General features: G+C 35.3%; 1 protein-coding gene and 7 non-coding genes across 8 annotated transcripts; all 8 read right to left on the bottom strand.

Annotated features, from left to right (window-relative positions):
* Positions 1-19965: 19965 nt before the first annotated feature.
* On the bottom strand, positions 19966-20037 carry Trnae-uuc (transfer RNA glutamic acid (anticodon UUC)). The gene has a single exon. It is a non-coding gene; the product is annotated as a tRNA-Glu (tRNA).
* Positions 20038-20486: 449 nt separating this feature from the next.
* Positions 20487-20558, bottom strand: Trnae-uuc (transfer RNA glutamic acid (anticodon UUC)). Its single transcript has one exon. It is a non-coding gene; the product is annotated as a tRNA-Glu (tRNA).
* A 2631-nt stretch (positions 20559-23189) lies between these two features.
* Trnae-uuc (transfer RNA glutamic acid (anticodon UUC)) lies at positions 23190-23261 on the bottom strand. The gene has a single exon. It is a non-coding gene; the product is annotated as a tRNA-Glu (tRNA).
* Positions 23262-23694: 433 nt separating this feature from the next.
* On the bottom strand, positions 23695-23766 carry Trnae-uuc (transfer RNA glutamic acid (anticodon UUC)). Its single transcript has one exon. It is a non-coding gene; the product is annotated as a tRNA-Glu (tRNA).
* Positions 23767-24828: 1062 nt separating this feature from the next.
* On the bottom strand, positions 24829-24900 carry Trnae-uuc (transfer RNA glutamic acid (anticodon UUC)). Its single transcript has one exon. It is a non-coding gene; the product is annotated as a tRNA-Glu (tRNA).
* Positions 24901-25518: 618 nt separating this feature from the next.
* Positions 25519-25590, bottom strand: Trnae-uuc (transfer RNA glutamic acid (anticodon UUC)). The gene has a single exon. It is a non-coding gene; the product is annotated as a tRNA-Glu (tRNA).
* Positions 25591-26311: 721 nt separating this feature from the next.
* Positions 26312-26383, bottom strand: Trnae-uuc (transfer RNA glutamic acid (anticodon UUC)). The gene has a single exon. It is a non-coding gene; the product is annotated as a tRNA-Glu (tRNA).
* Positions 26384-48195: 21812 nt separating this feature from the next.
* LOC140167792 (uncharacterized) lies at positions 48196-50497 on the bottom strand. The gene is made up of 3 exons (XM_072191087.1): positions 50244-50497; positions 49196-49804; positions 48196-48686 (listed from the first exon to the last, which is right to left on the bottom strand). Exons 1-3 carry the CDS (start codon positions 50470-50472, stop codon positions 48223-48225), a joined length of 1302 nt encoding a protein of 433 aa, XP_072047188.1. The 5' UTR covers positions 50473-50497; the 3' UTR covers positions 48196-48222.
* Between the last annotated feature and the right edge of the window lie 21592 nt (positions 50498-72089).

The following is a 72089-nucleotide window of genomic DNA, read 5'->3' as shown; positions in this document are numbered from 1 at the left end:
ACAAAGCAATGTTTGAGTTTCATAAACCATTTTCATAGTTTTAATTTAAAGATATCAAGTTGTTCTCAGTTTTGAATGATTATAAATGAAAATTGTCTGTTTAAAACATAAAGAACCCAAAAGTTATCGCAATTTGCAACCAGGATAAAAAAATTTCCCCAAAGATATTTGAATCAACGTTTTAGTGCATTTTCTCGGAATATTATCAAAAATTCATACTTTATACAAAAATAGCATCAAGTAAACTGTATCAAGGGAAAGTCGCTCGACTGACCTGCATTTGATGCATACATTTATATTTTTATATCGCTGTGATTTGATTTTAATTTACATATTTTATACACATTCTATATACAGCAAAATAAATAATTGATATAGGGGGCCCTATACGTACCAGTTGCTTTACATGTATAGTGTATATTGGAAACTGTAGTTTCTTCTAAATGCACTGAACATTGGATATTTACAATTTATTGTGCCCTTTAAATATTACACGTGATGTGATCAAGCACAATCAGTCGCAAGTCGGAAATCTTGATTTTCTGTTTTGGAAACTCTTTAATTGTTCATATCTTTTGAATCTATAGTTGACCAATTTCAACGGGGTTTGCTGCAAAATGTAGCTTTGCAAAGGCTTGTTACAATCCAATAAGAAACTGAAAATAATATGACTGACTTTAGTCTGATTTTGTGTGATCACACCACAATCTACAAATTATAGCAGATCTTGGTTATTCCTTCATGTAATTTTACACGAAATTAGGGTTAGGGTTATGATTAAGATTAGGCTTAGGGTTAGGGTTAGGATTAGGGTTAGAGTTAGGATTAGCTTACACGAAATCATTTACATGAAGGATCGACCCAGATCTTGCATGAATATGGGGGGGGCAAGACTTCACAGAGGGCCCTGGCTAAGCCACTTTTGCCTTGTATTTAAAAATGTTCATAGAATCCTTCTGAACCTTCTGAAGTTGTAGTCAGCAGGGCGAAAACCGCAAATCGCTAACATATAATCACTGGCATATAAAAATCTACTTGTGAAACGCTGAGATATTTGACAGATAGTGCCAAATTACCCCATTGGTATACAGCGTAATCTGTCTAGCCGGAATCTTGATAATATTGTACATGTGTAAGCCCTGATTATAATACTTATGAAAAGAAAGTAAAGAAATACATGTAGGGTAGGTGCAGGTAATATGGGACAGCAGGTAATATGGGACACATGTTTTCATTTTAACAAAAAGTAGCTTAGAGAAGGTAAACACTTTAAGTTGATTTGTTAAGTGTTTAGAGACATCAATTGTGCTTCTAGAAATGCAGTTTTGGAGTCTGTGTATCAAACTCTTGGAAATCAATGCCAAAAAGAGTGAAATTGCCCAAAAAATTATGTCGTTTTTTTGGCCTGATATAATATCAATGACGTCACATTTTATGATTGTGTATCCAAAAACTTTGGTACTTAGGGGCATTTGTCATTTTTTATGATCTTTAGGTGATGGGTTAAGCTTATCAGCAGGTAAAATTCCACTGACAAGTGGCACTTTCCTTTTATAAATGATTATTTTCTCTGATTTTCAACTGAATGGGTGCAGGTAATATGGGACACAAAGGAAATTGTGTGCATTGTCAATGCGCAAAGCAAAACTATTTAGAAAATTGAATTTTCTTGTAGAAATTTGCATTTAACATTCAAAATCATGTAACAAAAATGTTTTTAGAACAAAAGAGTGATTTTCTGAACTTTTGATTTTCACCATAGAGATAACACAGTGTCCCATATTACCTGCACATGCAGGTAATATGGGACACTTGACGATGACGTCATTTTGACGTCATAGCGTCCAAACAAACATAAAAACAAGGTAACATTGCCTGTTTTATTAATCTTAAAGGACAGGTTGCTCATCATAACAATCTCTTGTGGGCATATCTTCTTTAGTTTTTATGCAAATAAGCTAAACGTCCTTAATGGTCCCATATTACCTGCAGGTACCCTAAATGTATTGGTATTACTTTAAGTTCACCATGGCAACAACAAATATCCAGGCAAGCAATTATGCTACCCTAGCCAACCTTAGAGTTCTGATGACAATACCACATTTTTTGTTAAGTTCCACCAGAATAGTTCACCATACATTTTTGTGAATGGATCCCCGAATAAATAGGGTCGCGACCCTGAAAAAGCGATTTTCTTCTGCGGTTTACCGCCTCGTCTGAAAGTGCTATAGTTGGGATGGCAACGTCTTGTTTAGCAAAGGTTATGTTGATATGGCCTCTGATTGTAAACAAAGCTAGTGACTAAGGGGAGTTTCCCAAAGTTCGATTAACTGTCACACAAAATGATTTTGTTTATTTGTGTACTTTGTAAATAAGTAGTGAGAAAAAGATAAATAGGTCAATCGGAAGTCCTTGTGTTCCTGTTGACAGTTTGTAATTGATATTAAGTGGTTCCGTTATATTCAAATTATGTGGTTTGGGGTTTCTATTTTTGACTGTCAAATCGAGCTGTCAGTGTCAAGTGAAATGTACATACATGTACTGCCTGTGCTTTAATACCTTGTACTTACGTAGGTCTATACATCGTACATGTCACGTTTGGGCCTTGATGGGACGTAATTTAGCGAATTGTCAAAGCTCGAAAATACATTTGGTAGAGCTATAGGGCCTACACATCATGCTGGTATTTTCTTTGGAAAGGGGGAGCCCTCCCGGGGGTGGGTGATGTACTCAACATACATGGCCATACGAGTAGGCCCCCTATGCTCCCCCGGATTTTTGAAAGATCCTTGGATTTTACCAAACACTGAGCTCTGAAAGACCCTTGACTTTGATCATTTGAGCTCTAAAAGACGCCTAAATTGCTCATTCCTCACATTTCTGGGGGGTTCAGGCCAAGAAAGCCAAGAAAGACCTTTAATTTTGACTGTTCGCAGCTCCAAAAGACACCATTTTACCTGTTCGCAGCTCCTGCAAAAGACACCATTTTACCGGTTCGCCGTCAGCTCCAAAAGACACACCCCTTCAAAATATTTGTATACCAATATGTTTTCTATATTGATATAATTTATTATAAGCGCGAGTTTTAATTAATTTCTGTACAAATTGATATGTAATTCATTGAAATCTCTCAATTCTTCAAAAAGTTAGTCCACAGACATATAAATATGATATTAGTAGTTTTTAGCTACAGTTTACCCCTTGTGCCTTAGCTTAATAGTCATATTAAAATATTAATTTAAATATATACTGCGTTGGTTTTTTTAAAGACCGTTCTTGTTGACACTTCTTCCCCCTTATTAGTGATTGAATCCCGGGGTTTGAATACTGACTTCTGCATGCTTTGACATAAATATGCCTACGCATATTTTAAGGTTTTAGTTTTCAGTTAACATGCATGGTTTAAGGCTGGTGTTAAACCCTGGACTTACGGAGAATTTGGGACATCATTACCCGGGCTCATTACTGCTTTTTCCAGCTGGGGTCTATAATGGTAAAGGTAAGCCTCTATATTTTTTCATCGCGATCTTATTAATTTTAATACCTATGAACACATTTTTTTAAATTTCAACGAATTGCTGAAATTTGTGTCAAACTCGTGCCCTTTTTCATGGTTTTTCACCATTTTGGTGAGTATTCCTACACGTTTGTGAAAAATTACTTCATAAGAAATTTACTGAAGAAATATTTTGTTATGTATTTTAATTTTTTTGTGTTAAAAGCATACGTTTTTATAATTTTCTCCAACTCTGAGCATTTTGTACATAAATCCGACGTCATTGTTGTGATTCGTCAGATTTATGGGTATGTATACTTTTGTTATTAATTAGACTAACATCAGCCTTAAGGCCAGAGTAATGGAAGACACATTCGTTCACGCCCGAATTTGAGATTTCTTGATATTTATCAACACTAAGATGTATTCTTTCACTTGAAACTGATAAAATACAACTTGCTAATATTTACTCGTATTTTTGCTTGATTTGTTTCACTCTTTTCAACTCTAAAAAGTCACATGGCTCAAGACAGCTTAGTAAATTGGCGGGAAATAATGAGTCAGAAATGCGCGAATGCGAAATATTTTTATTACGCGCGCGATTCGCTTAGCGTGACGCGGCGCAACTCTGCGCGTATGTCCAACGCAGTCTAGGCGCATTCGGTTTGTTGTTCACGCCAGCAAATGTGGTGTAAACAAAACAAAAATTTGCAGTCAAAATGCCACTTAGATTTTTTAATTATTTTGAATTTTGGCGCACTGAAAGAAGACATTGTAGATTTATTGGTGCAAAAAGATGCATATTTAGATCATGCACCAGATACAGCTTTTACAAGCGTGAAAGTCTTACCGTTTTAAAATATAAGGACGTTTTGTGCATAATTTTGACATTTTTTTACTAAAACGTCGATTTGTCAGAGTTCACTTTTGACAATATTGCACGATTTTTGTGACAAAGATAAATCGAAAATATGCAAGCAAAAGGTAAACTTTTTGCACTATCGTTTAGAGTACATCAAAGCCTAGGGAAGGTTTTCTCATTTTTTTCAAAATATTTGTTTTAAACAAAAATATACACCATTCTGTGCAATTTTTAGCTTAATAGAGTGACAAAATTGCTTTTTTCACATGTTTTTTTCAATATTTCGAAAAAAGAGACGAATTTCAAAAAATAAAAAACCTTCCCTAAGTTCATGTCTCTTCTTTATGAAAAGCTAACTGAATTTTTTTTACTCCGAACGGATTTTTTCTAAAGTTGTCACAAAAAATTGGGGTAAAAAGTGAATTTTGTGATTTTTTTCAAAAACTCGAGATTTTTGAACAAATGTGACGTCACCATGGGATTCCTTGACTCATTTCCTTTCCGAAAATGTATAGTTTTATATACTTTTGACATACAATTCAGAAATAATGATGCTCGAAAAGGTCCATGTTCTCTACCATTACACTGGCCTTAAAAGATAAACTAACTTACATATTTAGATAAATAGTTTCAGTTTCAGTTTATGCAGACAAACAGGTACAGTCAAGACATACAATAAACACATGGTTAAGTAAAGGATGCAAATAAATAAATTTAATTAGTTTTAATTAAATAAATATGTAAATAAATATGTAGGCCTAAATACATATAACAAATTGAAACAAATTGGGTCTTTTTAAACTTCGAAATGATTGTTTTTGTTTTTACGTGCCGATTTTATAATTCGTATTGGACAATTATTATTATCATGATTTATATATAAAGTATTTGTCAACTTGAATATTTCGGTTCACTTTAATATTATGAAAATATATAACAGAGTATAGGGGGCCTATAGAGGGGGCCTATAGATTAATTGTTATGTACACCATTAATTTGAATCCTAACCCCCCCAAAAAAAAAAAAAAAGGAAAAACAAAGAATGCCGTCCTCCAAATGACAGTCTTTACCCAAAGGCTTGGTAGCTCAATGGAAGAGCACTGCTTGCTCGTGTTTCAAGCAGGGTTCCAGGTTCGAATCCTGGTCAGGCTAGACTTGAGCTGTCATTTGTTTCCAAATAAATTTGGTTTAATAATCACTCCTAATAGAGTGAAACCCACTCTTTCAATGTATGATATAAGGGACATATTTTTTACTTGATAGGTGTAATGTTAGGCCCACGATGTGGTGATGTCAGATTTGTTCAGGCCTATACATCATGCATATGTTCAATGTACGAATATAGGATACCTACACAAATTTTAAAATGTATCAATATTCATTTGCCCCACATTTGTACGTAACGTTCCAATGTATAATCGTGCAAAGTTTGAAAAAGCTACAAGAAGTTACAAGAGCGGAGGTAGAACTTATTGAATGACCCTCGTATTTGACATGATTGAGGAGGGGCGCGGCGCGCAGGTATTCAAGTTTATTGCTGCAGCATTCCCACTGAAAAACGCATAATATTTTTGGTTTAGCTCAATATTTTCCTCACCCCTTTTCGCCAGCCCATAGGGCTGGTACCTAATTCTGAGATGGGGTTTGTGTACACTAAAGATTAGCTAAGATTATAGCCTTCTTCTATTGGTATGAATTATTTTTTTTACTTCTCTTGGTGGAAATGTTTTTGATGTCTGCTAATTCGATTTGCAAGGAAAAGAAAGTATGTTTTGCCGTTTCAACGAACGAAAACGATTGAGTATTGCCAAAGTTATGTTTGAATTAATTATGACTTAAAAGTTATCATAGGTTAGGCCTACACATATAAACATAAACTTGTTCAGCAATCAGCATATCAAAAAATGACATGGTCAAAGCGGAGGAATGATCACGAGGTCATATCAGTGGACTACTGAGCATAGCATGATGTTTGGTTGCCTGTGAGTGCATAATTGATATGTTGATAACAGATCTAATAATGTTGTAGAATCAAAATCTTCATTATATGGACCACATTGAAGTCAAAGTAATTATCTATCCTATCCTGTATCGTTTTATGGATAAAATTGACTCAAAATGTTATTGATGATATTATTGCTATCTTTAACATCAGTTTTGTCTTTTCAACGGGAAAAATCCGATTGAAAATAAAGTTTTTAGGGGCTAGCTATAATATTGAACAATATATCCCATATTTTGACATGCACTTATAGAAAATAAATAAATTATTGTCTTACTTTATAAATTATAAATACTGTAAAATGACACATAACTAAAGTGAGGCCAATTTCTATCTTTTTTATTTGATTCATAAAATTACATTCAACAAAATGATTGAAGACTGAGAAAACACACAATGCAGACTATTACAGAATGGAGTAGGTAAGATGCCATGTCCATAGCTTTGCAGGAGTTTCGGACTAACAATCAACACATTCAAAAAAATACAGTTTAAAAGTGAAGATTGTAGTGAATGATCAGTCCTTTATCATGTGCTTGCCACTATCTACTTTATAGTAAACTATACATTGCGAAATAATATAAAATTATTTTAAAATAAAATGTGCATGTAAGTTGAGTTAACATAGCGAATTAACTAACAACTGCAGTGTATTTCTTGATTTTAATAATAAGCATGGGTAAAAAGCAGTAAAGACAAAAATACAGAACAATTTGGAGTAATGAATTAAAGAGTTGACAGGAGTTATAGGAGTTAATGTTTTTTGCTGTTTCAGTGTGCATGTCCTCACCATTGATGGTTTGGTGAACTGTCATGTAACATGGATGTAAACGTGATACTAAAAAATGCCTTCAGGGTGCCCCAAACTATTTACAAGACCTCTTCTGCATTGAGGCTGGCCTTCCCTTTTAAAGGGAATTTTTATTTATTGAAAATATGTATAGATTTAACCAGAATTCATTTTTTGTTTCACTTCCGTACTAATCCCTGCATTGGTGCATCATAATGACAGGTTAACTCACTTGTCAGTTCTTACATACATAATGCATATTACTTCCGTTTGTTCTGTTATCATCGGTGTACCGGATAGTTTGAATAAATAATAAGGGGGGATTGTTTCTAATAATAGTATACCATCAACAAAAAGTAAAACGTCTAAATGAATGTAATCAATGAAGTTGGGAAACGTGACGTAGATATCATTACACTAAAATGTTCATTTTGGGTTGCATTATGTTCTGACGGAAACTGAACATTACAACGGAAAGGTGGTAATATTATGTGATATGCATGATGATATTGTGTTGAATAACTCACATTTTTGATATTTGTGCATTAGTTTTTATACGTCATTAAAAAAAAAAAAATGAGAAAATGATAGAAATTTAAGCTAATCACACAAATATATTATAAAAATAATAAAAAATGATATTTTTGACATATAACATCTGTCCTCAAAGTAAACTTTATAAATCTAATGATATGTACTTAAAACTTATAGCTGAGATGAAAAGCCGTCCATCATATGAAAATTTTGACCTTTCATATTGAAGATATACACACCCCCCCCCAAAAAAAGATCTCAAATGGTGTTCTCGGGGAAAATGTATAATTTCAATACAAAAGATCAAACTTTTCATTATGCCTTTTTCTTCCAGCTATACGCTTTAAGTACATAATTATCAATAGATTTATAAAGTTTACTTCGAAGACTGTTAGGCCTAAATATATTAATTTTGGCTGAATATTTGTTGAAATAATGTTTACAAAAAATCTTCAGATTTTGGTGAATTTGACAAATCCAACTGTGACGTCAGATTTATGTCAAAATACTCTGACTTTGTTAAAATTAGTTTTAGTCTTATTAATTAGAATCAATTAAAAATGCGTTCTTAGATCTTCCTATTTAGTTTTTTGAAAATTAATAATGAAAAATAGTGTTGATTATTGTTGTTATGAGTATTATGTTTGGGTCAATAATAATTTGCGTCAAAATCATGCTTTTTTTGTGATTTTCTTCAAAATTGAGCATTTTTTCTAAATTATTTTTTTTGTGCATAAATCTGACGTCACAGTTGGATTCATCAAAATGTTGCCATTCTAATTTTTTATAGTTTTTTACTTTAGACCAACAATGTTGCTGTAAGGAGGCTCAAAAGAACTAAATACAGTACTACATTTTGGGAATTAAAAAAAACCATTATCCTGCTTTACCGAAGAAAGTATAGTTGGAACTAAAAAGCTAAATTTTAATATTTGCCAATTACTGGAAAGGGTCAAAAACTTGTGTGTTTATATTTTGGATTTTTGGTTTTTAGTAAAAACGTTTTGATAACATAAATGTCGGGTTATATAAAAGGTCATGAAAATGTTTTCAAACGTTTTGTATGAAAGCACACTACAAAAATATTTTTAAAATTTTTTCAAAATGATTGTAAAATAATTTTTTGCAAACAATTTTTTTTGCTAAATATTTTGTCAACACTTAAATAACATTATGTTAGAATATTTGCAGTTAGCTATCAAAAACGTTTTATACTCTTTAAATACCCTTTATATAAAAAACGACATTTAAACGTTTTCTGGCAACCTTTTCTAACCTTTTGCGAATGATACCAAAAATGTTTTGTGTTTGCTGGGGATTACTGGATTAGAATTGGGCTTATCATGCTCAAGAATCGAGTGAATATTCTCTGTACAATACTGTAGTAGCTCATAGGCCTATAGCAAAAAGCAAAATGAAATCTTTGAGTTTTTGTTGGATATCTGTGACTAGGGCCTATATATCATATCTTGTCGTTATCATAATATTGTTGTGTTTTGGCATGTTTACGGTTGAGTTCAAAAGATGAAACAAAATGCCTAATGGTTAGTCGTGCGCAAGGAACCTGAACTACCTGTACAGCATACCTGAAAATAAATGACTGAAGCTGAGTCTGTCAACAAGTTCAAACACATACCGACCCGATGCAAGCAATACTGACCTGTTTTTACGATCTATTAGATCAGAAAAAATATCGTGAATATATACATGTATATTCCTGACATAACCGTGAGCAAATAACATCGAATTTGTTCGAATCTGCGTGTAAAATATACTAAATACAAAATAATATAACCAGCAATAAAACCTTATTTTTAAAAATAATTTTCAAAAAGTTATAAAACTACAAACTATAATGAATTTTGGGCAAGGAAACGTATTTGAAAAGAAATGTCAACAGAAAATTTTGTTGACAATTTTGTTTTTAACAACATAACACTATATGTTTTAAAATGTCACATTTACACGTTTTCTGGCAACCTTTTGAAAATGTTAATTTTGTTCACTGATGGGGAGCCATTAAATTTAAGGGCTCACTGAACACCTAAAATGTAAAATGGTGCAGTAGGTGTATTTAAGTCATTTTAGGGTTTTCTCATATTTATTTTTTTTGAAATATCAGCTTCAATTTGCCTTTTATTTGAAAGAAATCGGACATTCGGTTCTCATTTTATGATTCATAGACGTGGACAAGATAACGCAAAATTGAAACTTCTTGTAATATTTCCTATAGGACTATCTCATTACAAATTTCATATTCCCATTTTCCCCTTTTCAAAACTTCGTGTTTCCCCTCTAGGAACTAGGCTAAAATAGTTTATGTTTTTAATAATATTTAAAAACAAATAGGCTAGTCTATATCTGACATATATTTTCAAACAGACTATTTATTTCCCATTTCTCATTTTGCTAGTAGAGATCGCAGATCGGTGATGAGACTATAAAACAAACCATCTGCAGAGAAAACAACTTCTACCTGAGAGATCGCTGGCCCATGCATAAGTCCTATAGTCTGTTACAATTGCGCTATGAACACTCCGCACATGCAGACAAATAATGTACACCTTTTATCAGTTTATCTATGAAAAATACACAAATAGAATTCTTATTACCATGATTACGACTAACAAACAAATAACCAAACACTTAAAATAATTTGACAGTATAGGATATCAATAAGTAAATAGATAAAATATGTAGACCTATACCAAATAAATGTTGACATTTCTGACAATAATTCTATCATTCTTGTCTATCCTGATATAGTTACAGTGGGTGAATTAGCCTTTTCGTCTCACAAATGTCAAGTCGACTGGTCTTTGGACCATTTACATAACCCAAAAGAGCATTAGGTCAGTTTGGATTGCCAAATTAAGTCAATATTGAAACAAATAATTATCAATTGTAGGAATGCCAGAGTAAAGTACAATTAGTTCGTGACGACGTCGCTGATTTGGTTATATAATATTATAAATGCCATGGGATTGTACATATTCATAAGTATTTATTTCATTTCATTTAATTTGCCAGATAAAAACATTGAACATAATGGCATACATCAAAGGTATGTTGCAAACTGAGCACGAATTACAGTCCAAGACGCCAGTCCCAATGAGGAATCCAAGAAAGTCGCTCGGTGTGCAAAAACGCGAGAAACAAAACATATATATCCTCTGATCATGCTGATAGGGCTAGAGTAACAAAAGACAATGTTAAATTGGTCAAACCTAAAATTTTTCGGAATTTATCCTTTTTACATGGCTATAGATAGTTGATATCCATACAACCCCTATATCAGTACGGAAGGCATTAATCTTCCACACAGGGAGTGCGAATTTCAAATGGGGTTACCTGTGACTAAAGCAGATGAGAACAGGGTGCCTGTCAAATTAATGTTTGTCAAAATTATACTGCTGATAAAATGTTAAAATGTATAAAAACGTTTTATGATTTTGTATAACTCAAAATTTAAAGATTAGGCCCGGAGTTTAGGAAAACATTTTAACAAATTGCGATTTTTTAACGTTTTAAAAAGTAATGCATAGAGCAAATATCATTTTATATTAAAAATAAAACAATATTATGCTAATGACGTACACATATAATCCTCAGTCATAGATTAACTTTTTCCATTTTTTGTTTATTATTTCAAATCGTGTTTTTATGATCTCTATATGACTCAAATTTTAACGTTTAGGAAAACATTTTAACAAATTTCGATTTTTTAACGTTTTAAAACCATGCATGGGGCAAATATCACTTTATATTTTTAAAAATAAAAAAAAATATTATGCTAATGACGTACACATAAAATCCTCAGTCATAGATTAACTTTTTACATTTTTTGTTTATTATTTTAAATCATATTTTACTTCATAGTACCTAAGACAAGAAAATTACAGGTCCATCGTCTGTTAGGGCCGATTCACACTTTATAACAAACGAGTGAACCAAACGAGTGAGTATTTATGCAATCCAAAACGAGTGAAAATCACTCTATAAAAAGAGTGGAATTTTCACTCCAATAGAATGAATTTCACTCCAAAAGAGTGAAAAACGAGTGAAAATCACTCCAAAAGAGGACAATTCTCAAGGAATGAATTTCACTCCATGACATTTTCAATGGACCAATCCAAAAAGAAGGACATGTCCTTTATTAACATCATACCTTAAGGGGTGGGGTATGAACGTTTGGACAGTATTTATTGTGGGACATTAGAGCACATCAGACATATCGAATTGCATTCTGAATACGAAGAATGTCCTTCTGATATCAAATAATTTAGATTTTTGAAATTCGCAATGTAATACACATTTTATGGCAAATGATTAAAATTGATATTTTTGATATTTAACAGTAGGTTTACTCGAAGTAAACTTTATCAATCTGATGATATGTACTTAAAGTGTATGTAGGTGGGATGAAAAGCCGACGATCAATTGAAAATGTTGACCTTTCGTATTGAAGATATGGATTTTATAAAAAAATCCATATCTTCAATATTTTCAAAATTTTCAATTGGTCGTCGGATTTTCCTCCCAGCTATATACACTTTAAGAATATATCATTAGATTTATAAAATTTACCTCGAGGACTGTTATATATCAAAAATGTGAAAAATATCAAATTTTAATAATTTGTCATAAAATTTGTATTATCGTGAATTTCAAAAAATGAAAATTATTTGATATCAGAAAGGCATTCTTCGTATTCAGAATGCAATTCGATAAATGTGCTCTCATGTCCCACAACAATACTGTCGAAACGCTCAAAACGCTCATTCCAGATCCCTTAAAGAGTGTGAAATTCACTGTTTGGGGTGAAATTTGGCACTTTTGAAGTGATTTTCACTCGTCTTGGCGTGCATAGATATTCACTTCTTTGGTACACTCTTTTACATTTTTATGTTTTGTTTTGTAAAAGAAGGCAATCACTATTATGTAAACGAATTCTTGTAAACTTGAGTGAAGAAGATAATGTCAACAACTTTATTTGGCTTCGTAGCGAAGGGAAAAAAACTTGGTGCCTTTTGTCACACAGAAGTCTCAACTTTTCAGATCAGTGATCATGCTGATTAGAACCATTTCGGCTCCTCAGTAATTATTGCAAGTATTATCAAGAGTGTTGTTTAAAAAACAAGTTGAAATATAGATAGGTAAACGAACCGTAAGAAATGTTTAAATTGGCAAAATACCTGTAACGCAAAACAAATTGCATGCTGGATACGAGGAATGTCCTTCTGATATCAAATAATGATTTCTGATATGTTTGGTATATTATTATGCATGCCTTCATCATGTTGATAATTGAAGAACTCATGTACTGTATATATTTTGTGTATGTGTGTTGTGTGAAGGGTGTTTATATTTATTTATTTATTTATTTATTTATTTATATTTATTTATTTATTTATTTATTTATTTATTTATTTATTTATTTATTTATTTATTTATTTATTTATTTATCTATTTATTTATTTATCTATTTATTTATTTATTTTTATGAATTAATTACTTTGTTTTCTTTGCTGACGTGTTAGAGTCTGACAAAATAACGTTGTAGACTCAGGAGAAGAGAGAGAAGCCTGGAGAGGAGAGGAGAGGAGGGAGAGGAGAGGAGAGGAGAGGAGAGGAGAGGAGAGGGACGGGAGAGGAGAGGAGAGGAGAGGAGAGGGAGTAGATGACTGATGAGGGAGTATGACATTTCAAGCCCCATTTTCCTGATTTTTGACAGCCCGCCCTCAAATACTTAAAATATGTCCTTTGCAAAAGTACTAACTTTTAACGTGTTTAATTATAATAACATGTTTAATAGGACTTTCTAGGACAAATTCTACTTGAAATAAAATAAAGATGAAAATAAATGCAATAAAATTGAAAGTTTATTGAACGTTCTAGAATATTAAAGTTCAAAACATTTTGGTTCAGCAGGTGTTTTATTTTTGACAAGTCAATTGAGTGACAAATTACTGTAAACTACTTGTGTTACAAATTTTATACCACCAAAAATTTCGACAAAACGAGAGAAAAGCAAAATACTGAAATGGTAAGTCCAGACAAATTTTCTGATTAAATCAATAGAAAATCAAATCAGGGAATTACTAGGGCAAACATAACTCGTTGTCAAAATTATTTTGTGGACATATCGCGAAAAACACAAGCTTTCATCTACTGCTCAAGTAAACCCATGATGGCGCTATGACACGTCTCTTTGCGGATGTTGAACTGGTAGCCTTAATTTCATCTGGCTGCTTGTTTCATGCAGCCCGCCCACATCAGCACTTCAATATTATATTTAAGTATTGATTTAATTGTTTTTTTCGCAATTACAGTCAATTGAAACAAATAATTATTAATTTGAGGAAAAAACAAAACGTGAAAACAAACAGCACGTATACATGTTTACAACTTACAAGACATTTTAATGTAAAAAGGAACCATTGTAAGTAACGAAGTGATGTGGCAAATTATACGAACATCAAACATTATTGAAATGATACAAATTTCGCAATCAATTTGATTTATGAAGCTAATTTTTATTTTAAAAAAGAAATACATAAATATTTTTCAAGAATCACTGATAACCATCGCTATATTATAAACAAAGATTTTAATTAAAGTAGTAATTTGACAAACAACAAATTCATCTCTCTCGTTAATGTTGGTGTCGACGTAGAAAGGCAGTTTTGCACGTAAGAAGATCCACCAGCTGCTATTGGTCCGCGACACGTGGTTAAATACTTTAGTATTCACAAACGTAGCAATCTATTTTTACCCATCAAAATAATGATTGGACGTAAGTAGATAAAATAACAACTTTAAAAGACGGAGCTAAATCAGCTTTGGTTACATCTATTTGATAGACAACTCGCTACACTAAATGAGTATAGGAAAAACATCGCAAGATTTACTTAGTATATTAATATGAAAAAAATAATCAAGTTTGAGAAATATTTCCTACAAAGTTAATGACATTTTTATCTCAAAATATCCGAATAAAAAGATTAATCTTTATGAGTAATAAATAAGTACTCACCATCAGAGACGACAAACTCGGCACATGACATCATAATATATATTTATTCCTCAAAATGCATGCGGTATAAAATCCATATGGTTAAAAAAATTGGACAGAAAAACTGGCAAAGATAGCACAGTGCTATATGCAAGTACAGCTTCACTTACTAGCCTGAAATGATATCTTCCTGTACACTCATCCTGACTGCACGGGAAAAGCCTCCTACGAGTTTTTAACGCCTCCCCGCCATTTACCCCACTAGTATTAATATATTAAGCAGCCCAAATAAAAAATGTGAAATTTCCACATCATAACTCTATATTGCTATTTGTTATAATTATAATAATATTCCAGAATAAAACATATTTGTTGCCAACTCCATATTTATACAGGTTTTGTTTAATTTTGAATGACAAAAACTGATTTACAAGATTAGAGCACAAATTATAAAGCATGTATAATTAGGCATGTGTGGTGGCAGAGCGCTTTTCCACCCACCCACCCATCTTTCAGATTGCATCACCGACTTATAAAGCGGTGAACCCATCATTGGAATTCATGAAGGAAAAGAGTGGGTAGACTATAATTATACACATCGCTAATTATCTCCCCATACGGTATAATCCTTAAATTAGGTATTGTATTTAAAAACCCATATACATTTTTGTAGGATATATAGTTTTGCATAATTTTGCATAATTTTGATAGGTATTTATACCAAGCTTTTTAAAAAGTTGTATAAAATTAAATTGTTTATGTGTTTTTGGTAAATGTTTTATGGCGGGAAGTATTTGCTCCTGACATGCCGGTGTCTGTTGTAATGCAATACAATTGCGTGGGATTTGATTTGCAGACGGTAAAACCGTGGTCGAGTATACAGCATCTATCCATCAGGAGATGTATAGAGGAAATCATTCATGTCTTCAACATTCTTTTTACTTCTTGAAATTATAACGAGTTTCAAATTTATAAAACAACTTCTGTGAAGTATCACATGAATTATTGCACGATATTAAAATCATGCCGATTTAGCTCAGATTGTATTCTTGCAATTACAATTACCAATCAGTGCCATATTATTTTAAACTGCCCACTCATGAAAGCAGCCATTTTCAAACAAATTTATGTGGTGTCAACCAATAATCTATCGTGTGATTATGGGAGACGCATTTCAAAATATCGATGTACGAGTATTTTAAAAAATTGCTGTTCTTATTTTATTCACCAAAATGTGAACATGGTGAATATATAAAACATTGGGCTTCTTGCCGGAAGTTGCCACGGTCACATCTGAAGATTGACGACTAGTCTGTTGCTAGTTTGCATCTAATGGCTATTTGGCTTGCACGTGAATTCTGTACATTCTTTGATGTTCTCCGGGATGTTCTCCAACCATTCTTTCTTCTGCATGGAGACTGAGAGTCACCATACAACTTTTTCCGCCAGCCAGAAGCTGCCTTGTCACATCAAATTCTTATTTGGATGAGTTTGTTGGTCCTTTTCTTCTTTCAACTGATGTTCAACATTTGCCGGCATCTCATCAATTCTCATAAGCGTATTTTTCTTCATCTGCTCTGCATATTTACCTTGATTACGTGCTTGTAGCTTATCATCTCCTTATACATGGCAGACATTTAAAAGCCCTGTCTTCTCAAAGTTCCTGGAGGTATTTAGGGTTTATTTGAGAAGAATTACGGCCCGCGTTTCAAAAAACACCAAGTGTTTTAAGGTCAAATATCTCGACGACTAAAGAATTTGTAAAAACAGAAATCAAGCAAGATCAGTGAGAATTTAAACTAAGAATGTGCAACTTATTAATTTTAGCTACCAGATGCACTAAATTTCTTTCTCCTGTCAAAATTTTATAGAAAAATTTCACCTAAAGTCGGCATCCTGCATATATGCTGCACATGCATAATTCCGTTCAAAGGTCCCGTACCCTTAAAGAGTGGGAGCCAATACGCGGACTTTATATCAGGATTCTTTACATTTTCCTCCCACTAAGATTGAAAGTATCTGATGGGTGGTAGGATGTTTGCATCAACATGATCAATCAAAGAAAATGGAAGTTATACATTCGCACCAAATTCAATTTCTGATACTGCATAGTCTAATTGCTGATTAACACCTGTTTTATTGTAAGCCATAAGAAGACGTCTGTGTTCGTCGTTCAATATTCGGGTTCTTGTCTTGGTAGTGTGGGAGTCAAGTCAATACATTTTGATAGAGACCCTTTTATTTAAAGCTCTCTGCCTTAACAGAAGATGAAATTTGGGTTTCCATCCTCCCACATCGGGGGACAACATTTATCATGGCCAGTATCATAATCATCAAATCCACCTGCTAAAACGGTTTTTTACTCTTATCTGAAGAAAATCTATCACAATAAAGTTGGAGGTGATAGTGTCAGTATACAGTTAGAGACCATGCGTTCGTTTTGCCTTTGGAAGGTGTCCGACGGACTCTTGCACTACTACTGCAAATATCATACTTGTTTGATTTCTGCATAAAATCAAAGCATAGTACACATTTTGTGGTGTTGTATTTCATGTTGATAATTACATCTATTTAATATTATAATATGACCACTATTTGCACTGTTTAACAATGCAATACAATCTATCATGTGAATGGGAGACGTATTTTAAACTATCGATGTATACGGGTAGTTTTAAAAATTGCTCTTCTAATTATATTCACCAAAATGAGAACATGGTTAATATGAAACCTTGGGCCACTCAATGTTTGCCTTGCTGGAAGTTGCCAGAGCCCCGGGCCAGAGCCACATCTGAAGTAATCTGTATCTCAAATTATTTGTGACATATTCATATCGTGTTGCATATCAATGGATATCTACAATACTCCGCTTTACAATGACACCCCATTTGAAACAATAACATTTTTCACGGCTGAGTACACGCCTTGTGAATGCAGTGGGGTCTCAAAAAGAATTTGCCATACAGATGCTTGAAAAAACTTTCCAAACTTTTGTTGAGGAGTTTATTTAATATTATAATAAGGTATTTTTTTTTAATTGCTGTTCTAATTTTATTCACCAAAATGTGAACATGGAAAATATATGAAATCTTGGGCCTCTCAATGTTTGCCTTGTCGGAAGTTGCCACGGTCACATCTGAGGATTGACGACAGGCCCGTACGCGGGGGGTGCGGGGGTCCAAATTTTGGGAAGAAAGTCCACTTTTCACAAAATTGCCCCCCTTGGGAAAAAAGTCCACTTTTTCAAAATCAGCACCCCCCAAATGAAATCCTGCGTACGGGCCTGATTGACGACCACTTCTGTATACGTTTCTCCTTTGTACTTTAGTCTGTTGCTAGTTTGCATCTAATGGCTAAATTGGCTTGCACGTGAATTCTGTACATTCTTTGATGTTCTCCGGGATGTTCTCCAACCATTCTTTCTTCTGCATGGAGACTGAGAGTCACCATACAACTTTTCCCGCCAGCCAGAAGCTGCCTTGTTACATCAAATTCTTATTTGGATGATTTTGTTGGTCCTTTTCTTCTTTCAACTGATGTTCAACATTTGCAGACATCTCATCAATTCTCATAATCGTATTTTTCTTCATCTGCTCTGCATATTTACCTTGATTACGTGCTTGTAGTTTATCATCTCCTTATACATGGCAGACATTTAATAGCCCTGTCTTCTCAAAGTTCCTGGAGGTATTTAGGGTTTATTTGAGAAGAATTACGGCCTGCTCCCGCGTTTCAAAAAACACCAAGTCTTTTAAGGTCAAATATCTCAACGACTAAACACTTTGTCAAAATGTGCAAACACTTTGTAAAAACAGAAATCAAGCAAGATCAGTGAGAATTTAAACTAAGAATGTGCAACTTATTAATTTTAGCTACCAGATCACTAAATTTCTTTCTCCTGTAAAAATGTTATAGACAAATTTCACTTAAAGTCGGCATCCTGCATATATGCTGCCCATAATTCCGTCCAAAGGTCCCGTACCCTTAAAGAGTGGGAGCCAATACGCGGACTTTATATAAGGATTCTTTACATTTTCCTCCCACTAAGATTGAAAGTATCTGATGGGTGCTAAGGTGCTTGCATCAACATGATCAATCAAAGAAAATGGAAGTTATACATTCCCACCAAATTCAATTTCTGTTTCTGATATAGTCTAATTGCTGATTAACACCTGTTTTATTGTAATACATATAAGAAGATGTCTGTGTACGTTGCTCAATATTCGGGTTCTTGTCTTGGGAGTGGGAGTCAAGTCAATACATTCTGGTCGAGACCATTTTATTAAAGCTCTCGGCCTTAAAAGAAGATGAATTGTGGGTTTCCATCCTCCCACATCGGGGACAACATTTATCATGGTCAATACATGTATCATAATCCACCTGCCAAAAGCTTTTTACTCTTGTCTGAAGAAAATCTATCACAATAAAGATGGAGGCGATAGTGTCAGTATATGCGTTCGTTTTGCCTTTGGAAGGTGTCCGATGATGGACTCTTGCACTACTGCAAAGATAAACTATACAGTTGCTTGATTTCTGAATAAAATCAAAGCATAATACGCATTTTTGGTGTTGTATTTCATATTGATAATTACGTCTACTATTATAATATGACTCCTGTTTGCATTGTTTAAGGGTATTATAGTTCGTCGAAGCAGTTGATTTTCATTATCTAAATCAATATATTATTAAAAAATAACACTTTGATGTCAGTTTTGCTAAAGTTCTTTCTACAAATCATATGCTTTGAAAACTTGCTTGATGTATTGTTGTTAATGAGTTATGTATACGTTTTACAAAAGTGTTGTTGTTTCAACCCTCTCTACACCATAATTCAAGAACCACGTGACCTACAAAAGTATATCTGTGATATTTGAATTCTTGAATGATCAATACAATTTTTGCCAAAGCTCACTACCATTCGCAAGATGCTGTGAACTACAAATCGCATCAGTTTAGAATAGTTGCTAACCTTAACAATGTAATTAATGGAAACGGGAGAAATTAGTCTAGGAGGTAATATGTACTTCAGATCGCGTGATGTGTCGCAAATGATTCTTCGTAGTTAATTAATTATTTCAGTAAGTTTATGTCAAAGTGTGAGTCAAAATTGTACAATTAAGTTTTCTCTATTCAAATACTTCAATTTACTGTGAAATTACCTTCAACTAACACACACTATCTTCAATAATGTGTGAATTTGCGATTTTGGAAACAAGTTCAAAAATCGTAAATTTTCAAGGAAAAAACAACAACCAAAACTCAAAAATTTCCGTGCCGGGAATCGAACCCGGGCCGCGTGGGTGAAAACCACGAATCCTAACCACTAGACCACACGGGAAGACATATTCCTAAAATCAAACCAAAAGTCATAAACACTTTTTTTAAAATAATAATCAGGACAGGTAAAAGCAAATTATTAGTGAATAATAAAGAAACACTAATATATAAATCACAATAATTTGTTGACTTTCAATTTCAAAGGCAAGGTAATTTGTCAATTGATCTTGAGTCTTGAGATGAATACTCCATAAATAAGCTGACGCTTGTCCTTGGAGGATGTGCTGTGCAGAAGTGCCTCGGGTGCTCAAAAATTACATTGGTGCAAGTAAAAAAAACATGACTGCCTACAGCTTCTGGTGGGTGGAGGTGGGTTGCATCTCCCTCAGTTAATTAAATAATGCAAAGTTTCAGAATTTATTTTCTTTCAATAATGTGTGAATTTGCGATTTGAAAAATAATGAGTATAGAAAGCATCAAATTGAAGAAAAACAACAACCAAAGTCAAAGTTCCCGTGCCGGGAATCGAACCCGGGCCGCGTGGGTGAAAACCACGAATCCTAACCACTAGACCACACGGGAGGACCTATTCGAAAAATAAAATCAAAAGTCGGCTTTAACACTTCTAAACTCCTCAACAAAAGTTTTGAAAGTTTTTTCAAGCATCTGTATCTCAAATTATTTGTGACATATTCATATCGTGTTGCATATCAATGGATAGCTACAATACTCCGCTTTACAATGACACCCCATTTGAAACAATAACATTTTTCACGGCTGAGTACACGCCTGGTGAATGTAGTGGGGTCTCAAAAAGAATTTGCCAAATTGACCGTTATTCTGTGCAGCAAGCTGCAATCCCACATCTTCACAATCTGGGACCTAATGCAATCCTCCAAGATGACACCGCTCGCCTCACATAGCCACAGTAGTCAACGACTACAGAATATGGGAGTAGAGTCAAAATGGCCTGCCATCAGGCCAGACCCGGGGGCCAGACCTCAACCCAATTGAACACTTGTGGGACCAGCGCCAGCTTGATCGTGCAGTGCGTGCCAGAGAAGCCCATATGCCAAAAAATAAGTTTTTTTACGCTTTTTTGGACAAAAAAGGTCCAAATTTTGGGAAGAAAGTCCACTTTTCACAAAATTGCCCCCTTGGGAAAAAAGTCCACTTTTTCAAAATCAGCACCCCCCAAATGAAATCCTGCGTACGGGCCTGATTGACGACCACTTCTGTATACGTTTCTCCTTTGCACTTTAGTCTGTTGCTAGTTTGCGTCTAATGGCTAAATTGGCTTGCACGTGAATTCTGCACATTCTGTGATGTTCTCCGGGATGTTCTTCAACCATTCTTTCTTCTGCATGGAGACTGAGAGTCAGACCGACTTCACTTTTTACCAGTTCACCATACATCTTTTCCCGTCAGCCAGAAGCTGCCTTGTCACATCAAATTCTTATTTGGATGATTTTGTTGGTCCTTTTCTTCTTCCAACTGATGTTCAACATTTGCCGACATCTCATCAATTCTCATAATCGTATTTTTCTTCATCTGCTCTGCATATTTACCTTGATTACATGCTTGTACCTTTTCAGCTCCTTTTATATACATGGCAGACATTGCAGAGGCCTCAAGAGACCTCACATTTTGTGCTTTATTTTCAGGCATACTTTAAAAGCCCTGTCTTCTCAAAGTTCCTGGAGGTATTTAGGGTTTATTTGAGAAGAATTACGGCCCACGTTTCAAAAAACACCAAGTGTTTTAAGGTCAAAGATCTCGACGACTAAAGACTTTGTAAAAACAGAAATCAAGCAAGATCAGTGAGAATTTAAACTAAGAATGTACAACTCATTAATTTTAGCTACCAGATGCACTAAATTTCTTTCTCCTGTCAAAATTTTATAGAAAAATTTCACCTAAAGTCGGCATCCTGCATATATGCTGCACATGCATAATTCCGTTCAAAGGTCCCGTACCCTTAAAGAGTGGGAGCCAATACGCGGACTTTATATCAGGATTCTTTACATTTTCCTCCCACTAAGATTGAAAGTATCTGATGGGTGCTAAGGTGCTTGCATCAACATGATCAATCAAAGAAAATGGGAGTTATACATTCCCACCAAATTCAATTTCTGTTTCTGATATAGTCTAATTGCTGATTAACACCTGTTTTATTGTAAGCCATAAGAAGATGTCTGTGTACGTTGCTCAATATTCGGGTTCTTGTCTTGGGAGTGTGGGAGTCAAGTCAATACATTCTGGTCGAGACCATTTTATTAAAGTTCTCTGCCTTAAAAGAAGATGAAATGTGGGTTTCCATCCTCCCACATCGGGGGACAACATTTATCATGGTCAATACATGTATCATAATCCACCTGCCAAAACAGCTTTTTACTCTTGTCTGAAGAAAATCTATCATAATAAAGATGGAGGCGATAGTGTCAGTATACGCGTTCGTTTTGCCTTTGGAAGGTGTCCGATGATGGACTCTTGCACTACTGCAAATATAACTATACAGTTGCTTGATTTCTGAATAAAATCAAAGCATAATACGCATTTTTGGTGTTGTATTTCATATTGATAATTACGTCTACTATCATAATATGACCCCTGTTTGCATTGTTTAAGGGTATTATAGTTAGTGGAAGCAGTTGATTTTCATTATCTAAATCAATATATTATTAAAAAATAACACTTTGATGTCAGTTTTGCTAAAGTTCTTTCTACAATGCTTTGAAAACTTGCTTGATTTACAAAAGTATTGTTGTTTCAACCCTCTCTACACCATAATTCAAGAACCACAGGACCTACAAAAGTATATCTGTGATATTTGAATTCTTGAATGATCAATACAATTTGTGCCAAAGCTCACTACCATTCGCAAGATGCTGTGAACTACAAATCGCATCAGTTTAGAATAGTTGCTAACCTTAACAATGTAATTAATGGAAACGGGAGAAATTAGTCTAAAGGTTGAGAGGAGGTAATATGTACTTCAGATCGCGTGATGTGTCTTAAATGATTCTTCGTAGTTAATTAATTATTTCAGTAAGTTTATGTCAAAGTTTGAGTCAAAATTGTACAATTAAGTTTTCTCTATTCAAATACTTCAATTTACTGTGAAATTACCTTCAACTAACACACATTATCTTCAATAATGTGTGAATTTGCGATTTTGGAAAAAAGGAAAAAACAACAACCAAAACTCAAAAATTCCCGTGCCGGGAATCGAACCCGGGCCGCGTGGGTGAAAACCACGAATCCTAACCACTAGACCGCACGGGAAGACATAATCCTAAAATCAAACCAAAAGTCATAAACACTTTTTTTAAATAATAATCAGGACTGATAAAAGCAAATTATTAGTGAATAATAAAGAAACACTAATATATAAATCACAATAATTTGTTGACTTTCAATTTCAAAGGCAAGGTAATTTGTCAATCTGAGTCTTGAGATGAATACTCCATAAATAAGCTGACGCTTGTCCTTGGAGGATGTGCTGTGCAGAAGTGCCTCGGGTGCTCAAAACTTACATATAGTGCAAGTAAAAAACCATGGCTGCCTACAGCTTCTGGTGGGTGGAGGTGGGTTGCATCTATGCAAAGTTTCAGAATTTATTTTCTCTCAATAATGTGTGAATTTGCGATTTGCAAAATAATGAGTAGGCCTATAGAAAGCATCAAATTGAAGAAAAAACAACAACCAAAAGTCAAAGTTCCCGTGCCGGGAATCGAACCCGGGCCGCGTGGGTGAAAACCACGAATCCTAACCACTAGACCACACGGGAGTACACATTCGTGAAATAAAATCACGTCTTTAACACTTCTATATAATAATCAGGACAGGTAAATGCAAATTATTAGTGAATAATAAACGAGCACTAAAATATAAATCACAATAATTTGCTGCAATAATTTGTTGACTTTCAATTTCATAGGTAAGGTAATTTGTAAATTTGTCATCCCAGTTAGTCATCCCAGGGTTTTGTTTTATGTTTAGGCAAATTGGTACAGAATTGCTTATTATCTCTTAATTTTAAGTTATAAAATTAAAGTGATTTTATTTGCTGAAAATGTTCAAGGAGATGAAGAAACACACATTATCACTAGTGCATCTTTTGAAGATCTCGCTGGAACTAAATTATTGTATGCATTCAACAAGTGCATGTAAAATATATTATTTTTTGTTAATGTGGTGGTGGTCATCCCAGTTGATCATCTCAGGGTTTTGTTTTATGTTTAGGCAAATTGGTACAGAATTGCTTATTATCTCTTAATTTTAAGTTATAAAATTAAAGTGATTTTATTTGCTGAAAATGTTCAAGGAGATGAAGAAACACACATTATCACTAGTGCATCTTTTGAAGATCTCGCTGGAACTAAATTATTGTATGCATTCAACAAGTGCATGTAAAATATATTATTTTTGTTAATGTGGTGGTGGTCATCCCAGTTGATCATCTCAGGGTTTTGTTTTTGTTTAGGCAAATGGTGCAGAATTGCTGATTGTCCTTTAATATTATGTGGATTTTGCAAGACTATAGTTATAAAATTTGAGTGATTTTATTTGCCGAAATATTCAAGAAGAAGAAGAAGAAACCCGCATTACTGCATGGTAATACTCTTTTTAAGATCTTCACTGTAAGTTAACTAATTAATTTCCAAAATTGTCGTGATATGCATTTAACAAGTGCGTGTATAGTCATCGTGAGAATACAGTGCTGTTTAATTTAAATAATGCAAAGTTTCAGAATTTATTTTCTCTCAATACTGTGTGAATTTGCGATCTGAAAAATAATGAGAATAGAAAGCATCAAATTGAAGAATAAACAACAATCAAAACTCAAAAGTTCCTGTGCCGGGAATCGAACCCGGGCCGCGTGGGTGAAAACCACGAATCCTAACCACTAGACCACACGGGAGTACACATTCGTGAAATAAAATCACGTCTTTAACACTTCTATATAATAATCAGGACAGGTAAATGCAAATTATTAGTGAATAATAAACGAGCACTAAAATATAAATCACAATAATTTGTTGCAATAATTTGTTGACTTTCAATTTCATAGGTAAGGTAATTTGTAAATTTGTCATCCCAGTTAGTCATCCCAGGGTTTTGTTTTATGTTTAGGCAAATTGGTACGGAATTGCTTATTATCTCTTAATTTTAAGTTATAAAATTAAAGTGATTTTATTTGCTGAAAATGTTCAAGGAGATGAAGAAACACACATTATCACTAGTGCATCTTTTGAAGATCTCGCTGGAACTAAATTATTGTATGCATTCAACAAGTGCATGTAAAATATATTATTTTTTGTTAATGTGGTGGTGGTCATCCCAGTTAATTCCAAAATTGTCGTGATATGCATTTAACAAGTGCGTGTATAGTCATCGTGAGAATACATTGCTGTTTAATTGAAATAATGCAAAGTTTCAGAATTTATTTTCTCTCAATACTGTGGGAATTTGCGATTTGAAAAATAATGAGAATAGAAAGCATCAAATTGAAGAATAAACAACAATCAAAACTCAAAAGTTCCCGTGCCGGGAATCGAACCCACGCCGCGTGGGTGAAAACCACGAATCCTAACCACTAGACCACACGGGATGGCATAATCGTAAAATGAAAATACTTCTTTATAATAATCAGGACAGATAAATGCAAATTATTAGTGAAAAACAAACGACCGTAATTACTAAGGCCCAAAAAAAAATTGTTTGTTTGTCCACGTCCGACCGACCGTGTACCCTTTTTTTTTTTTTTTTTGATTTTTGATTTTTTTTTGGCATCGATGGGACATCGTATAAAACAGTGGTTAGTATAAATTTAAAGAAAGAAAATGTAAAGAAAATGAACAGTATAACATGCAGAACCATCTCAAGAGTTAAACCTAGTAAAGTGCTGTGTGTTTTACTTATTTACCAGTCTTCAAATAAAAAATATGAAAAATCCGACCTACCGACCCAACTTTTTCATAAGCCTCTATGGACAAACAAACAATTTTTTTGGCCTAATTGTGTATTATGCGGATTTAGCAAGACTAGTTATAAAATTAGAGTAATTTCATTTGCTGGAAATGTTCAAGAAGAAGAAACACACATCTTTTGAAGATCTTCACTGTAATTAATGCATTTATGCATTGTCGTCATATGCATTAAACAAGTGCATGTATAATAGTCCTCGTGAGAATATAATGTTGTTTAAATGAAATAATGAAAAGTTTCTTAATCTATTTTCTCTCAAAACTGTGTGAATTTGCGATTTGGAAAATAATGAAAACAGAAAGCATCAAATTGAAGTAAAACAACAACAACAACAACCAAAAATGTTCCCATGCCGGGAATCGAACCCGGGCCGCGTGGGTGAAAACCACGAATCCTAACCACTAGACCACACGGGAGTACACCTTCGTGAAATAAAATCACGTCTTTAACACTTCTATATAATAATCAGGACAGGTAAATGCAAATCATTAGTGAATAATAAACGAGCACTAAAATATAAATCACAATAATTTGTTGACTTTCAATTTCTAATTTGTAAATTTGTATTTGTAAATTATGCCAAAAGTTAGTTACAGACGACACTGCATGCTGGCTCGGAAAGTTAAATAATGCAATCGACATTTGTTTACCTTCTAAGTTCTATGCAATATGTTTTCTTCCCCCTCCTTAGCGATGCAAACCTTTCGACCCCCCCCAGTTATTGTGAATAGTAAGTTTAGACACGCTTGAGCATACTTTTTTTTTTTAAAGTTGTGTGTTTATTTGTTTGTCTTTTTCTTGCGTAGATACTGAATGAAGCATGATGAAATATCACTGCCAAAAACCTCTGAAGATCTTTAACATGCAACTGAAGTAATTTATTTATTTTATTCATAAGTCAAGAAGTCAAGTGCAGTCTTAAACCTGCACATAAACAAGAAAAGTGGAGAAAGAAAGGAAGCAGAATGGATGGAAACATGGAACGAAGTATCGCATACACACAATAGAGGTTATCCGTGTTCTATAGAGGCCCTGCATTCTTTTATCGATTGGCTCCAAACAAAGGATTTGAACTGGTGTCCTTCACCGTAGTTATGGCGGAGTGCAGTCCATTCAATCAAATGTTGTCATCAACCTATTCGATCGTAGTGCAGGGTTATATGTGACGCATCATGTCAAAAGGAGACACTTTTGGGCAGGTTATCAATTTTGAGGTTTTTATATATCTTAAATATAGAGATATTTTGCTCTACAACACTATTTTCCCAAATGAAATCGGACATTCCTAAGCGAAGATATTGAGTTCGTAAGTTATGGTATTATAAAATTGGAAATTGAGATATTGGCCTTTAAAATATTATTGACAATGTTGAGAGTATGAATTACCTTGAAAAATGTCTCAAAAAATACAAGATGCCAGTTATATTCCTGTCTGAAACTACCAGACAATATTTTTAACATTAATAACATCACAAATTCACAACAAACTTAAATTGTGAAAAAACCACCCCTGGCCAGATTTTTGGCTATTTCTCCATTAATGATCCTGCCCAAAAGTGTCTCCTTTTGACATGACACGTCACATATGAGCGAGACGAACTGTCACGGTAGATTGCAATCATGCTTTTGTTGAATGCATTTGAGTAGTCCGCCATATTTACGGGATGATACGTCACATGCAAGGCCTCTGTTCTATAAGCTGCATATCCTATCAGCGACTGCTATACCTTGTTTAGGACTTTCAAAAGAACTACATGCATGTGCAACCATGCCTGTTTCAAAATAGCCCGCCAAAGTCATTCCGGTAACTTCGAGGTCATGCATTGAATTGGTTTGAATGAGGAATACTACGGGAATCTGCGCCTTTTGTTAGAAGTCACACATGAGTAAAGTGGATAACCTCTATTGGCAAAAATGGAATCAAAGAGTGCAGACCATGTGCCAGGAGGCTCGAAATAGACAGGTAGGCATAAAGGTAAGGTAATTGTACAAGCATATTGTTATACGTAGTCCTCGTGAATGCAGCAAGTACATCTTATTATTTTGTCTGAAAAGTTCAAAATATAAGATGAAAAAGTGTCTTTTGTTATTTGCACACCAATCGAACAGGTTTTGGATATGAAAAACAAATGTGGTGAATGTACATAATGTTAACGGGTTAGGCCATTTTAAATCGACTTTCGAAAAGTTTTTTGATACATTCATTGATTTCTCAAAAAGTAAAAATCGCAGTTTAACAAATAACGGTTCAAATGAAAGCCATTATTGGGGGCTAATTGTTGTATCACTATGAAAGGCATGACACCAATATAAACACTTGTTTCGGTGACCCAAGTTCATGGTCATTTCTGCTCACGCACTTTTTTACAGATGGCCTGGAATTTCATATTTCGGTTTCAGCGATTGCCCGAAAAAGGTGGTATGTTTTTGAAAATCGTTTCCGCTTGGAATGTAGATAGTTATTGTTGCTATTAGTTACTCTTCGCGATTTTAATTTATGCCCTCTTTAGCCGACAATTTTTAATGCATTTTACACAATAGATACGTCGCTTGCATAAATACCGCTATTTTTAACAGTATCGTTTTTGTTAACCAACATACCATCCAAATTAGTTCTCAAGACTTTGATGAAACCATAGATACCAAATCGGACTGCATGTGATGAACAGATTTTAAAATAGAATCAAAAGAACCAGCGTAGGCCCTCTCAAAATGTACTTTTTTAAAATATCGCGTTGTGATAAAAATGACTACCTTTTTCTTGTTTTTTATAACAAGGAAAAGCTTTACTTACCTCAAACTTCTCAAGTAGCGTTGTCTCAATGTCCGTTACTGGTTGGTATTATTCAGATTAAGCGATTTTCATGATTTAGGCCTACTTAGCCTACATTTGACCAACTATTTGCCCACACCGTGTTCGAATATATTCCAAATATGGCGCTGCATTCAGTATCACACTAACGACAAGGTTATACTAAGATGTGGAAGACTTTCTGACACTATATTCACGGTTTTTCTAATGGCTGTTCAAACTTATGACAAATTTGGCTGGTTTGCGTTGTTCAATACCATTTCACCCTGATGTGACAGTGACGTCACATCCGGGGTCACGTCAGTATTAAGCTGGTTTCATACTATAATTGAAGACCGAATTGAAAAGACTAGTTTGCGTATGACGTCCTGTCAACCAGACCAAAAATGCCGTACTGCGCAGGTCAGTAACCAATCACGTCGCGCCTTTGCCCTGACGTCAGACGCAAACTAGTCTTTTTAATTCGGTCTTCAATTATACCCTGCCGCTTGCAATGAGCGGCGTGGCGCACGCGCATTGCAGACAATCGGACACAATCAATGCTTGTCATTGCTTGAAACGCTCTGCCGCTTGCCGCAGCGGCAAGCGGGAGGAAAGTATGCTGGGGGCATTATACGAATTTTATTAGGCGCAGCATCACTCGCTGGAGTTCGATGGCGCTGGTGTACATACGCACGCGCTTAAAGACACCGCATAGATGCGAGAGCGAAGCTGTTCACAACGCGTTGACATCACTGCCACATCGGGGTGAAAAATGGTATAGGTAACAGATGACTATGAAACCTCAAATCGCCCCTCGATAAAGGTTGGCAATTGAAGCAGGCCTCAGTTTAGCGAACTTTGTCTAGTTTAATGCGATGCGAGTGCAAACGCCGCTCGGACTGTGAAGGTTTCTGGATACCGAATATGGGTTTAGATTAGGCCTATATCATGTCCTCTAGGCCATATAATTTATTTTTGGAAAGGAAAGTCTAATTTCGGAGCCTATTCAATTGAGAAGGGACTGGATTTTGTCATAATAATATAAAAATGAATACTTGTCGTCCATAACAAGAAAGAATGCCTCGCGATTTTTTTTATATCCTGCCATAGTATTTTAATTGATTAAACTGAACATGAAGCTATATCTTTACTAGCTTCATGCACGAATTTGCAGACCCGCCCGGCCTTCTATACATGTAGTGAGTACTACATTAGATTGTGTTTACAAGAAATAATAAGCGCTGCCTCCTCGAAATTTCTTATGCCAGCAGCTTTGATGATTAAATATTATCTACAACTCCGCACCTGTGTTCAAGGCCTTTCTTTTATCTATTGACCTCAAAAGAAAGGATTAGAATGATCAGAATACCGTCCCTGACCCCTTTCCACACATTAATAATGAGTCGGTAAGGGAACGTGCTACCGTTATACTTCAACGAGTACGTATGGCCACTACATAGTTCAATGGCCTTATTGTGATCTGGCGGGCGTTTTAAAAGCACGGTCCCTGACTGCGTGGGCATATTTCCGGGCAAGGAACAATAGAGACCAATTGCCTGGCAATGACGTCACATGTAATCCCAGTGCCTCATTTCAAATATATAGTTTTAGTTTTGGTTTTGGTTTTGGTCACGTGGTTTCCTATTGTCCTGCCTAACCACTTGAATCACAAGATATCGATCTCTTTGTTTCTACCTTTTGTTTAAAACTAAACATTTGTGACAGGTAGTTTCGGTTTTGGTTTCAGTTTCTTATAAGTGGTGTGACGAATAAAATTACAGGATTTTCGAGTTACCTGATCTAAGTATACAAAAGAAATGTTTAAATTTCGCAGTGCAATATTCACAAGCAGAGAAGTCGAACAAAACAGTCTACATTTGAAAGCATTGATTTAGTTTGAAAGCATTGGCTTGAGACTACGAAATAGCCTAAGCTGATTTCACTGTGAAAATATATAGACCATCGAAATATTTGCATTCGACATTACAAAAGGGCCACTACTGTAATTGTATAGGTGCTATAAACAAAATCGATTCATGTCCTTTCCTCTAATACCTATGATCCCATGTACCAGAATCGATGGAAGGCCATTATATGACCTCTAATAACCTAATGACTTTTACTGAAGCAATTTTTACTGCAAAAAGTAGAAGATAGAGGGGAGAAGATTGGGGTGTGTGTGTGTGTGTGTGTGTGGGGGGGGGGGTTGAAGGGCAAGGGGATATGGGCCGGGAGAGAGAAACATATGAGAGAGAGCATTGGAAGTGAAAGAGAAGGGGAGGAGAGCTCGAGATGAAGATATCGAATGTAGGGGAGGAGGAGGGGAAAGGGGTAATTTAGGAAAGAGGTGGTTATATAGGGAGGGGAGCCCCCTCTTAAAGAGGTATGGGTTGTGCTTCCCGGGGATAATAAACTAATTCATAATCAAATCATCTCCATGCATCGTTTATGTTTCATACAAACAAACAAATTCCCCACCCCACCCCATCCTTCAGTATACGCGCATGTATATGATTTCTAGGCCTAGAACTCGTGAGTGTAATATGCCACCTACCTTCGACAGAGAGCATCAACTGTCGTCCGCGGGATAGATTTCCGATATCAATCATGATAATAATTATGTTAGCACAATAGGCTATTGTATACTTCTGGTTATATACCCTATACTGTGTCCTCCCAGCATAATAGTGTTGTGATTGCAGATCAGATCAGCTCTACTTTTTAATCCCTTGATTTTTGGTTTCTGAACAAAAGAGAAACCAAAACTATATATTTGAAATGAGGGAGTCTATAGTGTGATTAGAACATTATAGGCTGGTGGTCACTTATAGTACGATCAGTACGAAAAGTCCAATGCGATTATTAATGTATTTTCTAAAATTAAAAGAACCACTTTTTAGCGGGAATTTTTGTAAGGTACACAGCTGAAGTTGTGAAAGGGTTGAAAGACTACAATATTACGGCATAAACAAGAATTTCTTTGTTTGGTTGTTATTCCTATAGACCACTTGACATGTGACGTCATTGCCCGGCAGTATGCGCACGCATTATGGTACTTTCCATTGTTCTTTGCCCTGCAGTTTTCGTGCGCATCGTAGTCTGCTCAGGGCATGTGTATTTTAAAAGCTTTTAAATCTCCCACCACATTTCATATAGTACAAGAAAGCCATTGAACAGTGAAGCGGTTCGTTCGGGCATATCGACAGACCAATCCCTCGCCTTTGTTGATAAACATTAATGTAAAGTGGTCCATAGGCTCATCCTTTAACGTGGTGGTGGCGTGAAACAGTGCCCCTGCAAGGATTACGACATAATTGCACATGTTGCTTCAATATTTTTTTATCATTAATTATAATTAATTATATGTTGCATTTCGAATTTTTTTTATTTTAATAAAAAAAAATTATATGAAAACACTCGAATAAAGTTTTGTCTCTCATTAGGGACCGATCGTTATTTATGGCAGGGGGGGGGGGAATGGGTGTTTTGGCAAAAATATCGACAAACAATTTCGCGTTCCCCCCTCGCGTCCGCTCAACATTTTCGCGTTCCCCTTGTTTTCCCAATTTTCTCCATTTAAAATTTAACAATCCCCCTCCTGGTTCAACTAAAATTTCAGGTTCCCCCTCAAGACCACAAAAAATTTCGTGTTCCCCCTAAATTTACCCATTCCCCCCCCTGCCATAAATAACGATCGCTCCCTTAGTATACCCGGATTACTGGATATGACACTTTTGAAAAGAGATGTAAGCTTCCACTGCTTTGCACACGACATAATTGCCCTCAAGTTCAATTATTAGCCTGGCCAGGCATTCAAGTCACAACATCTTCAGGAAATCACTTCAATTAATATTGTAGTAAGGGTTTGGCAGACCGTATACATTAGTAATATATTACAAATATATTTTCCAACGATAATGGAAGCGTATAATTTGAATGTCATGCATTAACATGATTAAGCGAGCTCGTCTGTTCTGCACCCACCCCCGTAAGTGAACGAGTTGGGTGAGCATAACCTTGTAGTGTGATGCCATAAGATGCCAGATGACGTAAAATGGCGAACAATTTTAGAATAAGATTTAATATTTGAAATAAATTTAGAATTTTTATTGTCATTGTGGTTATTTATAGGATTGGACGTCCAAAATGAGTGGGATAAACAAAAACGACGTCGATGCGATGAAAATAGATCCACCATCCTATTTTGGCAAGTATGGTCTAATGGTACTGATGCATGTTGCTGTAATTATGGAAAAGGAGGCGAAGGAACAAACAGATGAGACCAGAGGATGATTTAAGCACTTCCCAGCAAGTCTTGCGGTTAGCACAGCTGTGTGAGTGAACATGACACCACTGCCCGCCCACTGCATACACACGTGCATGGTTAAATTTGAATTTGGACAGATATATTTACAATAAAAACACCTTCTAAAGGTTGGTCGATTTCACATTTTATGTTATCTACAGAAGGTGTGGATTATCCTTCATGCATACATCACTTTAGATCTGAAATCGACCAACTAATAATGACACACGGTAATTCTAAAACAACATCTTTTGCACAGAGTTCAATGGGATTTGAAAAGTAAAGTGGCAGTTGAAACTCTCGTGATAACACTTTTACAGTGCATGATGGGGCTTCCTTAAATCATCCTCTGAGATGAGACGGAGAGAAATAATAAGGAGAATAAAGTAAGAACGAAAGACAGACAAAACGAAAGGAATAAAAGAAAGATCTGAAAGAAAGAAAAAGAAAGAAAGATAGAAATGAAGAAAGAAATTAAGAAAGAAAGAAAGAAAGAAAGAACGAAAGGAAGAAAGAAAGAAAGAAAGAAATGAAGAAAGAAAGAAAGAAAGATAGAAAGAAAGAAAGAAAGAAAGAAAGAAAGAAAGAAAGAGGAAATAAAATAAAAGGAACAAAAGAAAGAAAGAAAAGAACGATAGAAAAGCAAAGCAAATAAAAGCAAAGGAATGGAAGGGCTATAGGTATGTCACCAACGAGCTGTACTTATTTCGTGACCGCATGTTTAGAAAATTCATCAACCTGCATTATGTCACGTATTTCAACAGATTAGAGTAAATTCGCTGAATTTTTTTATCATTTTGAAGACAACAACATAATCTTTTTAGATAAACATTAACGTCAAGAACGATCAATAGACATAATTGTAATGAAATGTATAATTTATATATACAAAAAATGCATAATATACACGTAAAAGACGTTATAAACGCCAAGTATATTTCTTTCAGTGAATTTTCATGCTTTTTTGGTTATTCGTCATATCGCTTCAACAAAAATGTATTAAAAAACAAAACAAAGTCTTACGTCTTGTCATAACATGCATAAGGTTTAAACGTTTTCGTTAAAAGTTAATTTGGATCTTTTTAAGGGATCTAAAATGAGCGTTTATTGCGTTTCGACAGTATTTTTTGTGGGACATGAGAGCACCGCAGACCTATCGAATTGCATTCTGAATACGAAGCATGTCTTTCTGATATCAAATAATTTTCATTTTTTGAAAATCACAATATAATACAAATTTTATGACAAATTATACAAATTTGATATTTTTCAAATTTTTGATATATAACAGCCCTCGAAGTAAATTATATAAATCTAATGATATATTCTTAAAGTGTATGTAGCAGGGAGGAAAAGCCGACGGTCAATTGAAAATTTTGACCTTTCATATTGAAGATATAGATTTTTTCCCAAAAAGACCTAATTTTTTTGGTGTTTTGGGAAAAAAATCCATATCTTCAATACGAAAGGTCAAAATTTTCAATTGATCGTCGGCATTTCATCCCACCTACATACACGTTAAGTATAAATCATCAGATTTATAAAGTTTACTTCGAGTACTGTTAAATATCAAAAATATCAATTTTAATGATTTGCCATAAAATGTGTATTAAATTGCGAATTTCAAAAACCAAAATTATTTGATATCAGAATGACATTCTTCGTATTCAGAATGCAATTCGATATGTCTGATGTGCTCTAATGTCCCAAAATAAATACTGTCCAAACGTTCATACCCCAGCCCTTAATGCGATTCTATAATTATACTAATAATGTAGTGATATCATTTTACACTTATACGGCGTTTGTGCGTTGAATAACCTGGGGAACCAAATCATATACAACAAAACAAAAATTGCGTTGCAAAAAGAAATCCCCACTTTCCTCTATTTGATTAAAACATTTGAATTTTAATTGATACTATAACAAAGCCGGGAAGAATTTGCATTTCTACTCATCCATCGTCAGAAAGCAGTTCTCTATTGTAGCTCGAAAACTAGCTGGGAAAATAATGCAGGAGGATGCGAAATTGCATCATATTGATCATCTTCTGGTAAGCTAAATAAAAATGATGATGTTTAGTAAAAAGTAATTGCTTATTTATTAAATATTATGTTTTTACTTATTTAATTCTAAAACCTTTTGGGCATAAGGCAAAAAAAAAAAAAAAAAAAATCGTTTGTTTGTCCACAACAACTTTTCCAGAATTGGGTCGGTCGGTCGAAAAAAGTTTTTTTTTAACTGATTTTTTAAAATTTTCAAATGCAGAATACACTACCTTGTATACTGCAAAATCAACTGGCAATTGCTTACTTGTGGTCCAAAAGGTCAAGTAATTCAAAACTTATAAAGTGTTATAAAACTGCTAAACCTTATTTGGAAGCTTTTGTAAAAGAAAATGTAATATCAAAGTAATTAAAGAGTTTAACTTCAACACTACAATATTTTTCGCTCACCTGGAACGTTTCACTGGTTCGACTAGCGTCTTCAGCAGATGGTGATGCTGTGATGATATCATTCGGGATATCACCATCTGCTGAAGACGCTAGTCGAACTAGTGAAAACATTCCAGGTGAGCGAAAAATAGTGTAGTGTTGAACTTAAACTCTTTAATCATTTTATCTATCCACTACGTATGAATATCCACTCGTATAAATATCAAAGTAGTTTAAGAAATTTTTTTTTCCAGAATTTGACAATTTGGGTCGGTATTCTTTGTAAAGTAACAATTTTTTCCTCCAAATTTTGAAAATTAGGATCGGTCGGTTGTGACAAAGAAACAATTTTTTTTGACTAATGTGTGATGATTTAGTTACGGGAAAGTATAACCTAGATGTGAACATTAATTTTGTATATTTTTAGATATCCTTCCGAGTAAAAACTGCAAACTTAGCGATCGTATTTATGAGGGAAAAGTCATTTTTATTCAAATGTCAATTCATCGTGAAACTATGTTTGGCCCAAGTTCAATACTGGTTATGATATAGGAAGTACCGTATTTGATTGAATGAAGATCAATGCTCTAGCTCCTGTTGTATGATTCACAGGGCCTATACTGACAGAATCAAGATTATACACCTACGTTCTTTAATGATCAAATCCTGTCAATTTAGTATCAGAAGTCTCAACTTTCTTAATCTGTAAATCAAAGTGCATAAATAGAACGTTACATAATGTTTTCGGCGAATTCGAACTTGTAAAATGTCAATTTTCCTTTTGATGACTGGGTAAGGTTGACATAACGGTTTTAAAAACACAAGATGACGAAATGAGACAATAATTATGACGTATGATTATTTGGCTCGAACTTCAGATGATCGTAAGTCTTATGATGTAAGTTAAATCAGAATGTTTAAGAATAACTTTAGGCCTATCCTTTTGGAACTTAAACATTTAGTTTTTGGTTAAAACATGATATGATATAAAAGTGAACCTTTATGATTGTGGGGATGTAAAATACGATTTGTCTAAGGTGGACACTTTAATTTGTTGCATATTATATGATTAATTTAATTGGGCTCACTTTCAACAAGTTAAATTTAAGTTTTCAAAGATTAAAAAATATATATATAAAACCAACTATTATTTTGATGTCAGTGATCACAGCATGATTACATGGTAGTATACTCTTATTTTTCACAGACTTTGTATTTAGATTATCATCTAAATGTAACATAATATTATAGCATTTACATTATTATATATTTTTTGAAATTTACTTTTTTAATAAAAACATATTTGGGTTGACAATTAACATCCCATAATAAAAAAAATAAAATAAATATAACGAGAGAAAAAAATGGAAGATTGTCAATCTAAAGGTGTTTTTCTAACAAAAAAAGTAAATTTCAATAATATACAGCCTGTCTAAAAAAAATTGTGCAAGTGAAAAGCGCCCTCGTTGGCAATTAGAAAATACCGTTGTGACATGATGCTTACATCAACGTCAAGGGCGCAGTCTTAGCTCTCAAATGCCGTTTATTCTGGCCAATTTGCTTGTTTTAATTTCGAGATATGTTTATTTAACAACGAAAGGGTAAAATCACAATTGTGCCACTTTTACTAGGGAAGAGAGCTGTACATATAGATCAATGATAGCTGATGTTGATGCGTCTAATGCACTCCCCCAACATCAGCGCGCGTGCATTATGTTATTTCTCTCCCAACAAGTAATACGCGGTCATTAACCTATAAGTGTGCAATATTTGTTTGTCTTTTATCATGTCTTAGGGATCTGGAATGAGCGTTTTGAGCGTTTCGAGCGTTTCGACAGTATTTTTGTGGGACATGAGAGCACATCAGACATATTGAATTGCATTCTGAATACGAAGAATGTATTTCTGATATCAAATAATTTTCATTTTTGAAATTCGCGATATAATACAAATTTTATGACAAATTATTAAAATTTGATATTTTTCACATTTTTGATATATAACAGTCCTCGAAGTAAATTTTATAAATCTAATGGCATATTCTTAAAGTGTATGTAGCTGGGAGGAAAAGCCGACGATCAATTGAAAATTTTGACCTTTCATATGAACTTTTTTCCCAAAAACACCAACAAAAATTAGGTCTTTGATGTTGGGTGTCCATAAGAGAGCTACAAACAATGCTGTCAGAGGAGAATTAGGTAGTTTTCCAGTTCTTATATCCATGCTTAGCCTTTCGGTAAAATATTGGTGGTCACTAAACAAAAAATGTCTTGAGGGTTGCAATTCCTTTGTAACTCATGCATTAATTGATAACAGAAAACTCTGTGATAATGACACATTTAGCTGGTCATCAGGAATAAAAAAGATTCTCACTCTTGTAGATAAACTCTGTATTTGGACTAAACCAAATATGATTAGGCCTACATCAGGTAATTTTAACAACTTTATAACTTCCAATTTACAGTCAGCTTATTGCAACCTCTGGACAGATAGTATTAATAGTGTTAATAGTAAACTTAGAACTTACTGTATGTTCAAGAGATCTTTTGATTTAGAAAATTATGTTACTATGTATAGCCGTTCACATAGATTAAATTTTAGTAAACTTAGAATTAGTGCTCACTGTTTAATGATTGAAAAAGTCGCCAATGTCATCCAAAAATAGATGTTGAACAACGACTCTGTAAACTCTGTAACTTGAATGTCGTTGAGGATGAGTTCCATTTTATTATGAAGTGCTCTCATTATGACGATCTTCGTACTAAGTTATTTTCTGGTGTTAAGGAAATTTACGATATTGATAAACTCAGTGATAATGATGTTTTCCTTCTAATTATGAGTGCAGAGGAATATGATTGTATTTCTTTAATCCTTGAATATGTTAATGGTGCTTTTACTACACGGATGTCTCATGACATTTAAATATACCATACTTTACATTCCTTATAGTGTGTGCTCGTATTACAAAGTACTATAGCATTTTATTATGTTAAACTGTAAATATTATCTTGTGTTTTATGTACTTGTGTTGTTTACTTACATGTATTCGCCACTTGCACGGTTCCGCCATTATGCACTATGTGCGGGAGAGCCTCGAACTGGCAGCATACATGAATGGGAATTGAACCAGTCATATAACATTCTGTGTAAGGTTACGTAATTCTTCCTTTCATGTATGCTGCCAGTTCGAGGCTCTCCCGCATATAGTGCATAATGGCGGAACCGTGCAAGTGGCGAATTGTTTACATTGATTATACCTAATGTGTGGTAAATATCAATAAAGATTCTGATTCTGATTCTGATTCCATATCTTCAATACGAAAGGTCAAAATTTTCAATTGATCGTCGGCTTTCCATCCCACCTACATACACTTTAAGTTTAAATCATCAAAGTTTACTGTTAAATATCGAAAATATCAATTTTTAATCATTTGCCATAAAATGTGTATTAGGGCCTACATTGCGAATTTCAAAAAAGAATGCATTTCGATATGTCTGATGTGCTCTAATGTTCACAATAAATACGGTCCAAACGTTCATACCACACCCCTTAAGTGACTAAGAGAACAGTATTTACTACGATAAAATCATTGATATGCATATGTACAGGGTGAGTCAAAAAAAAAGTGCAATAGAGAAAAGAATCCATTTTTACTTAAGAACCGAGTTGAACTTTTTAGGTTTGAAAACATTTTATTTATAGTATATTAATCATTGACCTTGTGTGTAAAAATTAAGGAATTAGCATTTACCGTTTTGTTTTTATAACACATTTTATAGCGCTACCCAATTTTAATGTTTGTCCAAGAGACATCTAAAATTTGAATGTCAGCCCACTCTGTGCAAGGTAGATTTGGAACAACTGCCATTTTCTTAACCTCATTGTCATTAAAATAAAATGGAGCACCCAAAGTGTTATTGCCTTCATTTTACCTTTACTTTAAAGATGTTTATTCTCTATCAAAAACATACAAATTTGCAGGCGGGTTTTTCAAATGTCAAAATGAAATGCGCGCAAATTGAAATGGAGTGAATTACAAAATATCCAGTAAGTTGGACATTTTGGGATTTAAAAAAATTGGAGTTGGAGTCGAGTGAGGTAGTGAAGGACTTAAAGTAATGTTAGAAAATGTGTTTGAACAGAAAATAAGGAATTAAAATATAAACGCAAAAATCAACCTTATTTAAGTTAAATTCAGTTTCAGATATGGTGCCTTTACCGCGCACTGTGTGCTCTCATTCAAAATACATGGTACCTCGTGGACAAATAACGAAATTGGGTATCGCAACAAAAGGACTCATCAAAATTAAACGGTAGTTGCGATTCACTTCATATTTTCACAGAAGGTGACCATTGAGTGTAGCATTTACAGAAACTTTCAATATTGGGAAAGTTCGATTTGGTTCTTATATAAATATCGATTCTTTGCTCTATTGCAGTTTTTTTGACTCACCCTGTATTTAATTTTACAGCATCATTATTCCTGCATCATGATAAAACAGTAAAAACAGTAAGGAATTTTTTTGTATTGTGTAATTGATGCATTCTTTTGATTTCACGAAGGAACTTGATAAACTTACTTACAAGTACAGCCCTCTTCTAGTAAAAGTGGCACAATTGTGATTTGTCGTCGTTATCTAAACATATCTCGAGATTAAAACAAGCAAATTGAACAGAACAAACGGTACTTGAGAGCTAAGACTATGCCCTTGACGTTGATGTAAGCATCATGCCACAACGGTATTTTCTAATTGCCAAAGAGGGCGCTTTTCACTTGCACAATTTTTTTGAGACAGGCTGTATATAGATTGAATAAATAATGACATTAATCATTCTTTTATGCAATACTTCAGTATGACCTGCATTGCATCTTGCTTGCATTTGGGATGACCTATTTTAGAATAGGATACATTACCCAGGCAGTTCTAATAACATGAAGTCCAAGGTTCTCTTACGATTACCATGACTACGATATTGCACAAACTCGTCTTGAATGCTAATTGGGTATTTCGGCTTTGTGTTTTACCATATTTATCACAAGAAATTCATCACGCAATTAAGGAGATAATTATACTCCATTCTTAATTGAAAATAAGTTTTTGTGCTTTTAAGGGGGTACTACACCCCTGCCCAATTTTGTGCCTATTTTTGCATTTTTCTCAAATAATTATAGCGCATTGGTGACAAGAAAGATATGTATATTATAGGGGCAAGGACTACAACTACTGCACTGGAAATTTTATTTCAGCACAGACAACAGTTGTGGAGTTACAGTCAAAAATTAGGGAAAACCAATATTTGATCAATAAATCAATAACTACTTGCATTGAGTTGCTGAATTTTCAGTGCAGTAGTTGTAGTCTTTGCCCCTATAATATACACATCTTACCTGTCACCAATGCGCTATAATTTTTGAGTAAAATGCAAAAATAGGCACAAAATTGGCCAGGGGTGTAGTACCCCCTTAATATTATGTAGAAGTCAATTTAGAAAGTTAAAAAATGACGCATGGATTTTTGATAAAGGGAACATGTATGGTTTCATTGGATATTTAATATAAACGGAAGTATGTATGGATTCACTGCAGATTAAAAATAGGTATAAGTAGTTCATCCCGGTAGAATTGTAAATTAATTGGTACTCATTATATGCTAATCAATCGGACTAACTTTTGAATATGGTATCGCACCATGTTGGGTTATATAAAGGGTATAAAAAAGTTTTAGTAACATTCATAAAATAATTTTGAAAACGTGATGCAATTGCCTAAAATATTTTACAACTGATGTTTTAATAAAATTCCTTTAAAAGGAAGGCCAGCCTCAATGCAGAAGAGGTCTTGTAAATAGTTTGGGTCACCGTGAAAGGCATTTTTTAGGATCACGCTTACATCCATGTTACATGACAGTTCACCAAACCATCAATGCTGAGAACATGCACACTGAAACAGCAAAAAGCATTAACTCCTATCACTCCTGTCAACTCTTAATTCATTACTCCAAATTGTTCTGTATTTTTGTCTTTACTGCTTTTTACCCATGCTTATTATTAAAATCAAGAAATACACTGCAGTTGTTAGTTAATTCGCTATGTAAACTCAACTTACATGCACATTTTATTTTAAAATGATTTTATATTATTTCGCAATGTATAGTTTACTATAAAGTAGATAGTGGCAAGCACATGATAAAAGGACTGATCATTCACAACAATCTTCACTTTTAAACTGCATTTTTTGAATGTGTTGATTGTTAGTCCGAAACTCTTGCAAAGCTATGGACATGGCATCTTACCTACTCCATTCTGTAATAGTCTGCATTGTGTGTTTTCTCAGTCTTCAATCATTTTGTTGAATGTAATTTTATGAATCAAATAAAAAAGATAGAAAGTGGCCTCACTTTAGTTACGTGTCATTTACAGTATTTATAATTTATAAAGTAAGACAATAATTTATTTATTTTCTATAAGTGCATGCCAAAATATGGGATATATTGTTCAATATTATAGCTAACCACTAAAAACTTTATTTTCCATCGGATTTTTCCTGTTGAAAAGACAAAACTAATGTTAAAGATAGCAATAATATCATCAATAACATTTTGAGTCAATTTTATCCATAAAACGATACAGGATAGGATAGATAATTACTTTGACTTCAATGTGGTCCATATAATGAAGATTTTGATTCTACAACATTATTAGATCTGTTATCAACATCAATTATGCACTAACAGGCAACCAAACATCATGCTATGCTCAGTAGTCCACTGATATGACCTTGTTCCAGTGATCATTCCCCGCTAACTACTAATTGTTGACCATGTCATATTTTTGATATGCTGATTGCTGAACAAGTTTATGTTTATATGTGTAGGCCTAACCTATGATAACTTTTTAAGTCATAATTAATTCAAACATAACTTTGGCAATACTCAATCGTTTTCGTTCGTTGAAACGGCAAAACATACCTTCTTTTCCTTTCAAATCGAATTAGCAGACATCAAAAACATTTCCATCACAAGAAGTAAAAAAAAAAATTCATACCAATAGAAGAAGGCTCTAATCTTAGCTAATCTTTAGTGTACACAAATCCCATCTCAGAATTAGGTACCAGCCCCATGGGCTGGCGAAAACGTATTATAATCCAACTTATTTATATGGTTTTAGAATATTTTTGTATTTGCTGGGACAATTGTACATCAATTCAGGCCGAACTATAGTTACTTTTTAGTTCTTGAAGTGCAGTCAAATAAGTGAAATATCAAATTTAGGGCTCCAGGGTGGTGTCAAAAATTTAAAAATGCTCCGATTTTGGTCAAATTGTTCCTTTGGCAAAAGTGAATCAAACTAAGAATAGTTTGTCATAATCAGGTATTTTGTTACCTATATGGCCAATTATATATAAGGTCGAATTGGCTTTGACTTTTGTTGTCCATGTAATAAAACCTCTGAGATATGACAACTTATTATTTGTATAACATGCAATTGCAAGCGGAACAATATATTGAGACCATCGTTATCAAAATCGGAGCATTTTTTAAATTTGGTTGGAGTTCTGGAGACCACATTGAAAATGCGCAGAGGTAAAATAAATTATGTTGCAATTATTATTATCGATGTAACAAGACATTTGAACCACAAATCTACCTTAAATTATAATTTATCTGAATAATCATGATAATCCGTGAATCTTTTAATATCATGATAATGCTCTAACCTTTCATTCACAATGACGTTTCAAGTTCAGTCGCCCCGAGGCAAATGTTGGCAGGGCTAACATGACAAAATCCGCAAATCCGGACCCGACAGTAGGGATATGTTGGAAGTTAAAATTAGCCTAGACTTCTAAAAGAGGTCATTACGTAATGAGCTGTTTTTGCCAAAAAGGTAAACCCCGACATTTTCAATTAGTAACTTGTTTTTATTTTGTGGTTAATTTTAGCAAGAAATAAAACGTAAGTTTATGGGTTAGTCACTTACTTACGACGTTTGTAGAAAGGGCGGGGGAAGCATGCTATAGATCATTATATATTGGAATGTTGTGTCTAAAAGGTAAACTGCGGTCCATTTGTTTGTTTCTTTGTTTGTTTAAATATTGTCACATGATTTACTAAAGGCAAAACATACTTTTTAAAGACAATGAAGAGCTGAGACTAGTCTCAAATGAGGAGGGCGGAAATGAGGGCCCGAGGAGTAATTAATTAAAACAAAAATATATTTATTTATTTATAACAATTCAGCCAAGAGACCAGACGAGGATCCAATAGTGCCTGAGAACTGAATTAAAGGGCGGCCCAAAACATTCTACAATGTTTTAAGCATTGGGAGTTAGTAATTTTAGGGTCCCCGTAAGAATTGCATCAGACCTGTATCATAAATGGGTTATTATGTAATGAACTATTTTTAGCCTACCGACAGGGTATACCCCTTAATTATTTATTTTGAGGTTAATTTTAGTATGTGATACAGGCTTAGTCTGTGAGTTAGTCACTTTTTCAAAGACGTTTATTAAGGGGGTGGGGGAAGACCTGACATGATCTAGCACAATTTCCTATCGTTTGGCACTGACATACTTTGTACGTAAGCGTGTCGAGCGTGGGCATAGTGGGAAATGGGAGGGGTAAATAAGACAGAAAAACATACCCAAGGGACAAACGGTTGTTAACCCTGCAGTGTGTACTGGGTGGGAGTCAGGGTATTTCTTTGAGGGTGTAATGGCTCATTACGTAATGAGCTAATTTTGGAGTACCGTAAGGGAATACCCCAATAAAAAATTTGTTTTGAAGTTAATTTTAGTATGTGATAAGCTTAGTCTATGAGGTAGTCATTAAAAGACGTGTTTGAGGGGGTGGGAAAGACCTGATATTCATAATGTATATAATAACAAGTAATATATTAGTCATGCGCATGATGGTCAGAATAAGAGCGGTAATATTTGATAACTTGGACCGAACTTGAAATTTGAAAATTATAATGGCAGTTGATTATTTAAACGGGGGGGGCTTTTCGCCGCCGGGGGGCTTTTCGCCGCCGGGGGGACGTAGCTAGCTAATCGCCGCCATGGGGGGGGGGACCTGGCAACGATTTCGACACTTTTGTGTTTTCAGAAATTTGCAAGTCGCTACCAGCCCTAGAATTACTTGGGGGAGGGTGAAATATTCTTGGAGGTTGGTTTTAGGGTTGTTTTTTGGGGGGCCTCAGTTGCAAACCAACTCATTTACGGAGTCAAGCTCCCCTGCAAATACCACACCACTGATCAGAGGCATTGTAAAAAATTCATGTTTTCAACATACGTTCATAATAGTCTTAAACAAAATGGACGGAATCGTATCTTGTTTTATTTTGTTTTGTCATTCATTTCTTTTTATTCAAGTTCATTCATTCGGCAATATTAAAATTATACTAACAACATACAAAAGGCGAAAATGCTTGAATGAGCTGGCCTAAATTCCAGTTTAAAGATATTAACTTACTTCCCCCTCCCTCACTGTATATTATTAGCCTAGGCGGCAATGGCTCACTGACGATAGTCAGTGCGCCTCTAACATATGCAAAATTGGGTGTTTATCACACCAGAATATCACTTTAAGGGACTGCTCATAAACACTTGGGGGGGGGGGGTAATGCAAAAAAAGGGGAGGGGGCTTTAACAGTTTGACCCTCCTAAGGGGGGTCCTGAAAAGATGACCACAAATTTTCTTGAGAAAATTGAATTTATATGCTATTCTTTGGGGTTAACCCGTAATTTTCATGTCAAAAAGGGGGCCCTGAAATTTTTAAGATCTGAAAGGGTGGGCCGAAAATATTTCGCGATTGATGTTTTTTTGCATCAGGCCCCCCTAACAAGTGTTTGTGAACGGTCCCTAAACTTTGAACCTGACGTTAAAAAAATATTCAAAACTTTTGACAACGGTTGTAATTCCGGAATTTTGACAGCCTTGGCGATTCCAGAATTACAGTTCCAAAAATTTGACCCACCAGTATCCTCCTCTCTCTCATTCTCTTCAATTTAAGAAAAATATAAATATTTCGAACAATCGTGTCATAATTTATTCTGCATGCTGTTTGATTACGACATATAGATGGCGCATGCACATATTATTATTATTATTAATAATTTTATTATTAATATTATTATTAAGTATTCACTGGTAGCGTGCCAGTCATGGTATTTTCAATTTAGCCTTATCCGACCTAATATTCAACGAAACCTTATAGTTGTCTAATCAAATACGTGCGGAAGTCGCTTACGTCAATTATACAAGAAAAGGTATTTCATGATATCACATGGGATATAAATAAAATGAATAAAAATTAAAATTAAAAAATGAATAACTATTATAGGGTATCGATATAGTGTGATCATAATATAGCTCCTAAATAGAGACAAGGTGACAATCAGGCAGTTTTACTTTGACTAAAAAGGATTTAAAAGACCTTGTATAATATTATAAGAAAATAAACTTGGTACTCTCGAGTGTCTATTCGAACATTTTCTAACATGTTATATTACGAGAAGCCTTTTGTTTCTATCCTTGTTATATGTTTGACGAAAGAATAATTATCATTTATGAATTCAAATATTCGAAATAAGTAAATCGGATTGATGATTGGATTATTTGAGTTGCCTTTTTACAAGTGGTCTTCAGACGTCTGTACCATTGCTCCAACTTCGTAATAAATTTTAATTCCCCCTATATGCTTTTCCTTACGTAATATTTGGAGTACAGGATTAAGCTGAAGATAGATTTGATTTTAATAAATCAGGGTGTCCCAAAAGTCTCGATACCTTTTTAAACCATTGTATCTTTAAGGAGAAATAGTATACAGAAAATATGAAAACATATTTAGAAAGAGGACATTTGGGCAATTGTTTTGGTACCAAACTTGCTAATATCTGCATGTTGTAGTATGAAGATACGAGCAAATGTTTATCATATTGGAAAATCGTTCTTTCAACCGGAGAAACAAAAACACTTAATTAAATGCAAACGAATTGTCAAATTAACACCCTCTTCTGCATTTGCTCACAATCCTAACAAAGTGACTTGGTAAAGTAATTTTCCTTATCTCAAAGATTTTATAATGTTTTGATTGAGTTGATACCCCGATCATTACTGAATTGTCACATTGAAACTCCCCTATTCATGCTAAGTCAGAAGACATTATGCATGAATATAGCGCATATGCAAAAATGGTTAATGGGAACAAATCACCAGGAACATTGTCAAATTGAAACACTATTCCCAACAACTTCACATTATTTTTATTTTGTTCTTCCGTAGTTTGGACTTTTTTTGTTTTGCAAGTAGTCTATTCGGAATATGTTCAAGATGTCCATCATATAAATTCGCACACTCGCGTACTCTGACGGTGAAGTACTGAATGACGCTTCTGCAAGTGTCTCTTTCAAGTTTTCTTATCTCATTCTTTATGTTTTCCTTCAAGTCGGGTATGACTTGATATCAGGTTGACTTAAATCCGGAGAATGAGGTGGCCAAGTTTGATCAGTTTTGAGGAATATGATCTTCTCATGGAAACGATTTTCAAGCCATTGGAGAGTCACTTTGGCTGTGTGTGGAGTCGCACCGTCCTGTTGAAACCATTGCTTTGCTCTGCTACCCCCCCCCCCCATTCCATTCAAGCGCATTCAAGCGGTTTGTTTTTGCACAGTGCTGACATTTTGAATGCACGAATAAGTGATAAATGGCGTTGTATCAACATGACTTACAATATTCAACAACAAATTCACATTCTTTGGTTTTATGCCGAAACGAAATCGGTCAAACTTACTCAAAAGAAGTTAAACGAACATTATCAACTCACTGGACATGCTCGAGCACCATCAAAATGCTGCATAAAAACATTGTCAACAAATTCTTTAAGACAGGATCAGTACGCGATTCAGTGCGCTATGGACGTAGGAAGACAAGGCGATACACGAAACATTGATAAAGTAAGATGTGCTGTATCAGCAAGCCCAAGAAGATCTGTGAATATTCAGAAAAGGAATGACTGCTGTATGGTACTACGTGTTATGTGCATATACATTCATCTGACATTATTTTTAAGTAGGAGGCACAAAAGGGGGCAAGTTTGGTAAAAAAAAAATTGCCCAAGTGTCTTCTTTCCAAATATGTTTTCAAATTTTTTGTATACCATTTCTTCTTAAAGATACAAAGGTTTAAAAAGGTATCGAGACTTTTGGGACACCCTGTACAAGCTGCTCTCCCTCCGTATGCTCTGAGGCTCATTTTTGACGCTGAGGTAAGAGACGGATGAATTGGGCCCGGGAATTGGGCTATTCCAGTTGAATTCCATACGCCCCTATATGACACGACCGTAAATCTTCCACACATTGGGTGTGAATTTTAAATGGGTTTACCTGAATGGGTGACTTCATTTGGAACTCACGCTCCCTGTGTGGGATATTAAGGTTATGTCTTCCATAGAGGGTGTACGGATTTCGAATGGAATAGCCCATTTTGCGGATGACGTCACAAGTCACATGAGTGAACTCAAAATGTACTATAGAGCACCGGACTATTTTATCAAAGGATCAGTTCCATGATCTTAATATTGGTAAGTCGTTTCCGTAATTGATACCGTATAGTTTATATCATGTGATATATGTACGGACCTGTCGAGCCAGTTCATTTTAGAGAAATATACCAAACGTTAACGTTCCAAGTCTCATGCCTTCGCATTAATGTACAATTTCACCATTTCCCAAAATCACTAAAACTGCGGCTCATCGGATGTTCTGTATTAGATTTCCTATACATATTAGCCCTCACACTATGTTGTGGAACATCCATAACGTTCGGTATCTTTGGTAGCTTAAATGTAAGAGTCTTTCCTTGTGTTGGGGTCTTCTCACGTCCCCCTTGATATGGTACCAATGCTAGTTTACCATTCCTCGGAGACGAAAAATCGTATGGGTCATTCGAGCTACCAGGATCGTGGAGGAACACAACTTTGGCAGTCTTTCGAATAAGATCTTCTTGAATGGATTGTTGACCTGTGGAATCCCCGTCGTCTGAGAGTCCTTCGCAAAGCATATCTTGGCAGCGAAGACATAGATGACATTTGTGACACCAGCCTTCTGTTCCGATGAGTGGATCGTCAGCGAAGCAGATGATGTGGCCACACTTTAAGCACGGAGCACGAAACAATGCTGGAACTAGAAAGAGCAATAATATAGAAAGATAATGGATACGTTATGTAGACGATATTCTCATTATTATTTTAATTTCCCAGTCTTTGCCCTTCTTAATTTGCCCTTCGTAATTCTAGCTGTTACTGTTTACCTCTGTTCCCAACTTATTCTCTGGACCTGCAGTGCTGTTCTTTCTTGCGATGGCCGTTCTCTTTCTTTCTCTCGCTGAAATGTATTTATCTATTTTGACTCTCTATATTTCTTCCATCCTCTCTCGCATATTTTACGTCTATTTTACATGTCTCTGTTTCTTTTCATATCTCCCTCGTTTCCTTGTATCTTTTCTGTCCCCATGGTCCCAGCAAGCCTCTTTTTTGTACCCTTTCAGTACCCTAATCATGTCTTGATATAATAATACATGGATTATACTTTAATGATATCAATAGTTATGAAAACTTATCGAAAAGACGCGACAGTACACATCTTTCAAACAGCTATCATCATAGTATGATAAAGCAAATAATAGTACTTACATCTGAGATAAGCCGTTTCATAAAGGAACAATGATTGCACATCTGTTTGACAGACCCCCTTGCCACCTGGTACACTGGTGTAGCACGCAATGTTGGTTGTATGTGTTATTCCATAAGAGTTGTGATGCTTGTATTCCTTATTAAGACTCATTTCCGTGATAGAAATCTTCTCAACTTCAATTCCGCCAGCATTTGGAGCCTTTTTCTTTTCATCAAAATAATCCGTCACACATTTCACAACAGATCGATCCATTTTGTAATATTCTATTTCTTCAAGAAGAAATTCTTCCCCCAATGTCTCCGGATTTCCAACTATTCGTCCGTAGCGTGCATAATCAAGAAGTATCTGAAATGCTTCCGGGTTACGGTCAATTCTATATATTCCATCCGGAGGCGGTTCAACATCTTCAGAATCAGGATCCAATAATAGTGACAGAAATGGACTTTGTAAGCGATCGATTGTGTCACGTGTTGTTTCTAACATTACGCCGCCAACGTTGAATTTAAGCCACCTGTTTTTGTCAATGAGCTCTTCTGCAGGGAGATGATCAGTGTCTGTCGGTAACTCCACAGCACTTCCGGCAATGGACCGTCTGCCATCTGCAGTATCTGAAAGCGTGAAAAGAAAAAGAATCCGCCATTAGACATTCACAAAAATGCAATTTCGGCATTTAACAGTACGAGTGTTTCAAGAAAGCGTACCTACTGTTAATTGAGTCGTTGACTTCGCGCCTGGTTCAAAAACATTGATAAACGCAAGAACATAATGAGACGGATTCGGATAAATTTTACACTTTACTCACAAAAACATGAAGGATATATCAAGATGGCCACGTATTGAAGCGTACTAGATCTGGATCATCGGGATCTTGACTGTCTATATAGATCTGGTTCCAAATATGTTGCGTCGTTAGTCCAATGCATTGTTTTGTAACTACCGTCATTTAGACAAGCTACGTTTAACATCACTTTGCTTCTCAGCCTTTCTAATAAAATATATCATGTAACAGACCAAAACAAAACATCTGTAATATTTCAAATAACTTACTAGGTTTCCAAGTTGTAAGCAACTTTCTTGCTTGAATCGGATTCAGTCTAGTCTTTTCTAAATCTTCCTTTTGAACGAATTCCAAATCTTGCACTCTCTCCACTCCCATTCCGATCAACTTCTCCGCCACATTATTGAGATCCTTCCTAGAAAGACTTGGAAGAACAGACTTGATGTGATTCTTGAGGTATTCCATTGTAATGGTGTCTCCTTCATATTCTGTCGTCATTGGACTAAACGGCGGACTTGATCCAACATGTAAAGTAGAGGAAGATGTCCTAGGAGGTGTCTGTTGTTCAAAGCTGACAGGACTAATATTTTGTTTATCGGAATCCGTTGGTGTAACAGATTTCATTTCCATTACTTTGGTAGATGTCACACGAGCTACTGCGCCCTCCTCGTCTTCTTCTTTCTCCTTTAGTTCTTGCACCAGATGTCTTGGACCTGATTTGAGTTCACCTTTGTCTTCAGGCTTCTTCAAATTTGTCGATGAGATTGATTTCTTTAAAAGTGTTAAAGATTTAGGATCTAGCGGTTCCTCCCCACCGCTTTAAAGAACTCCATCTCCACTATCCTCGTTATTGTTCAAATCAACATCATCAATGGCGGTTCCGTCTTTAAGTTTGTTGGTTATAATCAAATGCTCTTTGGCTGCCTCTAGAAGGGTCATAAGCATCTTCATTTGAGGGTTTTCTTCATCGGACTTTGAAGACGGTTTCTCATGTCGTTGTTTAGTCACACTTCTAGTCGGTGGCGTAGGAGACCTGATAGCAGACCGTATTCGAATAGTCGACTTGGTCCGTTGCTTGCTGTAATCTCGAATAGGATTATCACTATCGTCTTCGCTACTATTACTAGAGGTTCTAGCGTATTTGTTTCTGGATTTGTTTGACGATCTGGACATCCTAGAATGCATTCGTATTGTAGATTTAGTTTTCTGTTTAGAATAATTACGCGCTTCCCGCGCTATATCCTGGTCGTCTCCGCTACTCTCCATGGAATAGTTACGGTCGTGGCTTCTCTGACGTGATCGTGAATGAGTTTGAGACTTCCCAACCCACGTGTTCGCTTTTCTTTGTACAGGAACGGATGCCTTCTTCCTGAAACTCACAGATGATTTTGACTTCTTAAGTTTGAGGTCCTCTTCAGCACTGTCATCCGGTGTTTCATAAAATGTATTTGTTGACATTTTTTCTGCTTGTGACTTTGTTCGTATTGGTATTCTGCTTACTCTGCGTTCAACTGTTTTTGGCTTTTGTGCTTGTTTTCCTTGTCTACCCTTGTCAAATTTAGACGACTTTAAGATGCCTTTTCTGGATTTTGCTTGTTTCCCGGGTTCTTCATCACTGCTCTTTGCAAAATGTCTAGATTTTCCTTTGTAATCTGATTGTCTTGATTTTGTAGGTGTTGGATCAAGCATATTTGCTGAATTAGCGAAGGCTGCCTGATTGAATATGGGATCAATCTCATACTCAGTAGGATCATCATATTCATCATCGTCATCTGCAAGAAAAGGCTTCGCAGCAAAGGGTGGTTTCTTCTTTGGTACATTAAACATATTATAAACGTTCTCCTCTTCATCTAAAGAGGACACATCATCATCGGACGCATTCCACGGTTTTGGATTATAGTTCGATTTCAAAATCGATTTAATTGGTTTCTTTGGTGGTTTCGATCCATTTGATTTAGTATTGGTAATTTCTGTTTTTGTTCTATTTGGGTTCGTTTGTAAGTACCTTTTATCGCTCATTTCAAATTGTTGATTTGAAATAGGAGATTGAGTCTTCCATGGAAATTTTGATTTTGATTTTGATTTGACCTTTGACTTGACCTCAGTATCTTGGATGTTACCTTCATTTTCATAGAAGTTAAGTCCATTGGGATCTTGTTGCAATGTATTATTGTTATCATTATCACTTTGCTCACCATGAAGACGTGTTAAGAACACCTCCTCTGGTTCTTCTTCACTATCCGAAAATTGATTTTGATTTCCAACAGATTTGCTCTGATCTTTTGGCTTTTTATACACATTAGCCGATGTCCTTGATACGATATTCCTTAAGTGCCCCAGGTCAGATTCGTCCTTGTTTTCTTCCACTGGTGTGTATGTAAGCGGATACTGGAACAGACTTTGATCTTCTAATGACGTCGCGCGTGATTTCCCAGAAGCTGCGGCGCTCCTTCGTGGTCGGGCTGATGCTAACGCACTTCTTCGTGGCCTTGCGGATGCCACTGGTCTTTTAACAACGCTGGAATTAACCCGAGGAGGACCAGTACTAGCAGCGTAATCTTTAGAAGTCATTTCTGGCAATGAGTCATGCTGGGATTGTCCTGTTGTATTCTTAGTAGCATCGACAGATTGGGCTGATTTCTCAATTGCTGCCTGTTCTGCTCTCTGTTTCAATATTTCTAATGTTACAACTTCACCTTCATCAGTATCAGTCTCGTTGATATCAGACAGATTATCATCGTCATCAGTTTTCGCTATGTCTTCATTTTTCCTTTGGTTCATTCCAACTGTTTGTGCTGCGATTTTCGTTTTATCCGCATTTATTTCGTCTGTTTGTAAAGAGACCTTCTCATGTACCTTTACACCTATTGGAAGACTACTATCTTGTGGGATCATAGCTGTGTTTTGTTTTGGTGGGTTTTCACCATAAGTCTCAATAGTTTTTGAGTTTGTTCTGTCCCTGTCCAAATCATCTTGTCTAGGTTTGTGCGGAGTCTTCTCCACACTTATATTCTCCGGTTTTGTTTTAAAGGAAGATTTGGACAAGTCTTTTGCTTTTTTCGGATCTTTTTTGTTCGAAGTATTTACAGTCTTGGCTTTTTCTGCTTCAGATTTGGCAGATGTTGTTTCTTTCTTTGAAACTTTCGTCTGACTTTTACCTACTCTATTGACATCATCTATATCGCTTTCATTTGAGGGGGCTCGAATTCTATCTTCAATTTTCGATTGATGAGAAGATTTGTTTTCCTCCAGGATTTTGGGCGATTGGAAGTCTTTAGAAGACTTACTAGTCTTGATTTGTGACAATGCATTTTCAGCCTCATCACGTGACTCAAGATTTTCAGCACCTTTAGATTCAATAACAGTTTCACTCGGAGAATCTTTCCTACTTATGTCCGAAACCCTTTCATTAGAGTTGGAACCATCATTAGGTGTTTTTGATTTTTCCACTTGTTCTTTCGGAGCACTTTCTGTTTTTGACTTTTTATCTACATCAACAATATCTCTTGAAGATTCAGAATCAATTTCACCATGATCAAGTCGCGACGGATTCTCTGAAGGCGATTTTAACAATTGAGGATAATTTGGAGTTGAAGTGGTTTTTGTTTGTGATTTCGCAGAGCTCTGTTTTTGCGGCGTTTTAAAAACGTCAGAGTTTTGCTTATTATCAGCATCTTGAGGAAGCGCAGCATCATTTTCAGATCTTTTCTTTGATGTGGATTTCCCACCTTTTCCCTCTTTTGCTAAAACATTTTTAGTTTTCGTAGAATCCTGATCTACAGCTTTCCTGCCTTGTTTAGTTGGTGACTTCAGCTCGCCTTTTGTGTTCGGTGTTCTGCTTGTTTTTCCTTGTTCAATATCAGATGCGTGGGATATTTCGTTCTTCTCCGACGGGATACCTGCTTTTACATCTGTTTCCTGCTCCTTGGATGGCGTTTGTGATGTTCCACCAGACCTTTTGGATACCTTTGACAACGTCCTCTCTTTACCATCATCTAATGGTTCAGAAATCTTGCTAGTTCTACTTAAAGCTTTCTCCGACTTTTTGGATGCCTTCGACGACGTCCTTTCTTTACCCGCAGAAGATGGCACATCCGCTTTTATACCTGCTTCGTGTTCCTCTGCTGGTGTTTTTGATGCTCCGCGAGACTTTTTGGATGCCTTCGACGTCGTCCTCTCGTTACCCTCATCTAATGGTTCAGAAATCTTGCTAGTTCTACTCAAAGCTTTCTCCGTGTCAGTCGCAGATGTTTGGTCATTCAAAACACCATGATTTTTCTAAGTTGATATCATTATCGGTTTCTGTGCCACCACCCCATCATGACCAGAAGATATTGGTTTCGTAGACTCTTCCGATTTCATCTTTTGATCTTTCACGTCTTGATCGGTCTTTCCATCTTTTTGATCAGATGATGGCCTAGTCACTTCCTCTTGATTACCAGACAACGACTTCTCACGTTCTTTCTGATGATCAGTTGACGAATCGGACTTTACTTCAGGAGGTTCAGATAATGGCTTAGACTTTCTTTTAGATCGTTCAGATGACGGGTTAGGTTTTTCTTCTGATGGTGGCTTGGGTGATGGCCTGGGCTTTTCCTCCTTTGGTTTATCAGATGTTGGCTTAGCCTTGTTGTTGGAGCGTTCAGACGATTTCTCGGACCTTCCTTCTTGTTTCTTTGATAATTCTTGTTGCTTTCCATCGGGAGGTTCAGATGCTGGCGTAGCATCTTTATCTAGTCGGTCAGATATTGTCTTTGGCGCATCCTCTGATCTTATCTCTGATTGACTCTTTTGGGTTTGATCATCAGTTCTGGGGTTCTTTTCTTTAGTTGCTTTCTGCGCCTTTTCAGTTTTCTTTTTCACATTTGATTTTTGTGACTTTTCTGTGTTCTTTTCCCGATCTTTCGACACGTTAGATTTACTTTCTACTTTAGATGCTTTATTTGGCACATCCTTTTTATCTTGTTCCTTTTGCTGGCTTTTCTTGTCAGTCTTACTAGATACTTGCGGTTCACGCTGTTTTGTTTCTGCTGGATGATTCCTTGTCGTTTTCTCTGAATGCTTGGGAGTATCTTGTAATTTATCGGACGCTTTACTTTCAGGATGTATTCCAATGTCGTCTTCAGACTTGGCTGATAATGAAGATCGCGGTGGAGTCTTTGGCACTTCTAGTACGCTTTCATCATCACTGCTAGAATACTGTAGTTGCTCTTTCCATTCCTTGGTATTTAATCGGCTAAGATGGACTTCCGTAGTAAGTCTGGTTTCATAGCTTGAGATCGTACAGGTGTCCCACTGGCAGACGAATGAACTGTGGAAGAAGTTTCATTCTTGCTCTTCTCCCTTTTGTCCCGATTAGTCTTGATATCTTTCGGTGTTTTTTCATCCTTTTGCTCTTCATGTATTTGAGATTTAGTATCTTGTTTGTGTACATCAGACACATTGTCGCGATCTACTTCTTTGTCTAGCTGTGGTTTATCATTAGAACGCTTATTATTATGTCTTTCTGTATCTCGCTTTCGTCTTTCTGTTTTATCCTTCTCGTCAACCTTTTCAGACTTGTTACTTTTCTCATTTTTCTCATCTTTCTGTTCTTTATCTGCATCACGTCTTGACTTTCTTTTCCGTTCCCGACGCCTCTCCCGGTCTCGTTCTCTTTGGTCTTTGTCTTGTTCCGTAGGTTCTTTTTCTTCCCCATTTCTGTCTTTGCCTCTTTCTCTTTGTTTCCTATCTTTACCACGTTCTTTCTGTCGTCTTTCTTTGTCTCTTTCTTTCCGATCTCTATCTCTTTCTTTACTATCATCGTCTTTGTTTATTTGCACTTTGTCTTTGCCTTCTTCTTTCTGGTTTTCATCTGTGTTCCTGTCTTCAGGTTTACTGTCTTTACTTCGTTCTTTCTGGTCTTTCACTTTACGATCTTCATCTTTTCGGATCTTTCTTTGCGAATTTTGATCAACGTCATCTTTGTCTTGCTTCAATTCACGTGTTTTTCTTTTGACTTTTTGTTCAACTTTTGAGTCTCATTATCAACAGTGTTATTCTTGTCATTTGGAGAATCGGTTTTAGATCCACGTGGTTTAGGTGACTCCAAGTTACCATCCTTTTCTCTTAATGTATCTTTTTCTGACTTTGAGGAAACCTCTTTTGTTACACCTTGAATTTTGTTTTGTTTTGTTGGTGGCGTAGCAGTCTTAACTGGCTCTGGGGTAGTTGACATCCTTAAATCTTTCAGTTCCTCCATCTCCATATCGAGGTCGCTGAATATATTTGCTGATGATTGTCGTGTTGATGCTCTCGTTTTTGCCTTTGTTTCAACCACATTATTTGCTAATGGTGCAGCCTGCTTGGGAGACGACGCCGCATCAGATGCTTCCTTTTGTGCTGGTGACGTCATACTTAACGCCGGAGATGTTGGTAATTCCTGGTTCGCTGCTACAGAGGCTGACGGTACTTGATTGTTTTGCTTTGACGTTGAAATGCCTTGTTGTGCAGGTGACGGTGGCAGTTCTAAGTTGGCGGCCACAGATGTTGTTGACGTTTTATTGACTGCGGGTGATGGTGGCAATTCCAGGTTAGCTGCTGCCGATGGCGCCGATATCTTACTCGTGTGATCTGCATTTGCCACGTCTTTATTTGATGTTGTTGATAATTCAGTGTTGGAGTTCGTTATTGATGTCCTGTTGACGGCGGGTGATGGTGGCAATTCCAGGTTAGCTGCTGCCGATGGTGCCGATATATTACTTGTGTAATTTTCAGCTGAAACGTTTTGATTTGATGGTGAGGACGGTAACTCCAACCTGGCAGCTACTGAAGGCGTAGATAGTTCATTGTTGGGGCCCGTTGATGATGTCTTGCTATCCGCAGGGGATGGTGGCAATTCTACGTTAGCTGCTGTGGTCAGTGCTGATATTTGTGTAGGCTTACCATCTTCTAATGGTGGAACGATTTCGTTTCCTAGTGAAGTATGCAAATTTGCAGCTGGTGAGTGTGTTGTCATATTATTATTTGTTGATGATGACCTATTAGTTTCCCGTGATGGCGGTAATTCCATATTGGCCGCTACCGATGTTGTTGATCTTTTGTTGTTATGATAAGTAGGTGATGCTGCCATAATGTTATTGTTATTAGTGTTTTCTGTTGAATATTGGTTAATATTAGTTGGCGATGGTTGGAATTCCAAGTTTGTTGCTGCTGAGGCTGATGCTATTACGTGTTCTGCTGGTGTTGGCTTGTTGACAGCAGGCGATGGAGGTAATTCAACATTAGCCGCCACAGATACTGCTGATATGGGATCGTGAGGATCTGTGGCTGGCATACGGCTTAGTGCTGGTGATGGGGGTAGTTCTAAATTAGCCGCTACTGATGGAGCCGATAATGTATTTGTAGGATCTACTGGTGACGAATGATCAATAACTGGTGTTAGGCTCTGGGCGGGTGACGGTGGTAGTTCTAAATTAGCCGCTACTGATGGAGCCGATAATGTATTTGTAGGATCTGCTGGTGACGAATGATCAATAACTGGTGTTCGGCTCTGGGCGGGTGACGGTGGTAGTTCTAAATTAGCCGCTACTGATGGAGCCGATAATGTATTTGTAGGATCTGCTGGTGACGAATGATCAATAACTGGTGTTCGGCTCTGGGCGGGTGACGGTGGTAGTTCTAAATTAGCCGCTACTGATGGAGCCGATAATGTATTTGTAGGATCTACTGGTGACGAATTATCAATAACTAGTGTTCGGCTCTGGGCGGGTGATGGGGGTAGTTCTAAATTAGCCGCTGCTGATGGAGCCGATAATGTATTTGTAGGATCTACTGGTGACGAATGATCAATAACTGGTGTTCGGCTCTGGGCGGGTGACGGTGGTAGTTCTAAATTAGCCGCTACTGATGGAGCCGATAATGTATTTGTAGGATCTGCTGGTGACGAATGATCAATAACTAGTGTTCGGCTCTGTGCCGGTGACGGTGGTAGTTCTAAATTAGCCGCTACTGATGGTGCCGATAATGTATTTGTAGGATCTGCTGGAGACGAATTATCAATAACTGGTGTCCGGCTCTGGGCGGGTGACGGTGGTAGTTCTAAATTAGCCGCTACTGATGGAGCCGATAATGTATTTGTAGGTTCAGCTGGTGACGAATTATCAATAACTGGTGTTCGGCTCTGGGCGGGTGACGGTGGTAGTTCTAAATTAGCCGCTGTTGATGGAGCTGATAATGTATTTGTAGGATCTGCTGGTGACGAATGATCAATAATTGGTGTCCGGCTCTGGGCGGGTGACGGCGGTAGTTCTAAATTAGCCGCTACTGATGGAGCCGATAATGTATTTGTAGGTTCTGCTGGTGACGAATTATCAATAACTGGTGTTCGGCTCTGGGCGGGTGACGGTGGTAGTTCTAAATTAGCCGCTGCTGATGGAGCCGATAATGTATTTGTAGGATCTGCTGGTGACGAATTATCAATAACTGGTGTTCGGCTCTGGGCGGGTGACGGTGGTAGTTCTAAATTAGCCGCTGCTGATGGAGCCGATAATGTATTTGTAGACTCTGCTGGTGACGAATAATCAATAATTGGTGTCCGGCTCTGGGCGGGTGATGGGGGTAGTTCTAAATTAGCCGCTGCTGATGGAGCCGATAATGTATTTGTAGGATCTACTGGTGACGAATGATCAATAACTGGTGTTCGGCTCTGTGCCGGTGACGGTGGTAGTTCTAAATTAGCCGCTACTGATGGTGCCGATAATGTATTTGTAGGATCTGCTGGAGACGAATTATCAATAACTGGTGTTCGGCTCTGGGCGGGTGACGGTGGTAGTTCTAAATTAGCCGCTACTGATGGAGCCGATAATGTATTTATAGGATCTGCTGGTGACGAATTATCAATAACTGGTGTTCGGCTCTGGGCGGGTGACGGTGGTGGTTCTAAATTAGCCGCTGCTGATGGAGCCGATAATGTATTTGCAGGATCTGCTGGTGACGAATGATCAATAATTGGTGTCCGGCTCTGGGCGGGTGACGGTGGTAGTTCTAAATTAGCCGCTACTGATGGAGCCGATAATGTATTTGTAGGTTCTGCTGGTGACGAATTATCAATAACTGGTGTTCGGCTCTGGGCGGGTGATGGTGGTAGTTCTAAATTAGCCGCTGCTGATGGAGCCGATAATGCATTTGTAGGATCTGCTGGTGACGAATTATCGATAACTGGTGTTGAGGTAGGTGACACTGAGCGTGATTTGTGAACTGGAGATGATTTCATGTTAGACTCTGAACTCTCAGTATTTTGAGGTTTAGTTGATATGGTAAATCCATTTGGAGTGTTTGATTTTGAAGACGCATATGTCGATAAGTTTGCAGGAGTTTCTGCTTCCTCATTCTTTGTCTCAGAATTATGTTTTTCTATAGAGTCTTGTGAATCTTCATCAGTTAACCCATTGGTGTGCGATATATCAGATTCGGATTCTTGTGCGTCTTCATCCTTTGGAGTGGTTCTTGCAAGGCCATTGTTCAATTCTGTAGCTGATTTCTCATTTGGGATTTCGTCATCAGGTGTCATGATATGTACCATGTCAGATTATTTTTCGTGTATTCAAGATCATCTTTTTCTGAAATAATCAAAAGAAAAGTTACATGTTACATTATGAATACTGATAAAGCTGCTGACAAAACCATACATAGAGAGAAAGGGATGAGAGAGAGAGGGAGCGATGTATGTGTGTTGTGGATGTATGGGGTGCCGCGGTGTGTGTGAGTGGTAGAACGTTGGAGTGGGGGTAGGGGTGTGTCGGTGTTGTTTCATGTTTCTTTGAGGGGTTGAGTAATGTTTTGAATTGGTTACCATAGCAACTGGGCGCATCCATTTAGGGTATTTGTGCTCTTCTTGTTTTTGTATAGGTATTGAATGATTTAAACATGTTAAAGACGACGGCATAACGTGATTTATATATGATAAAGAGGATCATTTTGCTGTGAAAATATGTATATTTTGTTGTTAGTTAATGTTCATGCCATAAATTGATCTCATGTTTGAGAATGGCGTCTCGTCACTTTGTATATTCCACTTTTGATGCCTTCGTATTACTCTCGCCACTGCATTTTTGTGCAATGTGTGCATTGTATATCGTTTTATGCTTCTTTTTCTTTCTTATATAATGCATATTTCACGTCTTACCATGCTTTTTGCTCTCGATTTACTGCATTTTATTTGTTGGCATTATTTCGTACAATATACATTGTGATCTATTATATAGTTTGGTCATTTGATGTACAGGGTGTCTCAATAAAAATAGGCCCTGTGGATCGGGGGGACATAACTTAAAATGTCAGCAGTAAAATTAAAACTTTCTTGCAGATTCAAAATCCATGAAGTGTTTTCTATAGATTGGTGCATAAATGATCAAAATCCGTTCACTCGTCACTGAGATAATTGAGAAACTACAAATAGACTAATTTTTGGACCTTTCCAATGGGACAATACACATTAACAATAATGTGCTGCATTGTAGTTTAGAATGGAAGAAATTAATGAAGTTAATGGTTGACTATAAAGTATTGTTTGTCGAAGCTGCCATAAAGATCGATTTTCATTACTAAATCAATAATATTATTGAAAAATAACACCTTGATGTTTTGCGAAACTTCATACTTTGAAACCTTGCTTGACTTGATTGTTGTTAATGAGTTATGTACGTTTTACAAAAGTAATGTTGTTTCATCCCTCTTTACAACATAACTCGTCTATCTGTAATATCAATGCGATTTTTTACAAAGCTCATTACCATTTGCAATATGATGTGAACTACCAAATCGCAATAGTTTGAAATAGTGTCAAACCTTAACTTCCATTGTTGCTAGGTAGTAGATAATTGATCAGTAACTATGCCTCGTTTCTTTTACTATCAGCTGGCCATTTCAATTTGAGGGAACCTATTTTTCTTGAATCACATAGTTCAGCCCTACTCTTGGTTGACAAAAGTATATAAAGAGCAACATCTTCACAAATTTTTTTGTGGGATCTGAGAGCACATCAGACAAATCGAATTGCATTTCGAAAACGAGGAATGTTCTTCTGATATAAAATAGTTTTTAAAATTCGTGATTTAATGCCATTTTATGGCAAATAATTAATAATAATTGATATTTTTAAAATTTACCAGCCCTCGAAGTAAATTGTATAAATTTAATGATATGTACGACGAAAAGCCGTCTATCATCTGAAAATCTGTACCTTTCATATTGAAGATAAAGATTTTTTCCCAAATTACAAAACAGGAACAAATTGGGTCTTTTGGGGAGGAAATCGATATCTTCAATATGAAAAGTTAACATTTTCAATTGAAGGTCGGATTTTCATCTCAGTTACATACAATAAGTACATATCATTAGATCTGTGAAGTTAACTTCGAGCATGGTTAAATATCAAAAATACAAAAAATATCAAATTTTAATAATTTTGCCATAAAATGTGTATTATACCGCGAATTAAAAACAACAACATTGATATCAGAAGGACTTTCCTCGTATTCAGAATGCAATTTGATATGTCTGATGTGCTCTCACAAGGTCCCACAATACTGTGCAAACGTTGCTATCCGAGCCCTTAACCCAAAGAGAAAAGTGTGAAAATCATTATTCGTGAGATTGATTGATTGATTTTCAACTCGTATTAAGCAACACTTGGCGTTTCCTTTTATTTCTTTTATAATAAACTATACATTATTGTTACTGTGTATTACCCCATTGGAATGGTCCAAAAATGTGTCTATTTGTAAAAACTTAATTATCTCAGTGACGCGTGAACGGATTTGGATCATTTTTGCACCACTGTTAAGCAGACACTTCATGGGTTTTGAATCTTTAAGAAAGTTTTTATTTCACTGCCGATATTTTAAGTTATTCACCACTTTCCACAGGGCCTATTTTTATTGAGACACCCTGTATATTCCACGGTGCTATTTTTAGTTTGTCCGAAATATAACTCCATATTGCATATCGTCAGCCTGCTACGCTAAACAAGTCATTCTTACATGTTTCTCATTTGCAATTTTGATTTTCTGAGTAATAAACCCATAATTCATCTCTTTTGATGCAAATTTGATGAATTATGGGTTTATTACTCAGAAAATCGAGCTTGCAAATGAGAAACATGTAAAAATGACTTAGGCATTTAGTGTAGCAGGCTGACGATATGCAATATAAATTTTAGGCCTTTTGGGGGGAAAATGTATATCTTCAATACGAAAGGTCAACATTTTCAATTGATCGTCGGCTTTTCATCCTAGCTGCATACACTATAAATACATGTCATTAGATTTGCTTCGAGGACTGTCAAATATCAAAAACTTAAAAGATATTAAATTTGAATAATTTTCCATAAAATTTGTATTATATCACGTATTTCAAAACATCAGAATTCGATATCAGAAGGACATTACTCTTATTCAGAACACAATTCGATATGTCTGATGTGCTCTCAGCCCCCATCCCCCCCCCCCAAAAAAAATCATGTGCAATTAATATCCGATTTCTTAACTAAACTTAACTGCAGATGACACATTCATGGAAATCGCATATTAAGAAGTTTTAAGGGTCACCCACTTTTGCACAGTATACCCAGCAAACACAAAACATTTTACAGAAAACGTTTTAAAATGTCGGGTTAAATAAAGGGTATATAACGTTTTAATAACATTTAGAAAATAATTTTCAAAGCTTTATAAAAAACATTCTAACATATTATTATTAACTGTTGACAAAACCTATTAGCAAAAACGTTTGCCAAAACGCATTTTGAAATAACATTTTGACAACATTTTTGAAATGTTGTAGTGGTGTTTTTGTCGCATCATAAAACGTTTTAAAAATGTTTTCATGACCTTTATTATATAACCCGATATTTAAATGTAATTAAAATGTTTTAACCAAACCGAAAACGTGTATTTAACCTGTTTATAGCGTTTTAATTTTATGTTTGTTGGGTCTGTTATGAAACTTCATATATTATCTTCAATACGAAAGGTCAACATTTTCATATGATGATCGGCTTATCATGAGGTGATGTGCTCTCAATTACAAAATACTAAAGTAATAAAACACAATTTCACCAAACAAAAAAAAAGCGTTGTATAAGCATGATAAGCAAAAAATGTGTGAAGTATTAAAAGTAAAGTTGAGAGTAAATCCAGGTAACATAGCTCGAAATTTGAACATTTCCATGAATAAGTGTACAGTAAAATGGAATCAACTATAAACTAGCCATACCTCAGTGTGTTACCATGTTGACGGTGACGAAATCGCATCGTATTTGTCTTTCTCAAGGATCTTAGCTTCACTAACGAAAACTTTACATTAGTTGACACCACTCAGCATCTCAAGATTCATATGTTATCCAAGTTTATCAGGGAAACTTTTTTTGCAAGTTAAAACATTAAAACATTATGCATAGGCCTATGCGTTCTATTGTGCCATGATTGTTTGATTTCATGTCTCTAAGCGCATAACCCCCCAAAAATCTTGCAAATAACAATTATCAATATAGGTCAATAATTTGCTTTCATTTATTACATAAGCATTACAAGTCTTCACATTAATGAATATAACGGTACCTCTATATATAACCAGGGCAGGGTCTTGAAAATCAATACATTGATAACTCAAGAAGGGGGTAATATATTGAATTGATTAATTGACCTCTTTGTCAATGATCATTTGAAGGTTTAGGATCACGTTTAGCCTATATTATAAACGGTTCCAAAAATTACGCTCTCCCCAAATCCAAAAACGACTTGAACAATTCTCTTAAAGTTTAGAACATAGGACTGATTAGTTATGCATCAAGTAAGTGGGGTTTTGTTGCTACTTTTTATCATCTTCATTGCAAAATTTATGAATTTTCGGCCAAAAAAGTTGTATTTTTCTACATAGGCTTTTAAATCTTCAATTTGTGTTTGACAATTTTTTCCCTTTAAGGTTATTAATTATTTCAAACTGTTGTGATTTGGTAGTTCACAGCATCTTACGAATGGTAGTGAGCTTTGGCAAAAATTGCATTGCTCAATTCATAGCGAGCGTGTAGAAGAATTAAAATATCACAGATATACTTTTATAGGTGCTGCGGTTCTTGAGTTACGTTGTGAAGAGGGCTGAAACAACAACACTTTTGTAAAACGTACATAACTAATTAACAACAATAAATTAAGCAAGTTTGCAGAGTATACGATTTGTAGAATGAACTTTTGCAAAACATCAAGGTGTTAATTTTCAATAATATATTGATCTAAATAATGAAAATCGATTTTTAGGTTGCTTCGACCAACAATACCTCGTCTACCCTTAAGTGAGTAATTTAATCGAAAAGAAGCATAATTTAATTTAATTAAATTTAAGCTTGTCCTGATTTAGGTGTCACACATTCAAAAACAGTTTTTATGGTTCAGTGAATAAATTAAAATGAATGCTGCAGCTTATTAATATCTTTCAATAATGAATAGGCCTTCCTTCATGTGAGATGGCTTCCAAGCATCGTTCTTCTCTGCTGTTGGTTCCCGCATGCTGCAGGATTTGCTACAAAGTCATTTAAGGTGGCGTTGTCCGCTTGTAACAAGTTGAGTCTTGATAACGCCCACCCATATAAATGTTTTTGAACCATTCAAGGAATGACTAATGAAACAAATTGTATAGGGATCCAGAATAAAAGATCTATCCAGGAATCTGTTGGTCCATTAGTTAAATTAATCAATGAACACAAGATTTGTCATTGAAGTAACAGTTGTTCCGTCCTAATAAATTTAATTAGAATGGAAAACTTGTTAAATTTACGCATTTTAATGCATACAAAAAGCCAATTTAGAAAAGTTCAACTTTTGTTGATGAATAAAATTTCATAAATGGCTATGGTGAACCATAAAACATGTTTGAAATGTGTAAAAATTTATCCATGAACATCTTAACTTAAGTTATTTTAATAATAATAAAAAAACCATAATTATAGAAACATTCCTTTTTAATTGATTTTCTTGGTCATGCATAAAAAGCCTATGTAGAAAAGTGCAACTTTTTGTTGGCCGAAAAAGTTATAAATTGCTGTATTTCTCAGTGAAGATGATAAAAGATAACAACAAAACCCCGTTCACTTGATGCATAACTAATCAGCCTACGTTCCAAACTTTGAAACAAGAGAATTGATCAAGCCGTTTTTGGATTATACCAAATATTCTTAGAGGGGGGGGGGGGGGGCTTATTTTTTGGAACTGTTTATCTGTTTAAAATTTTCAACAAACACAGAAACCACGGAAATCATAGCCATTACTTGTTTAGAACTGATGAACTAACTCTTGCTATTTATAATAGAGAGCTTGCGAAACCACCTTGGTTTTGAATACATAATCCTCTATAATCCTCTAGACGTTAAAGTTAAAGTTAAAGTAACTTCATTTCCCAAGCTCTCTGATAACATACTATCACCCTGAAGGAGGAAACACCCCCAACTTTGAAATGCTCTCTTTTTCCATTCAATCCGGTATAACTAGGCAAAAGTAAACTCTCATCGCGCCAATGAGGTATCAAAATACGCAGAACCCATCTACCCAGCAAACACAAAACGTTTTCGACATCATTCGCAAAAGGTTATAAAAGGTTGTCAGAAAACGTTTAAATGTCGGGTTATATAAAGGGTATAAAACGTTTTCATAACCTTAAAAACATTTTTGATAATCTACTGCTCAGCAAACAAAAATGGTTTACAGAAAACGTTTTAATGTCGGGTTATATAAAGGGTATAAAAACGTTTTAATAACATTCCAAAAACATTCTTGAAAACAGAATGTTAATTTGGGGTTGAAAAAATATTTTGCGAATAACGTTTGCCCAAAATATTTTCAATAACGTTTTAAAAACGTTTTCATGACCTTCATATAACCCGACATTTAAAGGTTATTAAAAGGTTTTGAAAAAACATTTTAAGAACATTACTGTGTTTGCTGGGTTCAAATATTTTAACATAATGTTATTTAAGTATTGACACAATATTTGGCAAAAATGTTTGCAAAAATAATTTACAATAACATTGTTTGAAAACATTAAAAAATATTGTTGTAGTGGGTTTCCATACAAAACGTTTTAAAACGTTATCATGACCTTTATGTAACCCGACATTTTAATGTTATTAAAACGTTTTTACTTAAACCAAAAGCCAAAATATAACTTATTTAAAATGTTTTAAAACGTTTTTGTGTTTGCTGGGTAACGATTACTTTATTTGTGTTTTAGGTTGGGTATCTTTAAGGTATAACTTTTGTTTAAAGTGTTCGGATACCTTTTGTACATAGTATAGTATAGTATAGTATAGTATAGAATAGTATAGTATAATATAATATAGTATAGTATATTATAGTATAGTATAGTATAGTATAGTATAGTATAGTATAGTATAGTATATAGTATAGTATAGTATAGTATAGCATAGTAAAGTATTGTATAGTATAGTATAGTATAGAATAGTATAGTATAATTATAGTATAGTATAGTATAGTTATATGGGGTGGGTATGCATTGGTATATATGCGGGTGTGGGCTGAGGATAGGTGTGTTAAAAGTGGAAAAGTTTTTGTTTATTATAATTTTTCGTTTGTTTGTCAATAGCTATTCCCTACTTTTCAGTCTTTTGATATATTATGTTGTTAGTATAATGCGCAGACATAAAGATAAAGTTAAAATAATATTTATTTATTTATTTATTTATTTGGCTTCATACACTGGTTACAATATCAAATAACAAAATTAGATAAAAGATGGATAAATATATTGCACAAAGTAAAAGTATAAAAGACATATATATATACATGTGAATAAAACGCACCACGGATCCAGCACATGTAGGAGAGATACCAGTGTAGAGGATTGGGATGAACAGGTGCATATCACCTCTGAGACCATCCCACCTCAAGATCAAAAATTAAATTAAGACATACAGTTGTTGCATGAACTAATATTTTAAATCATGTATGAATGTATTGAATGTATTTGCAGTCCCTCTAGGCCTGGCTATTTTAATTTTTTGTTTTTGTTTTGTGCTATCTTCTGACGATAGTTGTATTTAATTTAGGCCATTTTAATAGTTTGTCTCAAAGCCCTTCCCAAGTTAAAACCAACACAGCAATTAATACGCATCCATCTTTAATATTTAAACTACTTATTTGATTTAAGATCAGTAGATAGCACGATTAGTAAGATCATACAAATAATCTTCATTCAAGAAACGATAATTGCAACATACCTATAATTTGAGATATCTTCAGAAGACATTGATTCATGGTTACAATATATATTTTTATTTTTTATATTCTTTTCTTCATGTATGCACATGATACACAAAAAACAACCACTCATGCTGCACGTATAAGACATACTTTATTCATTGAGTCGGCTGATCTGCCCATAAAATAATTTTCTGAAAGACTCCAAATGCCCATATCGCATCCGCCACCACCTGATGCCCATGGATGACCGCCGCCAATTTTGGCAGGCTTATATTCAATTGGTAAAAATCTTTAGAGATGGCGTTCGTACGGTTTGAGTTCAATTGCTCGCCGTGGTCCAAAATCAAAGTGTGTCAGAAGTAGGAAGCTGTGGGAAATGCAACATATCATAAAAGTCAGACAAAAGTGAATATCTTGATATATCAGGTGTATGGGGACCATATTTGAAACCGTATGACGTCATCAAATTGCTGAATTTTGATTGGTCGGGTGAATTTTCAAGGCTAATGTATTATTTACATCGAAAGTCGAAATAGAGTTATTTTGGGGTTTCTGGAGCTATTATAATCTGATGAAAGTAAAAATGAATGACGACATCAAAATGCTTTATTTTGATTGGTCGGTTGAATTTTCAATAGGTATATATCGCATCGTGCCAATAAACAATCAAAATACGCCGAACAAAATGACCCATCTAATGTATCTTTATTTGGTGCTTTAGGTTGAGTCACTTGAGTGTCTTTAAGATATTGCTTTGTTTTAATTAAGTGTTCGGATACTTTTTGTGCGCAGTATAGTACAGTACAGTATAGTATAGTATAGTATAGTATAGTATAGTATAGTATAGAATAGTATAGTATAGTAGAGTATAGTATAGTATAGTACAGTACAGTATAGTATAGGCCTAGTATAGTATAGTATAGTATAGTACAGTATAGTATAGTATAGTATAGAATAGTATAGTACAGTATAGTATAGTATAGTATAGTATAGTATAGTATAGTATAGTATAGTATAGTATAGTATAGTATAGTACAGTATAGTATAAAATAGTATACTTTGTATTTGCAGTCCCTCTAGGCCTGGCCATTTTGATTGTTTTGTTTTGTGCTATCTTCTGACGATAGCACACATCAGATATATGCATGTTGTTTTTAATTTAGGCCATCTTAATAGTTTGTCTCAAAGCCCTTCCCAAGTTAAAAATCAACACAGCAATTAATACGCATGATCTTTAATATTTAAACTACTTATTTTGATTTATCATCAGTAGATAGCACGATTAGCAAGATCATACAAGTAATCTTCATTCAAGAAACAATAATTGCAACATACCTATAATTTGAGATATCTTCAGAAGATAGCACAAAAAATTAAAATCAAGTAAAAAAAACCCTTCCAAAACACGTTCAATACAATGCATTGATTCATGGTTACAATATATATTTTTTATTGTTCAAATTCTTTTCTTCATGTATGCACATGATGCACAAAAAACAACCAATCATGCTGCACGTATAAGACATATTTTATTCTTTGAGTCGGCTACTCATCTGCCCATAAAACAATTTTCTGAAAGACTCCAAATGCCCATATCGCATCCGCCACCACTTGATGCCCATGGATGATCGTTATGATCGTGAAATATCGCCGCCAATTTTGGTAGGCTTATATTCAATTGGTAAAAATCTTTAGAGATGGCGTTCATACGGTTTGAGTTCAATCGCTCGCCGTGGTCCAAAATCAAAGTGTGTCAGAAGTAGGAAGCTGTGGGAAATGCAACATATCATAAAAGTCAGACAAAAGTGAATATCTTGATATATCAGGTGTATGGGGACCATATTTGAAACCGTATGACGTCATCAAATTGCTAAATTTTGATTGGTCGGGTGAATTTTCAAGGCTAATGTATTTTGTCTACATCGAAAGTCGAAATAGAGTCATTTTGCGGTTTCTGGAGCTATTATAATCTGATGAAAGTAAAAATGAATGAAGACATCAAAATGCTTTATTTTGATTGGTCGGTTGAATTTATACTATCTATAGTACAGTATATTACAGTATAGTATAGTATAATATAGTATAGTATAGTATAGTTATATGGAGTGGGTATGCATTGGTATATGCGGGGTGGGCGGAGGTAGGTGTGTGTTAAAAGTGGAAAGTTTTTGTTTGTTTTAACTTTTTAAAGTTTCGTTTGTTTGTCATCAGCTATTCCCTACTTTTTAGTCTTTTGGTATAATGTTGTTAGGCCCTAGTATCATGTGCAGACATTAAGAAAGAGTTAATTAACACAATATAAAGTTGTTGTATGAACTATTATTGTTTTAAATCATGAATCACTGTATTATTGAATGTATTTGCAGTCCCTCTAGGCCTGGCTAGTTTTATTGTTTTGTCAGATATGCATGTTGTTGTATTCTTTAATATTTAAACTAATTTTTTGATTTACCATCAGTAGATAGCACGATTAGCAAGATCATACAAGTAATCTTCATTCAAGAAACAATAATTGCAAAATACCTATAATTTGAGATATCTTCAGTAAAAATTAAAATTAAAGTAAAAACAAACCTACCAAAACACGTTCAATACAATACATTGATTCATGGTTACAATATACATTTTTTATTGTTCAAATTCTTTTCTTCATGTATGCACATGATACACAAAAAACAACCACTCATGCTGCACGTATAAGACATATTTTATTCTTTGAGTCGGCTATTCATCTGCCCATAAAATAATTTTCTGAAAGACTCCAAATGCCCATATCGCATCCACCACCACCTGATGCCCATGGATGATCGTTATGATCGTGAAATATCGCCGCCAATTTTGGTAGGCTTATATTCAATTGGTAAAAATGTTTAGAGATGGCGTTCATACGTTTTGAGTTCAATTGCTCACAGTGGTCCAAAATCAAAGTGTGTCAGAAGCATACTGCAGTTACTGTCCGTTTTCCTATACACAATACACAGCATGATGCAGTCATGTCTACAGTAGAATTCATCTCGACCTTTGCAGGACTTAAACCCCATTAAAAGCTATTAAACCAAGATAACACTCATTGAAGCAGCTCAACTGAATAAATCAGATCTTCTCTGGTTGTGCACAAGTGTCTGTTTTCAATGTGCGACATCGCAATAAAGCTGGTATTATAGCTTCAGTTGGTTAACCGATTATAAAGGAAACGAAAGGAAACAATGGTATGTGTAGCATTGTTCACGAAATGAGACAAAGACCTGCTTTTTGTTAACCAGCATTCTTCAAAATGAGCAACATAATGATTGTTGACTTAACACGGTTTGGAAATAATTTCTTCATATTTTTGGTGTTATCTGTCGTTTACATATCCTTCCTAAAACACAAAAGTGCGACCCTCTCCAAACATCTGAATTAGCTAAAAATTTAGGACATGTTACAAAACTATATTTTCTAGAACCTATTTAGAATAGTTAAAATGTAGCTTGTACCGTTTTTTTTGTGGCATCCTTCAGAAGTGAGCAGTCCGATACCAATATTTTCGGTCAAATCTCCATTCAATTAACACGGGGAGTTGGCTAGCTATGCCTTGCCCTCACTCATATTTTACAAAAGTGCGACTATTTATGAACATCTAACCTAGCTGTAATTTTAGGTCATGTTAGAGAAATATATTTGCTAGAAGTTTGGAGAATAGCTAAAATATTGGCTGGTTATTTTTCACACAGTGATGTTAACTAGGCAAGTGCCCATTCTTCCAACGTACATCATTTTTAGAGGTCACGCGTCAATGGTGAGAGCACTGTGTATTGTGTATAGGAAAACGGACAGTAACTGCAGTATGGTGCTCTTACCATTGACGCGTGACTTCTACAAATAGCGTACGTTATATGGGGATTTGCCTAGTTAACGTCGCTGTGTGAAAAATAACCGGCCAATATTAAAAGTACTCTTCTAAAATTCTAGAAAATATAGTTTTGTAACATGTCCTAAATTTTTAGCTAATTTAGATGTTTGGAAATATTCGTACTTTGGTGTTTTAGTGTATGTTATAGGTAAAAGTACATTGCCTAGTTAACGTCGCTGTGTGAAAAATAACCGGCCAATATTAAAAGTACTCTTCTAAAATTCTAGAAAATATAGTTTTGTAACATGTCCTAAATTTTTAGCTAATTTAGATGTTTGGAAATATTCGTACTTTGGTGTTTTAGTGTATGTTATAGGTAAAAGTACATTGCCTAGTTAACGTCGCTGTGTGAAAAATAACCGGCCAATATTAAAAGTACTCTTCTAAAATTCTAGAAAATATAGTTTTGTAACATGTCCTAAATTTTTAGCTAATTTAGATGTTTGGAAATATTCGTACTTTGGTGTTTTAGGAAGGATATGTAAACGACAGATAACACCAAAAAATATGAAGAAATTATTTGCAAACCGTGTTAAGTCTGCAAACCACCATGCTTCTCATTTTCAAGAACGCTGGTTAACAATAAGCACGTATTGTCTCATTTCTAAACAAAAGCTCACACAGAATTGTTCTCTAGCGTTCGCTTTATAATCGTTCACCCAACTGAAACTATAATACCAGCTCATTGCTCCATTGTACGTGTAAAGCAGAAACATATGTTGTGTGTATTTAACCAGAGAAGATATGATTTAATCAGTTGAGCTGTTTTCAATGAGTGTTATCTTGGTTTAATAGCTTTTAATGGGGTTTAAGTCCTGCAAAGGTCGTGGTGAATTCTACTGTAGACATGACTGCATCCTGGTAGGAAGCTGTGGGAAATGCAACATATAGTAATAATAGTCAGACACTAGCTTGATATATCAGGTGTATGGGGACCATTGTGAAACCGTATGACGTCATCAAATTGTTGAATT

Source organism: Amphiura filiformis, chromosome 1, assembly GCF_039555335.1.
Source record: "Amphiura filiformis chromosome 1, Afil_fr2py, whole genome shotgun sequence".
Classification (NCBI taxonomy): Eukaryota; Metazoa; Echinodermata; class Ophiuroidea; order Amphilepidida; family Amphiuridae; genus Amphiura; species Amphiura filiformis.
The sequence above is the reverse complement of the archived record's forward strand: the minus strand, read 5'-3'. Positions and strand labels throughout refer to the sequence as shown.

What these genes read in the sequence shown, in the direction of transcription:
- LOC140167792 (XM_072191087.1), bottom strand. Translation starts at nt 50,472, where the DNA reads ATGACGACAGAATATGAAGGAGACACCATTACAATGGAATACCTCAAG. An exon ending in GCTTACAACTTGGAAACCTA is followed by an intron (nt 49,805 to 50,243) that starts GTAAGTTATTTG and finishes TCACGCTTTCAG; the next exon opens with ATACTGCAGATGGCAGACGG. An exon ending in TGAAACGGCTTATCTCAGAT is followed by an intron (nt 48,687 to 49,195) that starts GTAAGTACTATT and finishes TGCTCTTTCTAG; the next exon opens with TTCCAGCATTGTTTCGTGCT.